At 38.0% G+C, this 72,089-nt stretch overlaps 1 protein-coding gene across 1 annotated transcript; it reads right to left on the reverse strand.

Moving 5' to 3' along the window:
- Positions 1–24,209: 24,209 nt before the first annotated feature.
- On the reverse strand, positions 24,210–53,148 carry LOC105745654 (myelin-oligodendrocyte glycoprotein-like). Its single transcript, XM_058281080.1, has 7 exons — positions 52,931–53,148; positions 45,610–45,957; positions 33,692–33,712; positions 31,342–31,407; positions 29,285–29,305; positions 29,041–29,192; positions 24,210–27,378 (listed from the first exon to the last, which is right to left on the reverse strand). Exons 1-6 carry the CDS (start codon positions 52,992–52,994, stop codon positions 29,158–29,160), a joined length of 555 nt encoding a protein of 184 aa, XP_058137063.1. The 5' UTR covers positions 52,995–53,148; the 3' UTR covers positions 24,210–27,378; positions 29,041–29,157.
- Positions 53,149–72,089: the final 18,941 nt, after the last annotated feature.

Genomic DNA, 72,089 nt, shown 5'->3' on the forward strand with positions numbered 1-72,089 from the left:
TTATCAAAGTACCTCTGTTTTTGACGTATTAGGACCTGATGAGAAAAAATCTATGTTACAACCTTATGTGGCTGATGCAGGACTTAATCTGTGCGTTGGGGATTTGTTTAGTCAATGGGGAGCATTTTTACATATTCCTATGCTTTCAGAGCAAGCTAAAACTAGTTACATGGATATGAAGTACAACAATATCAGAAAAAATAATGAACATCAAAGATTAGGTTTCCAAACCCCTTCTGAGCCCATAAGGACAAATTTAATGTAGGGGCCATTGTAACAAAGGGCATTACTACCCACATAACTTGGCTTATGAATATACCAGTTTGGGTTGATCAATGCCCCCTTCCCTTAGAAAAACTTAATACCCTTCACACCCTGTTCAACAGCAGTTATCCCAAGGGCATATTGAACCATCACAAAGCCCTTGGAATTCACCAGTATTTGTAATAAAAAAGAAACCCGGCAAATGGCAGATGCTCACAGATCTTAGAGGTGTTAATAAAGTTATGAGCCCCATGGGGGCACTACAACCAGGGTTTCCACAGCCCTCTATGATTCCTGAGAATTGGTCTTTGATTATTATAGATTTGAAAATTTTCTTTACCATTCCTCTGCATCCTACTGATTAAGAGAAATTCGCTTTCTCTGTTCTTGCTATAAATAAATAATCCCCTATGCAGAGATATCAGTGGTGTGTGTTGCCTCAAGGCATGATGACCAGACCTACCATGTGTCAATTATTCATTCACTAACCCTTACAGGTGCTCAGAGAAAAGTTTCCAAAAGCCATGATTATCCATCATATGGATGATATATTATTTGCACATTCTTCAGAAGACAAGTTACAATTATTTCAGTGTGCTGAAAAGGTGCTTCCTGAGTATGGGTTATAGATTGCCCCTGAGAAAGTTCAGTGGAATGCCCTTTATTGTTATTTGGGTATGCAACTAGCAAATGGAAGTATATGCTCACAAAAGATACAACTGGGAAACGGACTTGGCCCAGTGGTTAGGGCATCCGTCTACCACATGTGACATCCGCGGTTCAAACCCCGGGCCTCCTTGACCCGTGTGGAGCTGGCCCATGCTCAGTGCTGATGCGCACAAGGAGTGCCGTGCTACGCAGGGGTGTCCCCCACATAGGGGAGCCCCACGCGCAAGGAGTGCACCCATAAGGAGAGCTGCCCAGTGCGAAAGAAAGTGCAGCCTGAGCAGAAATGGTGCCGCCCACACTTCCATTGCTGCTGATGACAACAGGAGTGGACAAAGAAACAAGATGCAGCAAATAGACACAGAGAACAGACAACCGGGGGAGGGGGGAAATTAAATAAATAAATAAATCTTTTAAAAAAGATATAACTAAGAAGAGATACATTGAATACTTTAAGTGATTTTCAGAAACTTTTAGGGGACATTAACTGGATTTGATCTACTCTGGGAATCCCTAACTATATGTTGCAGCATTTATGCCAGACTTTGGAAGGGGGCTCTGACCTCTGGAGCCCAAGGAAATTGTCCTTAGAGGCAGAGGAGGAATTAGCTTTCATTGAAGAGCGGGTTTCTCAGGGACAATTAACTCAAATAGACCCTGATAAAACTATAAATTTGGTTATCTTTTCTACCTCACAAACTCCAACTGCCTTATTTTGGCAAGATGGCATTTTGGAATGAATATTTATTCCTAATAATAAACAAAAAAGATTGCAAACATATTTACAGAAATATTTCTATCACTGCTAAAGGTCGATTATGGTTCATGCAACTTAAAGGGACTGATCCCTATCAAATAATATGCAGCCTGTCTAATGATGAAATTAAACTTCTTTATGCTACAAATATACAATGGCAACTTGCCATTAGTGATTTAAAATTTTTTTATTTTAATATATATATTTTTAGAGAAGTTGTGACCTTAAATATCAATCATGCATAGTATGTGCAATACCAGTAAAACACTCCTCCTCCAACATGCTCCATTGTTGTGGAACATTTGTTACACATTAAGAAAGAATTTCATCAGAATATTACCACTAAATATGGTCTATAGAATTCATTTGGTTTGTTTTTCCAAACCTCCTTATTTTTTTTGAAATTTTTTTCCTCTTTATTTTCTTTTTTTGTCTTTTTTTAAAATATTACATTAAAAAAATATGAGGTCCCCATATACCCTCCACCCCCCTCACCCCACTCCTCCCCCATAACAACAATCTCCTCCATCATCATGAGACATTCCTTGCATTTGGTGAACACATCTCTGAGCACCGCTGCACCTCATGGTCAATGGTCCACATCATAGCCCACACTCTCCCACATTCTACCCAGTGGGCCATGGGAGGACATACCATGTCTGGTAACTGTCCCTTCAGCACCACCCAGGACAACTCCAAGTCCCAAAAATTCCCCCACATCTGATCTCTTCCTCCCATTCCCTACCCTCTGCAGCAACCATTGGCCACTTTCTCCACACCAATGCCACATTTTCTTCAATTACTAATCACAATAGTTCATGAATAGAATATCAGTAAGTCCACTCTAACCCATACTCTATTCCCCCATCCTGTGGACCTTGGAATGGTTGTGTCCACTCCACATCTATATCAAGAGGATCCACATGGGTGCTGGATGCAATCCTCCTGCTTTCACTTGTAGGCACTCTTGGCTCCCTGGTGTGGTGATTGACCTTCTTCAACTCCATGTTAGCTGAGAGGTATAAGCCCAATAAACCAGAGTGTAGGAGCCAAAGTCTAGTGATTTTAAGGGAGTTATTGATAACCATTATGCTACTTTTAAGCTATTAACATTTTTATGAAGGACAACTTGGATTTTACAAAAAATAGTTAAATCTGTTCCAATAGAAAAGGCACTTACCATTTTCACAGATGGTAGTAACAATGGTAAAGTGGCTTATGTCACTCCCCTTGCAGAAAAAGTTTGGCAAACACCACATACTTCTGCACAACATACAGAATTATCAGCTGTTCTTATGGTCCTGCAAACTTTAAAGAGCCTCAATATTATTTCTGATTCTGAATATGTTTGTTTGACAGTTATTCAAATTGAAACTGCTAATGTCTCTGTTACCGATGAACTTTCTCAAATGTTTCTGCAACTGCAGGCACTCATTCATCAATGAGTAAATTCTCTGTATATTACTCATATTTGATCACATTCTGCTTTACCCAGACCCTTGTCCACATGTAATGCACAAGCTGATATTCTTGTAGGGTCTGTACAGGATGCCACCAAATATCATGCTCTTACTCATCTCAACACTAAGGGTTTGTGATATAAATTTCTATCTTTAACAAAACTGCAAGTGAAAGATATTGTAAGGCATTGTTCTACCTGTGGCCCTCTCGTGTCAGCACCATTGATAAAGCCCTGAGGGCTGGCTCTGAATCAGATCTGTCAGACGGATGTTACGCATGTCCCATCTTTTGGTAAATTGCAATATGTTCATGTTTGTATTGACACTTATTCTCATTTTCTCTGGGCAACAGCGCATAGTGGGGAAAGATTTTGTCATGTCTGTTCACATTTGTGGTCTACCTTTGCAGTCATGTGATGCCCTGTATAAATTAAAACCAATAATGGTCCAACTTATTCTGGTAAACAATTTGCAAAGTTTTGTTCTCAATATTCCATTGTTCATATCACAATAATTCCCTATAATCCTACAGGACAACCCATAGTTGTATGGTCACATCATACCCTTAAACAAATGCTGTTAAAACAAAAAGGGGGAGATGACGGTATAATAGTACCAAAGGATCAGCTGATAAAGGCTTTATTTACTTTAAATTTTCTTAATGTATATGATTCCATCACACCAGCTGAAATGCATTATACTTTAAATAAAGAAAAAGTTTTATCTGGCCAAGCTGAATATCAGCCAGTATATTGGAAAGATGTCTTGACTAACACTTGGCATGAAAGGAAAGTTAAAGTATGGGGGTGAGGATATGTTCTTGTAATTACAGGAGACAAAGAACAAATTTTGTTACCAGCACAGCAGATTAAACCATGGACAGAGAATGAGACAGAGTGATGGTTCACCTCTTCCTGACAACACCAATGATGCTGGGTAATGTAGCTGAAAACCATACTTATTGGGCATATATACCCAATCCGCCATTGTTGAGAGCTTTATCATGGGCAGATTCCCCATTTCCAGTATTTTTTAATAAAGCTTATATGTTCCCAGGACCTATAGTCATTGATTGCCTTTGAAACCTGAGGAAGAAGAAAGAATTTTAGTAAGTTTAACCCTTCCTTTTGATGATTGTCCTTTACGTATAGGAAAAGAGCTTCCTTGTATAAGAATACAGAACCACACTATTATCATTACTAAAGCCAATGGTACCAAATTGCTTATTACTGTATTTCCATCCTATAATAGTTCTCTGGCCATGTTACAAAATTACAGTTGTCCACCACAAGAACAAGGTGATGAAGAAAGATGGCAAGATTGCCATAAGGGAAGAGAAGTTGTCTCTTTTAATGTTTCCTATGGAATGGTATGGGACAGTGCCCCTATGAGGTATCCCACTAACAATAGTGGCAGCTTTACATGGTACGGAATGAACAATAGTCAGCTTAGTGCTAATGGACAACATTCTTTTCCATGGTCCATGAATGAAAAAGCTATATTTACTAATAGATCAGTTATTGGGAAAAACAAAGGAAGGTGTTTACCTTCCCAATGGATTAATAGTACACCAATTGCTCAGAGAAATTTATGGGAAGTATTTCTTGGACTAGCCCCCACTTATGAGTGGCTCAGGAACAAGAACACTGGACAATTTCTTTATTTTAATCAAACATATCATTTCAAGACATGTATATGAGATCTCTACATTTTTGTGACAGGAAAATTAGAAATTAGAAATCAAAACCTGTTTTGTAAAAATTGCACACTATATACTTGTATTTCTGAGAATATTTTACAGGAAAATGAAACCATCATGGCCCCTTGGTGAAGAAAAGGAGTATGGATTCCAGGGCAGATGACCTGGATGTGGCAGTCATCACCTGAAAGTCAATTGCTGTTACATCTCACACAAGCATATATAAAATGAACAAAGCAAATAACAGGACTGATGATTGCTGGACTATTGGGACTGACTGGAATAATAACAGCTGCTGCCATGGCTGCCATTGCATTGAATGAAACAGTCCAGACCCAGGAATATGTGCATGATTGGCATAAAAACACCAGTGATTTATGGCATAGTCAAGAGCATATTGATGAGCAGCTTAATAATAGTGTTAATGATTTAGAATCTACTATATTGCATACTGGAGATCAAATGCATAATCTAAACTTGTTGAGAGGACTTAAGTGTGATTGGAATGAAAGCAACTTCTGTATTACTTGTATATAATTCTTTAGAGATAGAATGGGAAAAAATAATCACTTATTGGGCCACAAAACATATATTTTATTAGAAATTGTTGAATTGCAAAGGAAAATATTAGAATTATCTCAGAATCAGATACATGTAGCTACCATAGATGTTTTTTCTGATTTAATTTCTCTCTCATGTTATGAATCTTAAACCTGTAAATTGGTGAAAATCACAGCCTTTTGCAACATCCTTAGGAATAGGGATGGCTGTTTTAATAATACTGCTTATAACAATGGCCTGTCTTAACCAATATGTTACAAAGTGATTACAGAGCATGACCAGCTGGGATGAGCCAACAACCTTATTCTTGCATGAGAATTGCAAAAAGAACCCTCTAACTATTGTGCCAGGAGAGCTTGGCTGGTAGTCAATAATGGGTAAGACCCTTAAATTGTGATAAGGGCAACCTAAGACAGGCACAGTCACCCTGGCACTAAAACAGAAAGGGGGACATGAAGGAAGTGATGACTTGTTGGCTGAGGAAAATAAGACATGCTGTAACCTAGGAAACAGAACAAGGAAAGAATGTTCTTTGTCGGGACTCCCTTGTCAACAAGACAGGATTGCCTCTGGTTAAGATCTATTAGGTCAACAGGCCAGATTAGTAGAAGGAACAAAGTTTCCTTAAAAAGTTAAAATAAAAACTGGCCTGTCTCTGTTTCTAATGATAAGATAACAATATTAAATCTGTCTCTGCTTTTTGTTTTTTTTTCTACGCAAGCTTTCTGTATGAATATGTAGCTGCATAGAAATAAACTTGTCTGTGGACATTGACTTGCAGATCCCCTGATCCCTTCTCTCTTGTTATTCATTCACAATACCCTTCTCACTGGATGCAACAGTGCTGCAAGCCATTTTTAACTCTTCCAGCAATTTGAAGGGAATGGGGTCATGACAGTGCAAGACCTGACCAGGATTATTGGGGTCTGGGTGCTCTATCACATGGAACAATTGGAACCCTGTGATGTCTTCCCTAGCAAGATGTGCCATGTGCAGCCCTTGCTTCAGTGGGGATATCAAAGGAGACTCCGCTTCATGTGCGGGCACCACAGGGCCAGAAGGGAGAGCTGCAGCTAACAAGTTCTGATCCTGCACAGACAATTGAGACATCTGGCATTGTAGTCTCCCTAATCCAGAGCCCAAGGGCACGGTCATCTCATCCCCCTCTTCCTTGGGGTCCTCAGCAGCAGCTGGAGAGGACTCCTTTAACCCTTTATTAACTGTGGATGCTAAAAGCTCAACCATAGGTTGGCCTTCCAACTCCCTCAGAGGATCCAGGGAATCTCTTATTAAGCCCCACAAAGTAAAGGTGCACACTTGCATGCCCTGTGACCCTTCAGCAGTGTCATGGTCCTGAAGGCATTGACCAACCTTCTGCCATGTCTCTTCATTTATGGTGCCATCATCAGGAAACCAGGGGCAGGTCTGTTGCACAAAATCTGAAACATTTCCAGTTATGAGGTAGTCACTTTTGAACCTCTGTCAACTAACAAAGCTTTCAAAATTTGCACATACAAATGATGCTGCAATGAACAGTGATTCCCCATTTTTTACACCCAGTGCTTTCTCCCTGTGCTTACCACTCTTCACAGGGACTCCTCTCCTTCTCATATGTACCTCTTTACTCAGGTCCCTGTTTGGGTGCCACTTGCTGTGACCTGCACTGATGAACTGAGAACCTGAGGGGAGGTGACAGGAGGTGAAGTAAGACACATAGAGACAAAGACAAGTTCAGAGGGGACTGGGTGGGCCAGGGCTATCTGATGGCAGTCAAGGTCCCAAGTTGGCACCACATGCTTTATTTAAAGCAGTTGACTAGGCCACTGTTCTCAGAGTAATATAGCCTGTGCATAAATTCAAACTTATTTTATGTCCAAATATGCCTAGAAAGCCAACTGAGAAGTATAAACACTATAGGCTTTGGATATTCAGGGAGGATGCAAGCCACCAAATGTATAAGCTTACCTGGAATATGGGTGGTTCATGCTAAAAGCTTACCTGGAATATGGGGTATATGTGTTAACTCAAGCTTGCCTGGAATATGGGGGATATATGTTAACTCAAGCTTACCTGGAATGTGGGGGATATGTGTTAAATCAAGCTTATCTGGAGGAAATAACCTAATACTCAAATAAAACACTTGAAGAAACTAACAAAAAGTCCTTTTGCATACAATCACCGTTTGACTCCCCACTCATTTCCTCACTATAAAAGGAACCCAAAAATTCTATTTGGGGCTTGGTTTTTTATCAAGACAAGAGTCCACCAAGTCTGGCCAGTTTAAATAAACCATCTTCCTTCTCAGAATTCTCTCATTCTGGCCTTCAATACCATGTACAGCTCACTTCTCTGCTACAAGAGCAGGGGCCTACAGGCATGAAGTTATTTGAGGAGGGTTTTCTTACAGTTCCTACTTATCAGGACATCAGGTCCTTTCAGCTTACTTGGTGGTACAGACACGGTTGACCACACCCTCACCTCTCTGTGCACATTGATCCTCCCTAACAACATGGCTATAGTTGAGGCCCGCACATTACTTTGGGGACCCCTAGAGTTGATAGTTGACTTCTATAGGCCATCAAATTATTTACAAAAATTATTTCTTCATCATCAGTGAAAAAATATTGATTCTGCACTTGAATTGCTGGACACTCTATAAACAGTTATGTGTAAAGTCTTCACTACAGTCCTTATAGTTGTATGAGCTAGCTTTCTCTACTTCAGTTTGGGAGTTTGGTTTTGAACTTGGAACAACTTCCTCAAATTCACAGTTAATCTGGGTCACCATTCTAGTAATTGTTTTCTTTTCAAGGAAATCTTCCACAAACAGCCTTGCTTTCAATTCATCCAAGATCAAGGTATCTGTCATTCCCTAAACTGAAACAACTGGGACTCTTGTCCATGGAGCCTGAAATTTATCATCAGTAACTCTTGCAAAAGAATTTTTATCTTGGTATAAAAATGAAGGGAATTTAAGCATACAGAGTCTCTGCAAAACTTTTTTCTAACTAAGTTCTCATATAAATAGTCTATTGCACAAAATTTGAATGCTGGAAACCTATCTTCTTTCTTTGACAGGAGTACACATTTCTTTTTCTTTTTTTAAAAAGATTTATTTATTTATTTATTTATTTCTCTCCTCTTCCCCTCCTCCCACTCCAGTTGTCTGTTTTGCTGCATGTTCTTCTTTGTCCACTTCCGTTGTTGTCAGCTGCACGGGAATCTGTTTCCTTTTGTTGTGTCATCTTTCCGTGTGTGTGGCACCATTTTTGGGCAGGCTGCCTTTCTTTCACACTGGGTGGCTCTCCTTATGGGGTGCATTCCTTGTGCGTGAGGCTCCCTTACATGGGGACACCCCTGTGTGGCAGGGCACTCCTTGCATGCATCAACACTGCATGTGGGCTAGCTCCACATGGGTCAAGGAGGCCCAGGGTTTGAACCTCAGACCTCCCACATGGTAGACAGATGCCCTAACCACTGGGCCAAGTCCACTTCCCAGGAGCATGCATTTCAACAGCTGCTGCTAAAGATTTTGTTTCTCCTGTGATACTTGACTGGTATTTATGGGGCCATGAGCCTTTGAGATAAAATTGCCTTCTACAGTTCACTGCTGAGGAAATTGACCATTTGTAAATTACTCTAAATAACATTAAAATTTTGCAAACATTTTTCAAGGATAAACAGTACCTCATCATAGTAATTAATATAATCTCAAATGATACAATAACTGCTTAAAGTGTTCCTATCTTCAGTATCAACCCTGCTGCCATGTGGGTCTGACCTTTAGTTTGGAGAAAGTGACCAAATATGATGACATCAAGAAGGTGGTGAAGCAGGCATCAGATGCTCCCTGAATGGCACCCTGGCTACACTGAAGACCAGGTTGTCTCCTGAGACTTTAACAGTGGCACGTACTCTAACAATTTTAATGCTGGGGGTTTGCATTGCCCTCAGCAAACACTTTGTACTCATTTCCTGTTACAACAACGAATTAGGCTCTAGCAACATGATAGTGGACTTTATGGTCCACCTGGCCTCCAAGGGCTAAGAACCCCCAGGGCCACCAGCCCCAGCAACAGCATGAGAGGAGGAGAGCAGCAGTCACTGCTAGGGAGTCCTCGCCCAACTCGATCCATCAAAACTGAGAATCACCCATCCTCCACAGCTTCCATACCAGGCCCCTGAAGAATGGGAGGACCTCAGAGGGACCTACCTTGTCATGTACCATCAAAAAAGTACACCTTACCCAGCCAAAAAAATAATGATTAGCAGAATTCATGGAGTTCAGAAAATTGAAACGGGGAGAAAAATTTATAGATACTTAAGTACCTCATGTAACAGTGCCTATAACCCTCAGTGCTTAAAAAGAGAATGATGTCCACTCCACCTCTGGATCAAGAGGGGTCTTAGATTCCACATGGATGATGGATGCAATTCTTCTGCTTGCAGTTGTTGGCACTCTTGTTTTCCTGGTGTGGTGGCTGATCATCTTCACCTCCCTGTTAGATGACCTGGGTAAGTCCAATGAACCAGAGAGTAGGAATCACAACTCTGCTGAGGCTCAGGGCCCAGCTGGTATATGGGCAGTCCAAAGATTCAAGTCCCCTGAGTATGCACCATTCCTAGCACCAACCACATGTTCAGTAAAAGTGACAGAAGAGGCATGTGTAGGAAGGTCACATCTGAGTCCAGTTCCATCACACTCAGGAGCACAAATTCCAAAGTAGGGCCCTCTGACATGGCACAGAACTCCAAATTCATCTGCCATGACCATATACCCTGTGGATCTCCACAACCTTCAGGAGAACCAGTACCTAGGGTTATATCTACTTTGTCTCTCTCTGGGGTCCTGCTGACATGTGCTAAAGTGTGACCCCTCTGATGACTTCCCGACTATTTTTGGAAGACTCTTAGTCATATAAACTCATTTGTCTTTGCCATTTCCCCCGTTCATTCAAGGTAAAAAGCCATTTTTAACACTGGATCCACTATGAAGGCTGAGATATTCTGCTGGTCTGAGTTGACCCTTTTATTCAAGGTCTCTTTATAGTTGCATCACCAGTTAGTGAATGATAGTAATCAAACCAGGTTCCACAGAATGGAGAAATAAAATATGGTTAGAGTGGACTTACTGATATTATGCTATAAAACTATCGTGATTAGTAATAGAAGCAATTGTAGCATTGAGGTGGAGAAAGTGGCCATGGTAGTTGCTGAGGGCAGAAAGAGGGAAGTAGAGATGTGATGTGGGGGCATTTTTGGGACTTTGAGTTCTCTTGAGTGATATTGCAGTGTCAGATGCTGGACTTTATATATCCCACCATAACCCACTGAATGTGCTGGGGGAGAGTGTGAACTACAGGGTAAACTATTATCTATGTGGTGCAGCAGTGCTCCAAAATGTGTTCACTGAGTGTGATGGGTGTGCCACAATGATGGAGGAGGTTGTTGGTGTGGGAGGAGTGGGGTGGGGGGGTGAGGGGTATATAGAAACCTTCTATATTTTATAATGTAACGTTTTTTGTGATGCATACATCTTCAAAAAATACAATTTACAAAAATGATGAGGTGGGGTGGGGAATTAGGTATATGGGAACCTCTTATGTTTTTTATGTTTTTTAATACAACCTTCTTTGTGAACTATTAACTTTAATAAAACAGTTTGAAAAATAGGATCAAAATGAAAGGGAAATTATATTCACTTATTTGTTCTGTTTTATGTTTAAGTTCTGTTACTGCTTTTATTGTTGTCATCATGTAATTTTTAAAAATTTAGTAATTAAAATAAAATACCAAAACAATAGAGAAAAGCTGGTAATTACTCTAGAATATATATCCTAAAAAAACTGCTAGCCAGCAAAGTAAAGAAAAAAAAATTCTTTTTGTGACTATTTTAAAAATTTGACTAATTTGTGATTAGTGTAAATTAACCATAGGTTTTATAATATCCGAAGAAAAGAGTTAGAGTAAAAACTAGCTGGAGGAAGATATTTGATTACATGAAGAAGAAAGTTTAGATACACATATGTGGATATTTTAAAAAGGCGTAGTTTTTTAGGTATTAGTGTGCATCAAAAAAAATTGAATAAACTACAAATAAGAAAATTGAATGTCATATATATGTTAATAGATATTTATCTCACACAGAATTTTAAGGAGGAAAAATGAACTAATTTTGAAAGAGAACATGGGCAAAGAGATTGGATTGAAAATTTACAAATTAAATCTTACACATGGAATATAAAAGTGGAAAATTAAATTTAGTAACACATCACAAATTTTCCCATATGTCAGAAAAAATAATTTCAAAAATACTTATTTTAAAGCTGGTTAAAAAGCAGTGAGACAGATACTCTCCTGATAATATTGGGAGTTGATGTTATATTCTAGGAATTCTACATTTTAGTATAACAGTCAATTTTAGTATAATAGTCAATTTAATGAATCACATTTTTTACCTTTTGAGTATGATTTTAATGTGATCATAAATATAAACAAAATTGTATGTAATAATAAATCAATAGAACACACTGAGATCACCAAAAAGAAGACAGAAGTAATGTGAGTTTTCTGTAGGTCATATGATAATTTCAGTTGGAATATAAATAGAATAACAAGTAACAGTGAAATGAGCTTATAATTAAGTGGAGATGTGAAGAATCTATTAAAGTGTAGAAGATAAAAAAGACAGGAGATGAAAAGACTAATAAATGAGAGAAAGAGGAAAGGCAAACCATAAATTCCAGGATATAAAGAGGGAGAAAGGAAGGAATTACAGAATAAAAGGGAAAAATAGGAAAGAAGAAAGGAAAAGGAAGGCATAGAAATTTGTGGTAGTGCAGTGCATTCAGAAAAGGAGAGCTAGAGGCGTAAATATGTGGATAGGGTCATGTTCAGAATTATTTCAGGACTGTGCTCGACTGTGATTACCTATAAAAAAACAAACCACTCCTTATGATCTTCTGTTCTCAATCTGGATGTCAATAAGAATGATGATGCAGCTCCTACTCTCTGAATTGTTGGACTTTCCCAGGTCAGCTAACAGGGAGGTGAAGAAGGTCGACCACCACACCAGGAAACCAAGAGTGCCTATAACTCCAAGCATGAGAATTGCATCCATCAACTATGTGGCTTCTGAGCCCCCTCTCAATATAGAGGTGGAGTGAACATCACCAACACAGGGTCCACAGGATGGAGGAATAAAATATGGGTTAGAGTGGACTTACTCGTATTATACTATAGAACTATTGTGACTAGTATGGAAGAAACTGTAGCATTGATGTGGAGAAAGTGGCCAAGGAAGTTGCTGAGGGCAGGGAGAGGGAAGTAGAGATGAGATGTGGGAGCATTTTTGGGACTTGGAGTTGTCCTAAATGACATTGCAGGGACAGATGCTGGACATTATATACCCTGCCATAACCCGCTGATTGTACTGGGGGAGAGCATAAAATACAGTGTAAACTATAATCCATGGGGTGCAGCAGTGCTCCAAAATGTATTCACCAAATGCAATGAATGTGCCACGATGGTGAAAGAGGTTGCTGATGTGGGAGGAATGGGAGTGTGGGGTGTGGGGTATGTGGGAACCTCTTATATTTTTTAATGTAACATTTTTTTGTGATTTATGTATCTTAAAAAGACAACATAATAAAAAATAAAAAATAAAAAATGTAAATATGTGGTAATGGTTGGACTTAACATTATAATGAATGTAATGAGCAGTGTTGATTTATGGATGTAAATGTGGCTGAAATGACTAGTCTAAGGAAGATTAATGTTAGTTGAAGGACAGCTGGAGGATAATATTGAGAATGTATGATATTGGGGTTTTGGAAGTAGATGAGGATTGTGGTTAATAATAAAAATATAGGAATATTCTACTACAAGGTATTAAGTATGTAGTGATACATGGGAAAATATGACTAATGCATTTTATGGACTGTAGTTAACAACAACATTGTAATGCTTTTGTAGCAAAGCAAAGTTGGTGCTATATTAACTCTAAAGTTAAAAGAATATGGGATTCGGTTTGCAAGATATAAATACAATTATGCTTTTTCCTCTTCATTTTTTTTCAATAATAAGGAAACTTTGACTATGTCATTTAACTAATCTGTGTTTATCTGTGTATCTTTCTGAATACTAGGGCTGTTACAGCAAAGCCAGGAGTTCTGAACCATAGAAACTCACAACCGGCCCCCCAGAAAGGTGGATAAACAGTTTCATTATGTGCGGGCCCAGAGGAGAGTCAATCTCCAAATTCTGAGCCCTGCTTTCAATTTTCATAGGTTTATATAGGATTTCAGGTGGAATCAGCATAACTTTTATTCATTGGCTAATGCATTACTAGGAGAAATTTTGCAAGCAAGGTGGTTATGGAGGCAGAATGCAACTGCAAGGTTGCAGGCTGATTTACAGAAGTGGGGGTGAAGTCACTTGTTTGATATCTTTCTACTAGGCCATGTTTTCACAGGATGATTTACAGAAACAGGGGCAGGAGTTATTTCTTTGATATTCTCCTGCACAGCCATGCCCTCACAGGCCAATCCACATAAGCGGGGGCAGGAGTGACTTGTTAGGTATTTTGCAAGGTTATGTTTTTATTCCTCAAGAGAGCAACAACTGCATTAGTAATTGGAATTAGATGAGATAAAAGTGCCTAAAAATGAACTTTTTAGAAGTAAGGTTTCCGTAACTTGTTGAGCTGCCTTTTTCTGTTCTTTTATTTTTGTGAATTTGAAATAAAGTTGTTAAGGAAATTCAGATTAAAAAAAAGAATGTTGTCATCTTCAACTTTATACATCCTCAATTCTTAAGTGATCAGACAGCACCACAACTTGACAAATCCTATAATGGTTCTGCTCTGAAATCCACACATAAATATTTAATTAGTGTGGACCAACAGAATGCTAATAGACAAGTTATGAATATCTATGCATCCCCATTTTAATTACAGAGGCCCTAAAAATCAAATGTACTTCCAGAAATAAAAATTCAAAAAGCTATTTTTGTTGCAAAACTAAAAATGTCGGGAGATTGCCATGTATTGAAACACTGACAATGATTTTGTAAAAGATCCAGAATTTTTTTCCCATTTAGAACATGATAATTGGAAAATGATACTGGAAAGAGAAATATTGAGTCAAGTATTTCCAAGCTACTCATTTACTACACATAAAATAAGTTAATATAATTTAGACCTGGGACACTCTTATCATACAACTTGTTAAATTCTGTTGATTAGAAAAAGGAGACTAGAGATGTCTCTTTATTTTGAAAATTTATTCATATTAATTAAAACTAAATATCAAAATCAATAAATCATTTTGCAAGCTTCATTGCTATTGTTTTTCCTAATGCCATCTGCAGGACCTTGTTTCTCAGACTGTAGATGAGAGGACTCAGGGTGGGGGGTTACTCTGTGTAAAGCACAGATATCAACAATTTCAGGGAAGAAGACTTGAGATTTATTGCCAAACATGTAATACTCTCAGAAAACTGGAACAACAAGATGGCATCGGAGTAAGTGCACCCACATCATCTCTCCTAGAAAAAAGTGGCTGAGTGGGGACAAAATCCTGCTTGAGTGAGCTGTTTGAGGAACCCACAAAGGAGGAAACTTCTGGACAGCAACCTGGAGAGAGTGTGACAAAAAGAGTGATCGCTCAAGGTAAAACCTCGGATTACAGGTGCTTGTGGCTGCAGCTGTGTGACAGCTAAGCCCCTCCATTAGGGCAGGTAGCTGCAGCATTCCCTGAACCCTGGCGGTCACACAGCAGTATTCCCCAAGCCCCGCATTCCCTGAACCCATGATCCCTGAACCCGTGTTCTCCAAACCCCACATTCCCCAAACCTGTGTTCCCTGAACCCACATTCTCTGAACTCGTGTTCCCTGAACCCACATTCTCTGACCCCAGTGTTCCCTGAACCCTGGCATTACCAGAACCTTGTCCTCAATTTCCTCTTTTCTGTATTGATTTTGGCTACCAGCACCAGCTCTTTTCCTCCCTACATCTTTCTACTTCTGTTGTTGCTCTTACATTCCACCTCTTTAGCCCCCCATTTTCCTGGCTTTAATTTCTAACACTTCTATTCAGTTTTCTTTTTTTTATTAACTCTACATGTTATAGTCCTTTTTTTCTGTTTCCCTCTCTCCCTGATCATGCTGGCCTTTTAATACATACTATATTCTTCTCCATATTCAGTTTCCCGTTTACATTGTAGGTACTCCACTTTTTTTATTTTTAAGATTTATTTATTTCTCTCCCCTTCTCCCCCCCAACCTCCCTGTTTTCTGCTCTTTGTGTCTGTTTGCTGTGAATTCTTCTTTGTCTGCTTCTGTTGTTGTCAGTGGCACAGGAATCTGTGTTTCTTTTTGTTATGTCATCTTGTGTGTCAGCTCTCCGTGTGTGTGGCACCATTCCTGGGCAGGCTGCACTTTCTTTTGCTCTGGGCGGCTCTCCTTATGGGGTGCACTCCTTGTGTGAGGGGCTCCCCTACACAGGGGACATGCCTGAGTGGTACAGCACTCATTGCACGCATGAGCACTGCACATGGGCCAGCTCCACATGGGTCAAGGAGGCCCTGGGTTTGAACCATGGACCACCCATGTGGTAGATGGATGCCTTATCCACTGGCCAAGTCTGCTTCCCTACTCCACTTTCTTATTGCTGTAACTATACACTGCTTACATGAGTTTAATATTCATTCTCCTAGGTCTTATATGATCCTTCTGCTAATATTTATTATCAATATTATTATTATACTTTTTCTTTTCATATCTCTTTTGCTTTCCCTTTTTCCATCAAGGGAACTTAGACAATAAAAGGAAATACAATAAGAAGAACAAAGCATCACAGAGAAAACCTAAAAAACACACAAAAACAGCCACTAAATAAAAATCAAGGCAAGACAGAGAAGCTAATCAAGTGAACAAACTCATCAAGATAAAATGATGACCAGACAGCAGCAAAAAAAAAAAAAAAAAGAATAGAAAAAAAATTGCAAACCATACCAATAATCAGGAAGATATGGCCCAGTCCAAAGAACAAACTAAAAATCAGGAAGAGGAGCAGAACATTGAACAAATACTCAAAGCTCTTCAAACAAATATCATGGACCAACTTAATTAAGTGAAGGAAGAGATTAAGGATATTAACAAAACACATGGAGAGCATACCGAAGAAATTGTAAACATATGCAAAAAGATAACAGATATGATGGTGATGAATGGCACAATCCAAGAAATAAAAAATATACTCTCAGAAAATAACAGCAGATTTGAAGAGGCAAAGGAAAGAATTAGCAATGTGGAAGGCAATATATCTGAAATCAAACAGGTAGTAGAAGTGATAGATAAAAAAGAAAAAAATCCAACCACATGGTTGGGAGGGAGTTTTCCAGGGCATGTATATAGGGTAGTGTTTGGATATTCATTGGGTATTTTCATAGTAGTTACAGTTACCAATGACAACTGAGGGAGTCCTGAGCTCCTAGCCAGGGGGGCTCTGCCACATTCCCTAATGGATCAGCAACAATCCCCCAAGTGCAAGGGTGAAGACCAGTGAAGTAGGATGGTCCAGTGATCAGCCCTTGATATTGATGACTATGCTTATGAACCTGTGTGCCTGAAATTTGAACTAGGCCTACAGATGCAGGGTGACTAGAGTTATGTCCCAAGAGCATCCATGTTGCTCAAATGTGGCCACTCTCTAATCCAAACTCAGCATGTAAGTGCATTACCTTCCCCCCAGTGTAGGACATGACTCCTGGGGATGAACTTCCCTGGTGCCAATCCAATCACTATCTGGTGATGCAACTAGAAAAAGACCTTGAGCGAAGGGGGAAATGGTAAAGACAAATAAGTCTATATGGCTAAGAGTCTTCAAAAAGTGTTGGGAGGTCATCAGAGGGGTTGCACTTATGCATGCCTCAGCAAGATCCCAGAGACTGCAAAAGTAGATACAACCCCAGGTACTGGTGCTCCTGAGGGCTATGGAGACACACAATTTCTACAGTCATGACAGATGGCTCTGGATTTCAGGGCCTTGTCAGTGGGCCCTATATTGTAGTTTGTGTTCCTAAGTGTGATGAATTTGGGCTCAGATGTGACCTTTCTACACATGCCTGTTCTGTCACTTTTACTGAAACTGTGGTTGGTGATGGGATTGGTGTATGCTCAGGAGACTTGAATCTCTGGACTGGCCATGTGCCAGCTGGGCCCTGAGCCTCAGCAGAGTTGTGACTCCTACTCTCTGGTTCATTGGTCTTACCCAGGTCATCTAACTGGGAGGTGGAGATGGTCAACCACCACACCAGGGAACTGAGAGTACCTACAATTCCAAGCAGGAGAATTGCATTCATCAACCATGTGTGATCTAAGCCCAATTTTGATATAGAGGTGGAGTGGACATCACCATCCCAGGGTCCACAGGATGGAGAAATAAAATATGGATTAGAGTGGACTTACTAGTGTTCTACTACAGAATTATTGTGGCTCTAGCAATGAAAGAAATTATAGCACTGATGTGGAATCAATAGTCCCAGGAGTAGCTGAAGGCAGGGGAAGGGAATAAAGGTGTGATATTTGGGCATTTTTGGGACTTGGAGTTGTCCTGAATGATATTGCAGAGACAAATGCAGGACATTGTATATTCTACCATATTGCACTAAGTGGACTGGGAGACAGTGTAATCTACGATATATACTATAATCCATTCTATGTAGCAAAGCTCCAAAATGTACTCATCATATGCAGTGAATGTACCACACTAATGAAAGAAGTTGTCGATGTGGGAGGAGTGGGTGTTGTGGGGATGGGGTATATGGGAGCCACTTATATTTTTTAATGTAACATTTTGTGTGATCTCTGTATCTTTAAAAAAAGATAATAAAAAATAAAGTAAATATCAAATGAAAAAAGAAACAGGAACAGCATCACCATGGTGAGGTGGGGCAGAGAAGTTGAAACAGTTTTTTGTCTTCCCTTTTACAGATGGGATTCTTAAAACAGTGGTAAAAATGTGGACATAAGAAACAAATATTAAAATGAAACACACAAAACAAAACAAGAGTTAACAGTAACTAATTCATCTTCTAAAATATGCTCTCCATAGCAGGAAAGTGTAAGCACTGATGGAATACCACAGAAGAACTGATGGGCTACATTGGGTCCACACAAACAGTCAGAGAATGTCCCTGCTACATGAATGGAGCCATAAACACATCCACTGAGTCATGATGCTGTCGCCATCTGCACACAGGCACCTCTGTGCATAATGCCCTCGTAGTGCAGAGGATGGCAAATGGCAGCATAGTGGTCATAGGACATCACTATAAGGAAGGAAAACTGTGTGCCACAGGAAAACAAAATAAGAAAAACTTGCATGGGGCATCCTAGGAAGGAGATGGAATGGCTGTTGGGCAGAGAGTTCATGATGGATTAGGGACAGTGACAGAGATATAGCAGATATCAAGCAAGGACATTTTCTTCAGGAAGAAAGACATGGGAAGTTGGAGATGCTGGCCAATGGTGGTGCCAATGATAATGAGAAGGTTTCCCATCACTGCTGCCAGGTAGATGAGGAAGAGAAGTGTGGCATACAGTCTCTGTAGCATCCAGTCATTAGAGACTCTCATGAGAAAAGAATTCCATTATGATGGTCATGTTGATAAATTTCTCAGGCATGCTGACTCTTCACAGTGAAAATAGAAAAACAAAACACAAAATTCTTATTCAGAGCTCTCCACCTGATCTCTTCTGCTAGTGACTAAATGTTGTACTTTTATGAATGATTTGCTTAGAGTTATCAGTCTACTGTGAAGTAATTCTAACATGAGAAGTTGATTTCCTTTCAAAATACATAGAATGCATAATAACAATGTGAACATTAATAAATCTGCCTGCGAGTTGGTCATGAACACAGAAGTGCTATGTCACTTGCTATGCCTTTGAACTCTGGAAGGCAGAAGTATTGGTTTTGGAGCATATTCTGAATATCCAAGAGCTAAATTTCTTTACTAAAATGATCAAGAAAATGTGTTCTCCTTTTTGTACAGACTGTTATTTTCTTTCTTTCTTAAAAAATATCCTTAGGTATTTGTGGACTATTCTTGGCCCCCAGCAGAAAATATTTCAATAGGGAAATACCCTATACTTTCCAGAGCTGTGTAAAATATTGCAGGGAAACTAGATGACAAAATAAAGAAAATATATATTGATTGGTGTATCCTTAGTAAATCCATACTTAAGCCTTTATAAGTGTGTGTGGAATTGTATAAATGTGTAGGCGTATGTATTTGCAAAAATCTATACAATTATGTAATTTTAAATGAATCATATTGTATATGTGTGCTTGTATTTGAGAGTGTATTGGAAAATTTTCCAAATATCATGTCTAATCCCTCTTTTTACTTCCCTAGAAAGGATAAGGGACTTGCTCTAGGAGCTACAGTGGTAGGAATTAGTATTTCAATTACCAAGTGAAAATAGCAGAATGGGAAGATCAGAACCTTATCCAAAATTTTTTATGGCTTGTACAGGGAAGGTATGATCTATCTAATCTTGTAAAAATAAAGAGAAATCAGCATATATGAGCTTGTCAGATACTGACTTGGCAAAATGTACTGAACTGAGCTGTTTTGAAAATAGTTCTAACTATTTGTGCATGGAGTCATTTTTGAGAATCTCATCATCCTTATTTTGAGGGGAAAGCAGATGGAATAAAGCAACCTACACAGTATATTTTTAAAATGTCGCATGTCCTTCCCTAGTCTTCTGCTCTCATCTGAGCTAACAGCATGTGAGAGGCCAGGGTGTAAGGAAGCTACCACCATGTAGAAATCAGCAGTCTCTCAATTCCCTCTCTCTCTCTCAAGGGTATTTCTTCATGCAGTGCAGATCTGGAGGCAGAGATTAGGATAATACTATTCATTTTCATACTCACAAAGTAGCCCTCTGGAGAAATTGCATCTGGATGAACAGGATTTTATATCACTTGTGTACTTTCTAGATGCCAATTCAGAAGCAAACTGCATTTTCTCTCAAGTGTTTACATGTAAAAGATCATAAGATGTATGTATTTCCTGGAGTTCCCAAATGATTAAATAAACTGGGATCTAACTTTCCAAAAATGGAGTCCAATGGCTTGTTTCCCTGTGAGACCATGTACCGCTGGGGTTTTTAAACCTACGGAGCCCAGATTTTCAATCCAGTGCTGTGATGGATGAATCTGTGTGTCACCATTACTATATGATGGTGTCCAGTTGTTTGGTCAAACAAGCGCTGACTTGATTGCTACAGTGGGGATGTTTTTTTTTAACTTAAATGATCAGTAAGTTTACTTCATCTGTGGCTAATCACATCCACATTCACCTTCAACTGAGGAGACTGCTCTCACAATGAGAGATGTCTCATATAATAAATTGAAACCCTTAAAAGGAGAAGTGATGATTTCATCAATTCAGCCACGCAGCTTTTCCTGGGAAGTTCATTGAAACCTTCATCGGACTTCTCAGCTGTGGCATTCCCTCCAGAATTTGGACTTGCCCATTCCCACAGTCCTGTGAGCCAATTCCTGTTTTAAAATTTTTTATAATACATATACACACACACACACACACACACATACATTTATCCCATCCCATCCATTCTGTTTCCCTAGAAACAGAGAACCCTGGCTAATACAAGTGCCATGTATCATACAGAGGATTTATGTGAACCATATTAAATAAATAGGAACCATATTCAGCTACTTTTCTTATTTGGATAGTAAATTATTACTGCTGTTGTGTTGTGCATTCTTTCATGATCTGAATTCAGATACTGGTATGATCTAAATTCAGTAATTTATACATATCAGAATGCTTTAGTTTTCATAGTTTTTTCCTTTTTATATGTAAAATTATTTTAAAATATTCTTTATGAAAATGATTTAAAAGTTAAATCTAAAACATAATAGGGGAACTAATATTGCTCAGTGCTTGAGCACTGGCTTTCTACATATAAGGTAATGGGTTCAATCCCCAGCTCCAATACCTAAAAAGAAAAAGACCCACATATAATAAAAGTGTAATCTTTATGCCCACAAAAACTATAATTGTATTGCATTGACATGGTCAAATATCACCAATTCAAAGGCAGAAATTATCAGAACTGATGGTTTTTTAAGTGACACATGATGAAAAAAACTCTTATCAAATATAATGCTATAGGTAAGTTAAAAAGTAAAGTAAGAAAATGATACTATGTAAACCCTAATTTTAAAATGCTGGAGTAGTTCTATTGTTACCACAAATAATCTAACAAGAATAAATGAGGCATTACATGATAAAATGATGAATGAACAAAAAGACATAATCTTAGATGAGAGCTGAAAACAGATATAGTAAAAACTTTTAGAATTAAAAGTAGAAATAAACAAATCCCCAATTAGAATAAGAGATTTCAAGACTCCTTTCTCAGTAATTGAGGGTAGAAAGAGGTATATTGAGAATGATATAGAAAATATGAACAATGCCATGAATTAACTGTATTTAAGTGGCATTGCTAGAACATTCAACCCAACAACAGCAGAAATCATATTCCTCCCCAGGATGGGAATTCAATAGTTTTTGATTATTGTGTGGGTTTCCACTCAATAAGAAAACACCCTATGGCAATTTGAACACATTTATATTCAATAGAAACATGCCCCAAGTCTGCCCCTCCCCACACAAAACCCCACCACTGACACCCTGCACCAGTGATCCTCCCCTGAAAATGCTGCAACCATTCTGCAATCCAAAACTTCTCCAAAATCAAAGCTAAAAAATAAATAAATAAATAAAATAACTTTTTGCCCCAGGTCTTTTTTTTTTTAAGATTTATTTATTTCTCTCCCCTCCCCCACCCCAGTTGTCTGTTCTGTGTCTATTTGCTACATCTTTGTTCACTTCTGTTGTTGTCAGCAGCACGGGAATCTGTGTTTCTTTTTGCTGTGTCATCTTGTGTCAGCTCTCCGTGTGGGCAGCACCATTCTTTGGCAAGCTGCACTTTCTTTCACACTGGGTGACTTGCCTTATGGGGCACACTCCTTGTGCATGGGGCTCCCGTGCATGGGGGACACCTCTGCGTGGCATGACACTCCTTGCACATGCACACATCAGCACTGTGCATGGGCCAGCTCCACACAGGTCAAGGAGGCCCGGGGTTTGAACTGTGGAAATCCCATGTGGTAGGCAGATGCCCTAACCATTGGGCCAAGTCTGCCTCCCATTTGGGTCTTGATCAACATAAAATCTGTTATCTTTTATGTACAGTGATCATTTCTTCCGTATGTTACCCCAGTGTCTTATTTTTTTCATTTCATTTTCAAATAAACTTTAGATTATAGGAAATTCTCATGGAAAATATAGTAATTCCCATATATGCAACCCCTCCCCATCACTTTTTCCCATATTAATATCTTACATGAGGTATATTTGTTACAATTGATGAACAAATATTGAAGCATTGTTACTAAACGTGGTGAAAGATTTTTTTTTTTTTGCACCATACCCTTTTATAGGTTTGAGAAAATGTATAGTGGCCTGTATTTGTAATGGTAAGATCATGCAAAATAATTTCAATGCCTTAAAAGATGCCCTATATGCCATCTCTTCTTCCTTTCTCAGAACCTATGGTAACCACTAAGTTTCACTTTGTGAAGAATAACATTCATAAATACATGCATTAATATTGAGGGCTTAACATATTGATCTCTTTTCTTTTATTAGGCACTGCCTCTGTTCTCCAGATATATTTGCCCCTCTTGAGAACATAGCAAGAAGCCCAAGAATGGGGGATTTATTTTCCTATTTATTGTCTGGGTCTCCATCAACTTAGATAAATGCTATGACAAAACGAACACTTTCATATTCCACAGAAGCATGCCCCAGGTATGCCCTATCCTGTCAGAATCACAGACCCAAAGGGTATCGGGAATGAAAGATAAAGAGAGATTGGGATCAGGGGATCTGAGAGCATTGAAGCCTCAAGCTCATTAAACAAGTTTATTAATATCAGGGGCTTCTTTATATACTCCAAGCAATCATGAGAACCAGCAACTATTCTAGGTAACTATTCCCATTACCTCATTCTTGAAAACACAGTGCATGTGGATAAGATAGTAACTAAAGCTCAAGATGTTCTATTATGTTATTGAAACAAATATACTCATAAATCTTGTTGCCCAGGTTACTCGTACTATCAAGCCTGGGTTCTGCCAGAATGTTATGTTTCCCTGAGAGATTAGCCACCTGCATGTATATCTCTAGGGACAGCATGACCCAGTGGTCAGAAAGTAACTTGCTACTATGGAAACAACATGCCTTTGTTTCCCACATTTCCCCCTTTTTCTTTTAGTCAGGGTGGCTGTGCCTGTCTTAGGTTGCCCTCCTCTGAGTCTTACCCATCATTGACTACCAGCCAAGCACTCTGACCATGAGAAACTATATCAGATTTTTTGCAAGTACCAAATTATTAGCTTGTCCCATCGCATCAACATGGTGCAGTCTTCGGCATACCTCTTGTCCCAGGCAAGCAACAATGAGCAACAAGATTAACACACAAAGTTCTATTCCTAATGCTGATAAAAATTGTTGAGACTTCCACAAATTTATTGGATTAAACTTATTGAATGAGAAATCAAATCATTAAAGATATCCTTATCATCAACTATGTCAATCTGATTATGAGACATTTCTAATATTTTCTGTAATTCTTCTATTTCTAATGACATATTACCTTTATGACCTATCAAATGATTTTTAATCTTTTCCCAGTCAAACATAGAATTATTATAAGCAAGTGGAGTAATACAAAAGTTACTTTTATTCCAATCACATTTAAATCCCCTAAATAGATTTAAGTTATATACTTGATCTCTAAGATATAAAACCGCTGATTCTAAATCATAAACTCTACTTTTAATTCTCCATCAATATATTCTTGACTATGCCATAAGTCACTAGCATTCTTATGCCAATCATGCACATATTGTTGAGTCTGCACCATCTCATGCAAGGTCACTGTAGCTGTAGTAGCAGCTGCAATGACACCAGTCAGTCCTAATATGCCAGCTATTATCAGTCCCACAAATCTCTTCGAGCATTTCAGGATTTCTTGAGCCATATGGAACAGCAGTTGACTCTCAGGTGACAATTGCCAAATTTGGTTCAGTTGCACTGGGATCCATACTCCCCGCCGCCTTTAAGCCATTGTAATGAAATCTCCATTCTGTAAAATGTTCTCAGACAAACAAGTATGCAAAGCCCCACTTTTATAAAATAGAGCATTCTTGGTTATGGTTAATTTTCCAATGACAAACACATAAGGATTTCTTACACACGATTGAAAATGATGAATTTGATCTAAATGCAGATATTGACCATTCTATTATTCCTAATCCACTCTATAGTAGGAACTATTCCTAAAAAATCTTTCCACAAATTCTTCTGTTTATGTATAGATGTAATGTTACACTATGGAGATGGGATCCATTTCCCTTAATGTTTCCAAACACTATTATTTTTAGTAAAAATTATTTTTTCATCCAAATCAAGGGATTCATGAAAAGGATATTGCACATTACTAATTTGCTGTCTTTTACTATTTAGACCATACCAAATAAATCTGCCATTATATGGAGAGGGACTTCCCAGTGGGGCACTATATTCCAAGATATTTATTAATATATTCCAAGATATTTTTGGAAGAGTACGGACTGTAATTCTGTAGCATGTTCCCTCACATTTAAATTACTTTTATACATCGTTGACAGGATGGTGATGCTTTGTCCCTCTCAGTGCGTCACATCAGGAGGTGCGGGATGTCAAGTTCGTTCTATTATTGATAACGTTGTCTAATTGTTTAGGACGGTGACCTCTATGTTTCTCTACCATAGAATTACTATTTCCTCCCTTTAATTACCAAGTACTTTATGGCTATTTATGTAGAAATCTTCGAATGTCCTCTAAATTTTATGAGACAAAACGCGAATCTTGGATACCTATTTCTTGCTGAAGAGCTCTCGCACCGTGCCTTTGGCAGTACCAACCTTTGTCAATAAAGTTTCGTGAACGTGAACTTCCCGGATGGGCTGGGACGGCCGTGCCGCAAGGCATTACGGGAATTGTAGTCTTCCTGGGTGCTCCCAGCTAAGCTCCGCCGAGAAAGAGCCAGAAGCCGACAAGGGAGGGCGAAGAGGGAGACGGCGACGGCGCTCCGGGACGCGGAGGGTCATGGGTCTCGTAGTTCGCGTGCGCGCTCCTGCCATGTGCCTCCGCGCCTGCGCAGGAGGCCTGGACTACCGTACCCGACAGGCCGCGCGCGGCGATGGGGGAAGCTGGCCTGGGCCCCGGGCAAATCAAATCCAAGGAAAGGAACTGCCGGCTTTCAAATTCCTCCTCCTCCGCCATCCTGCGCCGCGGTGCGGGGAGCAGGTGGTGTCTGCGACGTGAGTGACGAGCAGCGCCGGCAGAGCGGACAGACGAGCAGGCCGGGCATCGAGACCGCTGGGCCCAGAGGCGGCGACCCTGACCTGACTTGACCCGGACCCTGACCTTAATGAGTCTTGATAGAATTCAGTCTTACTCAGTTTTATATTATTTAGTATGACCTTGTGTTCAAGCCACTGATATTTTGGTATAGTGGTGGTTATAACCATAGCCAACATTTGGTCTCTAGTCTGGTAGAGCCCATGATTTATTGGTGAAGCAGAAACGTACAGTAAAAATATGGCGTACCAAATTTTACAAAGCATGTCAGGGTGATTTGCTGAGTAAAGAAATTCACTAGTTTCAGGAACTTTAACTCAAATCTAGGAAGGATGAGAGAACCTTGCATTTTTTTGCCAAAATATACTTTTTCTTATTTTAAAGATACTTAGATTGCATAAATATTACATAAAAAATACAGGTGATTCCCACATGCCCGGCGCCCACATCTCCCACACGTTCCCACATCAACAACATCCCTCATTAGTGTGGCACATTCATTGCAATCGATGAACACTTCTTGGAGCTTTGCCAGTGAGCCTGGATCACAGTTTCCATTGTAGTTTACAGTCCCTCCTACCCAATACTGTAGGCTATGACAAGATATAGAATGGCATGTATTTGTCTTTACAATGCCATTCAGGACAATTAACAAGTCCCCCAAATATCTTAAGGCCAAAAAGCACACAAGGAAGTGTATTAAGGGGAGATGGGATTGTGGGGATGAGCTGTATGATAATCCCATGAGAGGGATATATGTAGTTTCCCACAAGACCAAGAGGAGACAATTTCCTGGGTAGCTAATCCTCACACCTCATAGCTTTCAGGGTCCTGGATGGGGAATAGCTGTTATCTTGGACCTCGGGAATGGCCTTCATGGGAATGCTTCTGAACTGTGCTCCAGGGAGAGTTGGTGGGATTTGTTTCTGGCACCTTGGTGATGGTGAGGCCATTAGTATTTTCCTCACTGAAATGTCCAGGGTAGAAATATGGCCTCATAGGCTTGGTGAAGTTGCTTTTGAAGATGTAGAGAATGATACAGTCAGTCACATTGTAGAAAAAGATCAACCCTTCTTCATACTTCAAGAAAATCCCCACAGTCAAGAGAGGTTCTGGGACATTAAGTGTATAGTGGGGGGTAGAAAGAGCCTGGTGTACACCCTTCTTCAGAAAAATGGTCCAGAAACCATTCTCTGGACGAGCAGAGCTATAGTGCCCTTTCCGGTTAGCGGAGTCCCAACACAGTCCTACTGTCCACCTGCTGTTCCCTGCTACTTGGACCTCCCAATAATGACTACCACCACAGAAGCCGTTCTGACCTAGCACAGCCAAGAGAGTATCAAATCGCTCAGGAATGTCAGGCACGTCTTGCTTTTCCGGAACAGTAATGACATATTTTTCATCAGCTGACACAGAAAGGTAAGGATGAGCAGTGGCTTTATCCAGTTTTATGTCTTCTGAAGGAGAAGGAAGTAGAAGAAAAAAGAAAGAATTAATTTTAGCTTTTAAGATAAAATCTTCCAACATCTCGGTGAAGGATTAGCACAAGGATGATAAAAAATAACACAGCATATGAAGATCCTTTTCTACAGAGAAAAATAAAAAATAAGCATCATCTATACACCATTATCTATGATGCCAACTAGACTATAAATTTGAAGTTTTTACTTTGGGGAAAATATCTGCAAATCCTTTCATATCTGAAAGTGATTGATGAGATAATTATTCTGGTGTGGATGATATCAGAATCTTCAAATGTGTCTCAAGGGATGCAGCTGTTATTCAGGAAATATGCCACTCTTACAGCCTTCTGAAATGACTGCAACAATATTCTAAATCACAGAATACTGTCTCAATATTTTATTTAGGGATATTCTGCCTAGAATTTTAGCATGGAAAAAGTGAAGAGTACAACAAAGAGAAACAATGCCCTATGCAAGCATGGAGGTAGAAGCACATCCAGAGTGTTCAGAAAGCAGCAAGTGCCCAGTTCTGTGGGAGCAGAGTAAGGTTGGTGGAGAGGAAGGAGAGGTGGTCAGAAGGACAAGGGTGGGGAGGGTGCAGCAGTGTTTAGAACCATGAGTTTTCAGGATTTGGGCTCCTTTCTGAATGAAAATGAGAGAGGGAGATCAGATTTATGAAAATGAGTATCCACAAATGTTTGGTAAGGTTTTTCTGTAAGAATATAGAAATGTCTTAGCAGTAGCATAGAGAAAACAGATTGAGAGGCTTTTCTTCTTTCTAATTTTGATAGAAATAACAGCAAATTAGCATGATGTTTGGAGGATCTGAGAGATAAAAAAAAAACAGGAGGCAAGAAGATGGGGTAAGAAACAGAAACCATATTCTATGCCTGTTTTATGTTTTTGGCTTTGGAGAATCTTTTTTTCCTTTTCTTTTTTAATTAAAATTAATAGATCACAAGGAATGTTACATTAAAAAACATAAAAAAGAAACCATATGAGGTTCCCATATAACCCACTCTCCACCCCCCACCACATCATTTTTGTAAATTGTATTTTTTTGAAGATATATACATCACATAAAAAAGATACACTAAAAAATATAAGAGGTTCCTGTATACCCCCCACCACCCCCAACCCACTCCTCCCACACCAACAACCTCCCTCGTCATTGCGGCACCCTCATCACACTCGGTGAACACATTTTGGGGCACTGCTGCCCTACACAGATAATAGTTTACCCTGCAGTTTGCTCTCTCCCCCAGTCCATTCATTGGGTTATGGCAGGATATATAAAGTCCTGGAGAATTGTTGTGGCTGTGTTTTTGCTGGATTTAACATACAGCGAAGACGTTTCTAAATGATCTACCACCTGCATTTCCCAATAAGTTGATGCCATTATATCTGTGTTTTACATAGCTAGTATATTTTTAAAAGTAGAAATTTCTAAAACAAAATCCCTCCAATTTAGTGACTTGGATCTTATTTTTCATTAAATCCATTTACCCAGAATCAAATTATGTTTTGCATTTGAAATAGTCTTATAAATCACTTGGAGTACCCAATATCCTGATTTTTTTTTACAATAAAATTACAGAGAGGTTAAATGTCAAATAAAAATCATTCTTAATCATATATTATTCATTTTGTATTTACCTGCAAATCTTCAAACTTTATTCAGACCTATAAGTAGAAGAAAACCTTCAAGATTAGCTGGATTACTGGGCAAAGACTGTTGTAGGTGTATTTGCTATCAATTGTGAGAATTTGATTTCACTTACCCTCTTCTCCCAGGAATGGTCTTCGGTCTAAAACCAATCATGAAGGACGTAAGTGTTCTAAGAGAACACAGGCTATATTTCCAATTCAATGTAGCATAGGAAAGAAATATAGAACTTACCACGTTCTTTATTGATTTTGTCTAATAATACAAATGAAAAAAGATAAGTGTTAATTTCTCAAATTTCAGAAGATTTGGCTCTAGGCTTTGCACCTATCTTACTGTAAGATATCAGTGAGCATCTGGGGCAGATTACTGGAATTTGAGATCCAAAACTGAAATTTCAACTCATTCTAGACATCTACATGGGACATCACCTAGCTTGTTACAGCTAAAGTTCTACTGAGTCTTGTATATTGAGGACTTATATATCAGAGTGTGCATGTGTGTGTAATATGGGGGCATTTTGGGGACACTGTAGTTGTCCTGCATGACACTACATTGACAGATACAGGCCATTGCATATTTTGTCATAACCTACAAAATTGTGCAGAAGAGGGTGTAAACTATAATGTAATCTATAGTCCATGGTTAGCAGCAGTGCTTAAATATGTGTTCATCAACTGTAAGAAATGACCACACTAATGAAGGATGTTGTTAATGTGGGAATGTGTGGGGCATATGGGAATCCTTATTTTTTTAATTTTTTTTAAAAAAAACTTTAAATTACATAAATGTTACATAAAATATTAGTTCAATTCTTGGAAAGTGAGTCAGACAGAATTAATAAAAATGTAAATAAATCCATGTGCAGTGTTTTCCAGATTAGATTAATCTGGAGTCTATGCTTAATTCAATTTGAGTGGGTTTTGTTGTATGGGCCCATTTGGAGCATCATTAGATTTGATTAATAGGTTGTCTTGTGAGAGAAGGTTTTGTTAAGTAGGAAAGCTGAATCTGAGCATGCATGATGCACAGGACATTTTGCAAATAGTATTGTGTCTGTCTCGTGGGACAAGACCCTTAAAATTTTTGCCTGATGTGTTAGGTGAGAAAGACTGTATATGGGAATCACCAAAGTAGTTTTTCTTGATGTTATTTGTTTGTGTTTTGTTTATAAATTTTTTTTTAAATGAAGGTCTCCCTGAGAATTTGGAGCAAATTACAGCTTAGGGAAATTTGAGAGAATGACACAGGCCTGGTGGAGCAGCTTCCTCAGTCTTTGGAGACAGTAGCAACATCAGAAACAACCTGTGTTGTAACAACATATTGATGGATAATTATCAGGGTCTCCAAAGGACCCAGTAGTAGGCTGTGAGGCCAATCTCTGATGCAGTCTAAAACACCTCTCCTACTTGGGCATCATGTCTTAAGGATGGCAGTTTGTGCAGTGGGGCAATTCTCCAGTGTCATTTCAGAGGCAGTAAAGGGAGGCTTCTCACCATTTATTGGGAGAAATAAATGGTAGGTAATCTTTTGTTTCTGTCTGCATACCTTGGTGTGGTTTATTTGTTAAAGTATTGACTTTGGTCAAAATATTATTGTTACAGTGAATCTAGTGAGTGGAGCCTGGACAAGGTAACTATTATTTATTACTAAAACTTGATGTCTATAGTATTAAGACTGGTGTACATTGGGCCCATAACTATTTTCTAGAGAAAGGCTGCATTACCATGTTACCAACCAGCTTATCTGTGGATATATCTTCCTAAAAGGGAATTATCCAGATAAATATAATATGCCAAATTAAAACTTCCACATTTCTTTGAGAGTTGAGCTGATAAAAGCCAATAAACCAGAATTAGCAGTTAATACTAAAAATAGGATGCAACTAATGTCAAAAAATCATTTCATCTCCAAAAATGAGCCGGGAGGTTATCAGAGGGGTCGCCCTTATGCACACCTCAGCAGAGTCCCAGAGACAGACGTAAGTAGATACAACCCCGGATATTGGTTCTTCTGAGGGCCACAGAGACCTACAGGTTTTATGGTCATGGCAGATGGAGTTCAGTGTCATATCAGTTGGCCCTTCTTTGGAATTTGTGTTCCTGTGTGATGGAGCTGGACTCAGATGTGATCTTTTTTCACAAGCCTTTCCTGTTACTTTACCAGAATTGTAGTTGGTGCTGAGGTTTAATATATACCCAGCGGATCTGAATCTCTGGACTGACCATGTGATAGCCAGGCCCTGAGCCTCAAGAGACTTCAGCTCCTACACTCTGCTTTATTGGACTTACCCCACTCAGCCGACATGAAGTTGAAGAAGGTCAACCTCCACACCAGGGAGCCAAGAGTGCCTACAACTGAAAGCAGGAGAATTGCATACAGCATCCATGTGAAATCTAATCTCCCTCATTACAGATGTGGAGTGGATACAACCATTCCAAGGTCCACAGGATGGAGGAATAGAGTATGGATTATAGTGACTTACTGATATTCTATTCATGAACTATTGTGATTAGTAATCAAAGAAAATGTGGCATTGGTGTCGAGAGAGTAGCCATGGTGGCTGCTGGGTGTGGGGAATGGGAGGAAGAGATGAGATGTGGAGGCATTTTCGGGACTTGGAGTTGTCCTGGGTGGTGCTGCAGGGACAATTATCGGACATTGTATGTCCTCCCATGGCCCACTGGATGGAACGTGGGAGAGTGTGGGCTATGATGTGGACCATTGACCATGAGGTGCAGCGATGCTCAGAGATGTATTCACCAAATGCAATGAATGTCTCATGATGATGGAGGAGAATATTGCTATGGGGGGAGGAGTGGGGTGAGGGGGGTGGGAGTATATGGGGATCTCATATTTTTGAATGTATTATTAAAAAAATGAATAAAGACAAAAAATAAAAACAAAAAGCACACAAAAAATCATTTCATCACTACATATAGAAATAGGTGATTTTTGGTCATGTTATATTTAGTGACAATCCAATATTTTATCATTATTTAAGAACAAGAGGTGTTTAGATCAATAAAACTACTAAAAACATGTGAAAGCAGAATAATTCACTCGGACAACATATTGCCTATATGATAATTTAAATGGGGTAGTTTATTCTATACAGATAAAGTACATTTGTTTTCATTTTATGGGGTCCCAGATATTGACTTAAAACCATCTCTTTTCCAGAGTCAATAATTACAACCATGGCAACTACTACTTCTATTAATTGCATCTCCAATATGTGGTAGGACTTTATATGTGTGGTTTTTCTAATACTGAGAATAACCCTATGTCATAAATACCATTATCAGATAGCCATTTTAGAAATAAGAAAAACATACACTTGGAAGTGAAAAATCTCTTTTCAAAATTATGGTGCAAATATACTGTAATAGATCTGGAATTTATATACAAATTCTCAGACTCCAGAAACTATTCTTTTAAAAGCTAGTTTAATCATAACTTATTTTTCTGTCTTGATATAAGCCAAAGTGAATACATGAAGGAATGAATAAATAAATAAATAAACCACAGATATTAAACAGGAGTACTGTTTTTCACTGTAGATAACAAACTATAGTACTTACACAGTGACTAAAGAATAAACACAATATGCAGTTTTGAAGACCAAATTTTGAATATTGAATAATTTAACAAAAATTGATTTTTAGAACTATTTATTCATATCAGTGTATCTTCCCCACAGATTCCACCTAGCTTTTATCTCTGTGAAATTTATTTAAGTGTAACCATCTAATCCAATCTCAAATCCATAAAAACAACATTTTAATATGTAAATCTAGTCACAATACTACATTTCTGATCAATTTCAATGACCTACCAAAGTTCTCGGTTGAAGTTAAAAATTCTTAGCATGGCCAAGGAAATACTGCATTTCCTGGCCTTTCTCTACTACCTTGTAGATGTGACTGGGTTTCCTTGACTCAGAATTACCTGGTCAATATGTCAACTCTCCTGAAGCCATATGCTCAGCTCAGCCCAGAGTGCAGTGTCCGCTCTGCTCCTTGTCATGCACATGCTGTGCTCTCATTGATATGCCCTTCACTGCCACTGATCTCAGCTACATCAGCACTACACCTGCAAGTTCATGACCTCACAGCCAGGCAAAATGCCTCTAGTACCAGTCTTCTTGCATCATATACACTTTTCCATAGCACTCAGTAGGTTATTAATTTTGCATTTATTAGGGAAATGTAGTTGTGTATTTTTACCAAAATAGTAACATGAATAAGGTCAGGGAGATTTTCTTGATGTTTTCCACTATTGTTTCTCAAGCACCAGTCACATAATAGGCAGTTGATTACTGGATGTACAAGGAATCACTGATCATAACTGAATAAGGCAGATTCAACAACTTAGAGCACTGTACAGCACAGGGAACAGGCTGACACACCTTGTCCTCCATTTAACCTAACAACTTTATACATAATAAAATATTTATAATTACTTTTTTACAAGTAGAAGAAAGACATTTTAGTTGTCTCTCAATGTTATTTATGATCATCAAAATTCATTTACTGTGAATTTTTACATTGTTACAATAATTTTAAAAATAAACTATGGAATAATATTGAATTTTGAAGGTTCAAGTACCATTTTAGACAAAAAATAAATATTCCTTACCATTTGTTTCTTCTATTTCTCCTGTATAAGGAAAAATAACAAACCAATACAAAAATGTGTTAGAAAGTGTCCCCCTTTGTTACCTGAAGATGATCAGGCTTGACGCATATATATATATATATATATATTTAACCAGGATAATCAACTTTAAATATTGAAAAACTAAAATCAATCATTAGGACAATTCAAAATCCTGATTAAATGGGGAGATGTATAATATTTTGCTTTGGTAGAGTAATTAATGTACATATGCCAATTGTTCCCTAATAATTTTATACGTTGACTGTTATTCTGGTAATTTTGTGAAGTTTTTATTTTCCTATAAGTTGGCAAACTAATTTTTTGTAGCTTTACGAATAAGCAAAAAGGATATTATGAAAATTAAAATAAATGATACTGTGTGTAAACATAAGCATAATTACAAATTTCTCATAGATGAACATATTATATTTAAACATTTACTATACCATAAATGAAAATGCACACCCTTTACAAAGGCAAAAATTGTTGTTGGTTTATTTAGTTGGCAGCTACTCATGTAATATAGAAAATTAATACAAATTATTTAAAATAATAAGATACAAATAAAATATTTGATTTTTATACTTGGAAGAAATAGTAGAAGAAACCATAAAAGAGTAGCCAACATTTTATTTGGCATTTCAAAATTGAAACATATTTAATAAATTGAGAAAACCTTCAAAAATATGCCAAGGTGTGAAATTCTTAAAATGCAAATTGTTTACATTAACTAGACTGTCCATATAATTTCACCAGGAAAAATGATCATGTTTAGAGACATTTTTAAAGAATTAATATTCATTAAATCAATAAATCAATTTAAAGAATCAATTTATAGACATTTTTAAAGAACTGATATCCATAAAAATATCTTATGGATATCAATTGTTAATATAATAGAGTGAATGTATTATTCTATGATACAATTGTCTCGAAAGATATGAACAAATACTACTCACCGTTCTCTTTAATTAATAATACTTTAAAAAGAAAACAAAACACACAAAGAAGAAGATAATACTGAGGAAATCAAAACAATCAAAATTTGTCAGAAAGAATTGCCAGAGAAGCCCTCCTCAGGAATCTTTCCAGCTATGCCTTAAATATTAGCTAAGATGTGAAAATGAGAAGAGAAAGGCAGAAACAATCACTCTATTCATCAGTTTCATTGAACAGTTTCTAGCAGACACCCCAGGATTATAAAATGTGCCCATAATGCCATGGTCTGGAATTTCATTGATCCAATCCCTAACTCAGCCCCTACAAAAACTTCTGCTGATTGTGAAAAGATATTCTGGGAATAGAGTTAATGGAATGCGGTCACCCCTCGGGCTGAAGTGTGGTTTGCTGGCCTGGTGGGGGAGCAGCCGCGGCAGGCCAAGCCGCTGCCCCCATAATAGGGTGGCTGGTCGGACTCACCGCCACCCCTGAAGGGAGCTCGGCATGGGCGCAGAGTGCCCTCGGGTCTCCCCTTCTCGGCAGCCATGCTTCTGCAGCCGCCCCTCCTCCCAGATAGCGCCACACGGTGCCTTCTTTCTCCCTGCGCAGGCGCAGGGCGGAAAATTCCAGTCTGCCCTTTTCCCCTCCCCCGACAGCAGCAACAGCCAGGTGTGGGCGGAAAAATCCAGCCCGCCCTTTTCCCTTCCCGCGACAGCAGCAACAGTCAGGCGTGGGCGGGAAACTCAAGTCTGCCCTCTACTCCAGCAACAGCAGCCACCAATCCCTAAACCCTGCCCCTTCCCCCAGCAACAGCGACAGCCAATCCCTAACCACCACCCCTCCCCCATCCAGTACCGCCCACTGACCTTTCACCGGCAACCAATCAGAGCAGGGCGTGGCTTCGACCAATCAGCCTTCCCCAGCCCCTATAAAACTGTTGCCTCTCCCTCAATAAAGTTGGACTTGCGTGTCTACCTTGTCTCCGTGGTAGTTCTTCTGCCGTGCGCCCTCCAGTCCTGAGAGCCCCCGACAAGGGCCTGGCCTCCCTTGTCCCCAGTTCATCGCCTGCTTCTCCGGGCGACCCCGTCAGCCGAACCGCGCAACCCCTGTGAGACCGACCCCTCGTCTGCTGCCGGACCGACCCCTCGTCCCAAGTGGGACCGACCCCTCGTCCCAAGCGGGACCGACCCCTCATCCAAAGCTGGACTGACCCCTCATCCGCAGCCAGACCCCACCTCTACCGACCGAGCAAGCCGCTGCAATGGAAGACATCCAGGAGACCTGAGCACTGAGTGGTGGGGACGTGACCTGTGGGTTTTGTGCTGTGTGGTCTTTGAGGAGTGAGGATCAACCTGGAACAACCAATCTCCTTCATTTCCCACCATAAAAAAAATCCAGGGCATCTGGAAATGTCATCCAATGGCAATATAAATGCCAATTCAAATCTTGGTATTGATGTAAGTAGTCAAGGCTTCCAAATTTTAAGAGGTCAGTGTGGGACAGAAGAAATCTCCAATTACAAAAAAGTTTGCAAATGCAAAGAGGGGATAAAGAGGTTTCTGGAAGTCAGTGAAGTGGATCAGCAATCCAAATAAACTACCTGAAAAAAATACAATAAAGCAAAACAACAAAAACCAAAAAACCCCACCTAGCTAACACTTGTAGTTTATTACTATGGGCAAGGCACTGTGCTTTGCATATTAAAGGCAGCATATTGTGCCTTTTCTGAATTTCCTCCCAGGTTTATTCTAAGCCTTCATTTGGGACTCTGTCCAAATACTAACCAGTCTCTCCTCTCTGTAGAAGTAAAGTAATATTTACATATTTGAAGAGACGTTAGAGATAATGGTCAAACAAAGTTCAGGGAGGTCTGAACAAGCTAGTTATTGTAACTGACAAATTAACAGATACGATTTAGTCCTCTGAATTGTATGTTAGGCAATTGCTAACCTTCTGAAACATAGCAAATAGCAAAAAGAAAATTCCAGTAACTGGGATATTTTACTGAATTAAAGTCTTTATGTATGATAGCCTTTTGAAATAGCCAGAAGCTGATATCTCTAACTGTTGTAAATCACTGAACTGTAAACCCAGATGCTTTGTTCATATAATTCCAATCTACATTCTGAAACTGCATAATCTTTACCCAGTAACCGAACAGTAACCAGTAAAGACAGAACTCATTACTGACCCTGCCTCTACCCCTTATCTTGTTTTGCAATCCTGAAATTCTGTGCCTCTGCACTTTGCCCCTCCTTGATTAATGTGAGCCATCCCAGAACCGACAAACCCAAATTCCTAGGTTATCTTTCTAAACAAAGGCAGTTCTAATCAGAGGTGGCTTGACATGCAGAAATCTAAACCTTAAACTTCAATAAACTAGCATGTACTCAGTCAGCACATGTTCAGTAATTGGACTATCACTAACTCCCTCATCTCTCATTACTCTCAGCCTGCCTGCCTTTATTTGAATGCTGTAAAACACTGGCAGTTTCTCCATTTTGGGGAGAAAGATTTATGACCCACAGGCCTTCTGATCTTGCCTTTGTCCTTGGCAATAAACTTTTTCTCTCTTTGAAACTTCTGTGTCACATGGGGGGCAGTTGGCTAAGGGGCATTATTTGCTGGCCAGGCCAAGAAAGCTCAGCTTTGGGTAATCATTTAGTGTCTCTTGTCTCCCTCCTAGTCTCCTCCTGAGGTCACTTTTTATCCAGTCTGTGCCCACTATTTGAGCCCTGGTTCTGTTTTGGCTGGGAATGACTGTCTTGGGAAAGTACTCTCCTGCATGCACCTTCTCCCAGAATTTGCCCTCCAAGCAAGAGCAGCTTGATACAATGAAAGGAACTTAAAAACTATAGAGACAAGTGGAGAAAAAGGCCTGCTGGCTCTAAACAAATGGGAGAGGGAGGCCTTTTGCTTAGGAAGACAGAGGACATCAAAACTCCTCTAAACAAAGGAGCTCCAAAACAACAAATAAGCAAAAGCCCAGAGAGACAGGGAAAATCCTGCACATTGCATTTGCCTTGGGCAGACCTTCTTGACAGTAGGGATGAAGCTCAAGAAAATCTGTTTTATTAGTAGCTTGTTACAAAACCAAGAAACAGACATCTCAGGGGAGGAATCACAGCATTGCATTTTAAAAATATTAAAATATACAGTGTGCAGCAAAAGAGTACAAGTCAAAGAAACAGGAAATGATGGTTAATCCAAAGGAAGAAGATAAAAATTGAGAACAATTGAGAAGAAAGGAATGTAGACATATCAAATAAATCCTTTAAGATAATGATCTTAAAACTGCTTACATAGATGAAGGAAACTTCAGAGAAAGAACTAAATTCTATCAGAAAAACAAGGAGTAAGCAATAGGAAAGTCTTACAAAGAGACAGAATTTTAAAAAGGAGCAAAACAGAAATATTGGACTTGAAAACCAAAGTAACAGAAATGAAAAACATCCAGAAGAGTTTCAAGAGCTTATTGGTGCTGCAAGAAGAAAGAATCAATGAACCTGAAGACAAGACCCTTGAAATGAATCAGGCTGTGAGTAAAATGAAAACAGAAATATTAAGAGCTAGGGTTTCCTGAGACATCTCTGAGACACCATCAAGTGCACCAATCTAAGCATTATGGGAGTCACGAAAGGAGAAGAAATAGAGAAGAGACTGGAGGGAATAATCAAGGAAATAATGACAGAGAACTTACCAAACTTAGCAAAAAATGTGAATATGTACAGCCAAGAAGCCTAGAGAACACCAAAGAAGATAAACATGGGGAAAAACGCACCCCCACTAAAATGATCACACTATAAAATACAAAGCACAATATGGAGTAGAGTGGACTTACTGATATTCTACTATAGAATTATTGTGACTAGTAATGGAAGAAATTGTAGTACTGATGTGGAGAAAGTGGCCACAGTAGTTGATGAAGGCAGTGAGAGGGAAGAAGAGATGAGGTGTGGGGACATTTTTGGGACTTGGAGTTGTCCTGAATGATAATGCAAGGACAGATGCAGGACATTATATATCCTGCCATGACCCACTGAATGGACTGGGGGAGAGTGTAAACTACAATGTGAACTATTATCCATATGGTGCAGCAGTGCTCCAAAATGTATTCACCAAATGCAATGAATGTGCCACAATGATGAAAGAGATTGTTGATGTGGGAGGAGTGGGGTGGGGGTGGGGGGTGGGGTATATGGGAACCTCTTATATTTTTTAATGTAACATTTTTTTGTGATCTGTGTGACTTCAAAAAATACAATAAAAATGATGGTGGTGGGGGGATGGTGGAGAGTGGGGTATATGGGAAAATCTTATGTTTTTTAATGTAACTTTTGTGTGATCTCTTAATTTTAAAAAAAGAAAATTAAGAAATGAAATGAAATAAAATAAAATACAAAGCACAAAGACAGAGTTCTGAAAGCTGCAAGAGAAAACCAACATGTTCCATACAAGGGAATCCCAATTACATTGACTGCAGCTTTCTTAACAGAAATCATGGAGGTAAGAAGGCAATGGGATGAAATACTTAAAGTGCTGGAATAAAACTACTGCCAGCAAAGTATTTTATATCCAGCAAAGTGTTTCTTCAAAAATGTGGTAAAAGTTAAAATACTTAGGTAAGTAGAAGCTAGGTGAGCTCATCACCAGAGCCACCTTACAAGGAGCGTTAAAACAAGTTCTTCAGATTGAAATGAAATGACACTAGACAGTGATTCAAAGTGACATAATGGAATAAAGATCTGCAGTAAAGGTAACCATTTGGGTATTATAAATGACAGTATTTTTGTAGTGTATTGTTTGGTATATAACTACAATCTTACTTCCTAAAAGTGGCAAAATACAAATACATAAAAAGCCATGATTATATGTTTTTGAACATACTATGTACAAAGACATCCACAGTAACAGTACAAATATACAGTGAGAAACAGGGATTTAGGGAAAGTATATGTGGATGTTTTTCCTGTTAATCTGTTATTAAACCAAATATGATTGCTATATATTTAAGTTGGTAAAATTTAACCTTATTGTAACGATGAAGAAAATCTTTGCAAAATATATAGAGATAGAAATTGGAAGACACTAACTTTGCAACAACACAAAAATCAAATATGTACAAAAGCAGGGTTTAAGAGAATTGAGCAATAAAAAGTATAAGCCTAAATGCCAAAATGTCAGAAGAAAATCCAATCTTATCAGGAATGACTTTAAATGTAAATGGAATAAACATTCCAGTTAAAAGGCAGAGATTGCAGAACTGATAAAAAAGTATGACCCAAATTTATGCTGTCTGGTACTGGGAAACTGTATCTCCAATTGCAAAATCTATCTATCTATCTATCTATCTATCTATCTATCTATCTATCTATCTTTCTTTCTTTCTTTCTTTCTATCTATCTATCTATCTATCTTTCTATCTACAAATCAAAATGGATCAAATACTAAATATAAGGTTTAGAAATAACAAATTTCTAGAAGAAAACATAGGGAAGCATCTCCAGTCCCTTTATTGGACAACATTTTACTAGACTTTACATTCAAAGCACAAGCAAAACAAAAGGGACAAAATGGATAAATGAGAATTCATCACAATGAAAATCTGTTGCACCTCAAAGGACTTTATCCTGAAAGTAAAATGACAACTTACATAATGGGACAAAATATTTGAAAAACACTTATCTGATGAAGGTTTAATTTCCAGAATATATTAAAACAAAGAAAATAAAATGATAAACAAACTAATTTTGCTGCACACTGTATCTTTTAATATTTTTAAAATGACAAACTAATTTAAAAATGGACAAAAGAATTGCATAGATATTTTTCCAAAGATGAACGGCCAGAAAGCAGGTGAAAAGATGCTTAACATCATTAATACAAAGAAATCCTTCAACTAGACCCATTGGGGAAATGCAAATCAAAATTTGATACCATTTCACTCCTACTAGAATTTGATACTACAAAATGAAAATAAATTCTAGTCAAGTTGTGGAGAAATGGGAACACTCATTCACTGCATGTGACAATGTAAAATTGTGCGGTGACTGTGCAAGATGGTTTGACAGAAGTCTAAGAATATAAGTAGCACATGACTTAGTAATCATAGTACTAGGTTTATAACCAAAAGAAATTAAATTTGGGAATCAAACATTTTCCCACTGATGTTCATAGTGGTATTATTCACAATTGCCAAAAGATGGAAGCAACCCAAGTGTTTATTGATGGATGAATGGGTAAATGAAATATGCCCCAAACATGGAATGGAATATTATTCAGCCATAAAAAAGAAGGATATCTTGAACCATGTGACAACATAGGTGATCTTTGAAGACATCATGTTGAGTGAAATAAGCCAGACACAATAGGAAAGAAGACTGGCACAATAAGGTATTATCTCACCTATTTGAAACAATAAGAATAAACAAATTCACAGAGTCAGAAACTAAAATACAGGTTAACAGGAGAAGAGTGGGGATAGAGAATGGAAACTTAAGTCTTAAAAATGCATAGGTCTCCTATTTGAAATACTGAATATCTTTCATGGATGGTACTAATGGTAGCACAACATTATGGTTGCAATGAACGGAACTGAAATATTCACCCGAATATGATCAAAAGGGGTAAATGTTAGATTGCATGTATGGTAGCACAGTAAGAATTTTTTAAAATCCTTGAAATCACACTACAAAGTGATCCCTAAGTTAAACCATGGGTGTTAATTAATACTGCAGTTATTCAAATGTGCAATCATTTTTAACAAAAATTGTGGATGGTGGGGTGGTGTATTGGAATCTTGTCATTTTATGCATGATCTGTAGCCTCAAAACTTTTCTAATAAAAAAACAAAAAAGTGAAGATTTCCTACGCTGTGGGGATATTGGAGTATCAAGATGAAAGGAATGTGGAAGTCCATGGAGCCTAGAGTGCCTACAGCTGAAAGCAGGAGGATTGCATCCAGTATCCATATGGAATCTAAGCCCCCTCTTGACATAGATGTGGAATGGACACAACCAAGCCAAGGTCCACAGGAAGGAGGAATACGGTAAGGATCAGAATGGACTTAATGATATTCTATTCATGAACTATTGTGGTTAATAATCGAGAAAATGTGGCATTGGTGTGGAGAAAGTGGCCATGGTGGCTGCTGGGTGCGGGGAATGGGAGGAAGAGATGAGATGAGGAGGCATTTTCGGGACTTGTAGGTGTCCTGAGTGGTGCTGCAGGGACAATTGCCAGACATTGTATGTCCTCCACAGCCCACTGGATGGAACATGGGAGAGTGTGGGCTATGGTGTGGACCACAGGCCACGGGGCGCAGTGATGCCCAGAGATGTACTCACCAGATGCAACGGATGTGTCATGATGATGGGGGAGAGTGTTACTGTGGGGGGAGTGGTGGGGTGGGGGCGGTGGGGGTGAATGGGGACCTCATATTTTTTTAATGTAATATTTTTTAAAAAATGAATAAATAAAATAAAATTTAAAAAAAAAACAGAAAGGAATGTGGAAGTGTCTTACTTTGAGGTCTGTGTTCCTCCCTGGACCACAAATGATGGACAAACTCTCATTTAAGAACAGTATTTTGCAGTTTAGTGTGCAGTAGCTCTGCTTTATATAAAAAAAATCATCTATTGAAAAATTAGAAAAACTTTTACTGGGATTGAATTATCCCTAATTATGATAATGAAGGAGAATTATCCATTTTTATCTTGTATAATCACCGTGACATCCTCAGTGAGCAGGGTTACATATCCACGATGACCTAGACAGCACACAGGTGGCCTCCAGGCTTGAGACTGAAAAAATTACATTTTCCGAAGTTAGTAGCTTTCAGAAGCATTATGTTTTCATGCTTATAAGGATAATGTTTAGGGAGAAATGGTCAGGTTTATAGAAATGGTCAGAAAGACTCTCGTGTACTTCAATTTCCTTTTCGTAAAATGATGATGACTACAGAAATAAACTCATGGGAATGGTTTAAGGATTAACTGAACTTGTCCATTTCAAGTGGTCTGTAATTTGTAGTAAGTAAGCATGTATTAAGAGTAAATAGGGGAGAGTGTGGGCCATGATGTGGACCAATGACCATGAGGTGCAGAGATACCCAGAGATGTACTTGCCAGGTGCAATGGATGTGTCATGATGAGGGGAGTGAGTGTTGCTGGGGGGGGGGGGGGGGAGGGGTGCGGTGGGGGTGGTGGGGTCGAATGGGACCTCATATTTTTTTAATGTAATATTTTTACAAAATCAATAAAAATAAATAAATAAATAAATAAATAAATAAAAGAGTAAATAGGTTAAGAGTACAAAGGAGAGATGGGTGCCAGTTGTTTCTAAGCCTTTTCATTTCAAAGGAATGCCTAAAGGTATCCTTTACACTCTGGATATAATGAGAGTTAAAGGGATAAAGCAATTGTGGGAAGATACTTTTAGAGTACTTATTTTTAACAGGACTTTTGGGAATATCATAAAATTACGTTAGCAAGTTTTCCGGTAATAAAAGAGTAAAGTTAACCTTTGAATCACAATACCCTATTTACATTATGAAATATGTGGCTATGTGTAAACCCTGCTGCCAGAAAGGTAGCTATTATTAACAATTTTCTCTAGCATCCATTAGAGAGAAGATTGGGAATATAAATGCAAATTGGATACATGGGAAATTAAAGAGGTTATAAAAATATAAATCAAATATTACCTAAGACACTTATATTTTAACTTAAATTATCAAGTCATGTTTTAGGGATCAAAAGAGAAAAAATTCCAGTACAAGGGGAGAGCAGTGTTCCTTGATTCTCACTTTATTTTGGGTTTTCAGCTGGCAAATTCAAGGCCTTGATAGTTCCTGTTATACCACACACTGATCCCAATAAATCCCTTCATTTACCTGTTTCATGAGGCTGGGACTTTTATTCTCTTTTGACAAAAGTAGGAGAGAAGCATACAATTTTCACCAGTGTAATGAGAATGTCTGATTATGTGATTTTATACCAGTTCCTCAAATTTTGAGACTCATATCTGATGTAACAGTTGTGTTGGGGACAAGTAGGCCCCTGGCCCTGGCCCTAAGGGACACTCAGTACACAGCTGCCTACATGCCCCAGGACACAAATTAAATGTCAAAACTCCTCATGCAACAACAATGTACAGATGGTATTGTAGATTGTGATTTTCTCCAGCCTATGCAATTCCTTCCTAAATACCCCATTTATGTGCTTCATGTGACCCTATCAGAAACTCTGTTTTGAAATGTTTTTATTCTGAGGTCCTATATATTGTCCCTCATTTTCCACCTCTTTGTGGAGCACTATCTTCATTCCTTGACTGTCTTCACCAGAAAGAACCTCTCCTATCCATAAGTCCCAATATATAAAGCTCATATCTGACAACTTGCTGAGGGCTTTCTTTGGTCTTGCTGCTGCCCTGAGAAATGACCTTCAGGAGGTGGGTTGCAACAAGTTGCTGATTCATAGAGTAGCTGATTTGCAACCATGTAGTGTCCAGTTAGCTAGCCAGTATGGGATAATGAGTGGTGACCTTCAGTAGGATTTACCTTTGGCATTTGCTGAAGGCCTTGGTTCTGCAATGATTTTTATTGCCACCCTTTCTTGCATGCCTTCAGAGATTGCACTGATTTCTGACTGTGGGCCGAGTGTACTCCCCCAAGAGGGTATGGAAAATGATAGAAATGCAGACCAGAAACTGCAAAACAGAAAAATGCATGAAAACATGGTGTCTCCTGGTAGAGGATAAAGTGAATTTGCCTGAGGATATGGCATTTGTTCTATGATTGGCACAGATAAGAACACCTAATGCCACATATCTCCATGTACTACACTGCATGGGGTATGGGCAATGGACAAGTGGAGTCACCTCAGAAAGAACAAATCAATGACCTGAGAAGCCTAATGCTATGTGTTCACCTAGAGGAAGAAATAAGCACTGAGTCAATATAGGACTTTTCTTTTAATTTAAAATGACTGAGGATAGCAGATATGAAAATAATATTGTATCCACTGTAGTCTATAAAACATGGCACAACAGAATAGCCTACATGTGTCATAGTGCTTCCAGTGGACCTCAAAAGAAACCAACATATTCCATCATAGGATTCTAATAATATTATTTACAAAGGCTGGACAAATGTTTCCGCCAGGTTGCTGAAGGATGTGTGCAACTATCCCCCCTCTCATTCAATGTCGATCTCTGAAATCTGAAAGATAATGAGGTAATTCGTCTGTATCATTAGCAAAAATTCTGCATAGGCCCTTGGCACCCCATTCATTGAATTTACATAATAACCATCCCTGAAACTCAATAGTACCTCCTGTAATGTTTGCACAGAAAAGATTGATTGAGACTCAGTGTATGGCTGATGTTTGAAGTCTTCTTTAGTCATGGAACCAGACAAACATCTTTTTGTGGGAAGAATTGCTGAGCAAAAGTGGGATTTAAGAGGATAAATATATATATATATATAGGGATCTGAGTAAAGAGAGATGTCACTGCAAGAATGGACAGATCCTTATTTCACTGGATATGAGCACAACCAATGTGGAGAGAAGTGATGGTGAAAAACATCTGGACCCAAGGGTGGGCTAGTCATATTTTTCCTGCCTCTTACTTGCATTGAATTTTTGATACTGAACCAAACTCTCTAGATGAAATGAGTTGCTGAGGCTTTTCAGATATAGGATATATTAAATGCCCTGCACTCTCTTCTCCTTAAGCAATAATGTTAATGGAAAGAATTCATTCTTATTACAACCTGAAGGACATAGAAGAGATTCATGAGATGAATTTAAGTCCTTTAATATTCTTGGTATTCTTGATCACTCTTTATATAAGACTTAGCCACCTCTGTCAATATATGTAAATATGTTTTCCAACATTTCACACTGGTGCTAGACAAATAAAATTAGTTATTTAAAACTTTTTTTCCTGAGGCTCACCTGTGACCAACACTTGAAATTGTGCTTCATTGAAGTATGAGGAGCTTTCAAACAAACACCTGTATTCCCCTCCATCAGAAGGACGAATGTGACGGATCCTCAGTGTCACGTCCCCTTTGGTAATATTGTCTTTCAGGAACTCTGTCCTTTCTCCGTAATCTGGCTTCTGCTTCTCAATATGATCCTGGAAATTTTTATAGAGATGCACCAGGCCAAAAGGATTGTTCCGGTGCCATCTCACCTCCATATTCTGGGCATCCATCGTTGGGCTGAGATGGCAGGACAACTCAGCCTCTTCTCCTACCAAAGCAATGACTGGTGCTTTTGGTCCTATCACATGGAATTGCCCTGGGGGATATTTAAGAAAAGGATAAGATCAGCACCTGGACTGTGGTGAGAATGATTGTGAATACCTGATGAGAGAAAACTTCAACTAAAATAATGAGCTGTGGTCCATTAATAAAGAGATCTAAAAAAAGATGCGCATTTACAGCATTAGGATAAGTGGTAATGAAGGAAAATAATCCCAATGTGGAACTGGAATATAATAAAAAGTAAAGTTTGTGTTTTCCTACTAGCCTAGGCTTGAAATTCAAATTCCTATAAATTACTTTATTTAAGTTTCATAAGAACTCTGTATTACAGTTTATTTTCCTCATTTTAAAGATGAAGAATTCAAATTTGAGTCAGGAAGGAGTTTAGCAACTTTCTCAAAAAATAAATAATTATTAACACACAAAATGAAAATTATAATACTGACAACCAAATATATCCTCATTTTAAACCAATATATTATTTTGAAATACTGAATAAAGTAGAAAACCTGCTGAAGTAGAATATAAAGCTATTAAAATACTATTTTTATTAAGAAAAACATGGGTGACAGTTTATAACATTTCTCCATTTTAGGAAATGACTGTGAGACCATGTATATAAAATAAATATGCTAAAGCAAATCTATAGGTTATCTCTGAGAAGAGGCTTTATGGATGAATATAGTCTCTCTTTAAAATGTTTTTATATACAAACAACCTCCAGGTTTAGAATACCTCAATTTCCAATAACACCCAATCACATTTTTAACCTCTCTTCTTATAAAGAAGAGAAAGAAAAGATCAGATTATGAAATAACAGTTATTTTCTCAATTTGGGCTACTTGACTTTCTTTGTTTCTCATTGTTATTCAAGGACTTTCTATGTAGATGAAGGTATTCACTGCTTTGCAAAGGAAAGGCCCTATAGGGCCAGAGGGAAACAATGGAAAAAAATCCATCTTATCAGAGAGTAAGACAGAAATTACATCTTCTTTAGATCCTTCTTTTCCATCTACTGATCATTAACTCAATTAATTACTGAGTTCCTAGCCTATGTCAGGCACTACTCTACGCACAGATGTTCTAGGTTAATTTTTGAATATTTTGATGAGAGCCATGAGAACAAAAAAATGTTGTACAAAGTATAAGAAAATGGCAGTCAGGGATTTCATTGGCTCCAAACAAAATCCTAAAGCATATACTATTCAGTGGCGCACCACCCTCAGAGTGGATCCTCATGGTACAGCCTTGGGGACACAATGAGAGGGATCTGTTAGCTGGAAGTAAAGACGCTTTCAGAGGAGCCTGAGATGTTCCAGAATGAACAGCATGACATTTAAAACAAGCATTGTCATGGGGTCTTTATCGATAACTACGGATGGCTACATCTACAGGTTGGTGGACACCTCAATATTCCCAGGGCAGAAAATATTCTTCGTTATCTTCCATGGGTTCTACCCTGTGTGGACAGTCAGCCTTCTATCACCTGTAAATTAAGTTGCTTTTTTTTGTCAGTCCTGTTCAGCTCTGTAGAGGAATTTCTCCATTTGCAAACACTTCTTAATAATACCCTACAAAGAACTGATGTCCAGATCCTTGAAAATTAGTACCCACTGACTTGGACAAGAGGGATCTGATTAGAAATAGTTGGGAGAGTGGAAGAACATACTTCATCTGTTACATAAGGGGCCTTTTGTGGCATAATTAACTGGTGGATCTTCATAAAACATGGTGTGTACCATGGGCATTGCCACAGTCTTGAAGTAGAAAGGACACACAGAGTATGAATGCATGTAGCACGGTGAACTCTCTCAACATCCATGTTAGAGAGCACCTTTCATTGCAGTTCTATGAGTTCCCAGGCCAAAAGAGTTAGCTTCCTTGTAGTTCTCTGTGGAGAATTTAATGATCATCTGATGATAGTATGGCAAGGATGACAACTATTTATATCCTAAAATTCTCTTCTAATTTACACTTCTTACTAGACCTAGTTAAAAGAAAGGCAGGTGGAAACATGGAACTGCAATCCTCCATGGAGAAATAAAAGTGGTAGAATAAACCTCACATATATAACCTAAATGTTCATTAGACTAAACTATGGAAGGAATCAGACAGGCATGTATTAGTCAATAGGCATCAGGTCAATGCAAAAATCAATGACAGCCACACCAATGTTTATAATGACATTATTCACAATTGCCAAAAGATGGAACCAGCCCAAGTGTCCATCAACTGATGAATGGACAAGCAAATTGTGGTATATACATACAATGAGTTATTATTCAGCCATAAAAAGGAATGATGTCCTGATATATGTGACAACAAGGATGAACTATGAGAACATTATATTAAGTTAAATTAGTTAGATGCAAAAGAATGAGGACTGTGTGATCTGATTGATATGAACTAATTAGAATAAGCAAACTAATAGAGTTGGAAACTAAAATATAGTTTATCAGGGGATAGGTTGGGGCTGGAGAATCAGGATATGATTATTAATTTTTAGAGAATTTCTATTTAGATTGATTATAAAGTTTTGGAAATGGATAGTGGTGATGGTAGCACATCAAGAGTATTGAGTTGCATAGGTGAATGTGATTAAAAGGGGAAACTTTAGGTGGTATATTGTACCAGAATAAAATTAAAAGATAAAACATAAGAATATACAACACAGTGAACCCTATTGTAGAGGATGGACTATAAATAATAATACAAGTATAAGAAAATTATTTCATGAATTATTACAAACATTTGACACTAATACAAGGTGCCAATAATAGGGTGGTATATAGGAAAAAATACATCTAATGTATACTACTGATGATAGTTAATAGCACTATTTTAATAATCTTACATCAATTGTAACAAAGATAACTACTGCTGAAAATAGTACAATTATAAAACATGCTACCATCAATTGTAAAAAAATCTTCTACATAGATGCAATGTGTTGGCGGTAGAGCAGTGTATGAGAATCCTGCATTTTACACATGATTGCTCCATAAACCCACAAGTTCTCTAACAAAAAAATTTTTAAAAATTAATAGCATATAAAAATGTGCAGCTTCTATAAGTGGAAAATTAGTATGCAATGAAAACTTAGACTTGAATCATATTAATTTTAAATGGTCAGTTTGAAAACATATGAATCATTTAGAACATTAAGAAACAGATGCAGATATGTGAAGAATAAATGTTCACAGGGAGGAAAAAATACAGAGTGGTAATTTCAGAAATTGAAGTAGAAAGCATAATTTCTTTTTTTATTGTTTTTTTCTTCTTTATTTTCTTTTAAATATTACACTAAAAATATGAGTTCCCCATCTACCCCCCCCCACCTCTCCACCCCACCCCTCCCACATGAACAACCTCTTCCATCATTGTGGCACATCCACTGCACCTGGCGAATACATTCTGGAGCACTGCTGCACCATATGGACAGTGGTCCACATTGTAGTCCATACTCTCCTCCAGTCCACCCAGTGGGTCATGACAGGACACACAACATCCAGCATCCATCCTTGCAGCACCATCCAGTACAACTCCAAATCCTGAAAATGTCCCCACACCATGTCTCTTCTTCCATCTTCCTACCATAAGCAGCCACCATGACCACTTTCTCCACATCAATGCTACAATTTCTTCCATGACTAATCACAAGAGTTCCCCAGCAGAACACCAGTAAGTCCACTCTAATCCATACTCTATTCCTCCATCCTGTGGACCCTGGGATGGTTATATCCAGTCCCCCTCTATATCAAGAGGGGGCTTAGATTCCACATGGATGATGGATGCAATTCTCCTGCTTGCAGCTATAGGCACTCTTGGCTCCCTGGTGTGGTGGTTGACCCTCTTCGTCTCCTTGCCAGCTGGCCAGGGTAAGTCCAAGGAACCAGAGGGTAGGAGGCACAAGTCTGCTGAGGCCCAGACCTGGCCATCACATGGACAGTCCAGAGATTCATATCTCCAACCCAAATGCCAACCACAGGTCCAGTAAAAGTAATAGAAGAGGCATGTGTAGAAAGGTCATACCTGAATCCAATTCCATCACCACTCAGGAACACAAACTGCAAAGTAGGGCCAACTGACATGGTCCTGAACTCCAGAGCCATCTGTTATGACCATAGAACCTGTGGATCTCTGCAGCCCTCAGGAGAACCAGCACCTAGGTTTCCATCTACCTTGGCTGTCTTTGGTACCCTGCTGAGGCATGCATAAGCATCACCCCTCTGATGACTCCCCCTTTTATCCAAAGTCAAAAAGCAGTTTTTAACTCCTGATATTACATGTAGGCTGAGATATTCTGCCAGTCTTTTTATAGTTACATCATCAGCTGGTACTTGGTAGTAATCCCTTGGTGTCAGGGAGGCTCATCCCCAGGAGTCATGTCCCATGCTGGGGGGAAGGCAATGCATCTACATGCGAGTTTGGCTTAGAGAATGGCCATATTTGCGCAACATGGAGGCTCTAGGGAGGTAACTCTTAGGCACTCTGCAGCTCTAGGCCTAGTTCATATTTCAGGCACACAGGCTCATAATCATAGCCATCAGTATCAAGGGCTCATTGTTGGACCATCCATCTTTGTTGGTCTTTGTCATTAACACAATGACACAGGCAGCCAAAGGCATACTATGTGATACTCATCATGTTATATCGTGAGTATTTTTTATTCAAAAGAGTCTTCAACCAGTATGTGCATTGATTTCCTAATTCCTAAACCATATTAAAAATTTTAAAAACCTCATGTCCACAGAGATTTGCAGGACCACTAATTAAAAGTCATGAATGTCAAAAAATTAGAATACTGAAATAAACATTTCCTTTGACTAAACAAACTTATTTCATGGATTCCATCCTTTGAATGTAAATACTCAAATAATTGGAACTCTGACTTCTTTCTGACCTGCTGGCATTCTTCCCTTCCTGATATCCAGAAATGTTTTAATAAGAACTGCTTGGAAATTTGTCAAAGTTCAATAATAGCCAGGTGAGCCACCCTGTGTTTTTGAGACAAATATAGCCAGACAATAACTTGTCTATGGTAAGTGGAAAGTACAAATTTTGCCATAAGATTTTTTTCCTTTTTTTTTGTATGTCTTTTTTAATTTTTTTAATATTACATTCAAAAAATATGAGGTCCCTATATACTCCCCACCCCCCATAACAACAATCTCCTACATCATTATGAGACATTCATTGCACTTGCTGAATACATCTCTGAGCACCACTGCACCTCATGGTCAATGGTCTGCAGCATAGCCCACACTCTCCCTCATTCCACCCTGTGGGCTATGGGAGGACATACCATGTCCGGTAACTTAATAGTACTATAAAATTTAATGTTCTTCAAGGTGCTTTAGAAAACTTAAAAACTAGAGCAGGGGTTCTTAATCTTTTTTGTTTCACAGATTCCTTTGCCAGTCAGGTGAAAACCATGGACCCCTTACTAAGTCCACACTATGCTGTGTATTATGATTAAATATATCACAATCACATCAACACATCCCCACAAGAATAATGTGGTTTTTTTTTTTTTAATTTCAATTCAAGCTCATGGACCCCTTGTTAAGAACCCCTGAATTAGAGAAATAATTTGACAATTATTATGACTCAAAGAGTTCAATTTTTCTAGCAATGGAAGAACTTCTAACATTGATATAAAGGCAGTTGTCTCCAAAGGTTTTGAGGGGGAGGAGGGGGAGGAATAAATGTAACATGGGGCATTTTGGAGACATTGGAGTTGTTCTGATGGCATTGCAATGATGGATGGCAGGCATTCCACTATGAAGTTGAACATCAGCTGTTTAAGTGAGCCAATCATCATAGAAAGGAGAAGTAGCAAAAGGGTAGCAGCATATAAACTTCAGTGTAAACTAAATCCTTGCTATGTAGCAGTGCTCCAAAATATATTCATTAAATGCAATGAATATGCCACACTGATAAAGGTTTTTGATGTGGGAGGAGTAGGGGGGTGTGGGGAGTGGGGATATATGGGAATCTCTTATATTTTTTAATGTAACATTTTGTGTGATCTATGCCTCTATTTAAAAAAAGGATAATAAAAAAGGGCAGCAAAGGCCACAGGAACCACAACTGGATATTTGTTTCCTTAGCACAAGTCACTATAAGAGGAGCTCCACGTGTAGCTTCTTAAATGAATATCCTCTTTTCCAGCTGCTAACTCAGTCCTTTAAAACTGAAACTAGAAACAGCTGTACTTTGCCCCAGCTATCAGCATCAGACTAATCACATAGTATACATAAAATGTTCACATGAATAAAAGTTGTACAGATGGAACTATATGGCCATAGGAATTATTGGGGATTCTGAGTATTGAAGTGGTTAGGTTAAAAAAAATAATTAAATAAAAGGAACACTGGATGATACGATGTAGCATTATCTGCTTACTCACTTAACATTTTTTGAACAGCTCTTACATGACATACGAGTGATAAGCTACGAGAGAGGTCAAAAGACATTTGTCTTATGCTTAAAAATTTTCACATACACTCTCAAATTCCCCTGAGATGGTGAGAGAAACAGAAACAACCACTTCTTTCAATTCCCCAAGTTAAATCATACAAGGTGGCCCATCTGCCTGACTGACCCCTGGAGAATGAAAGAGCACTTAATTGGTAATAATGGAAAACTGAGACAAATAGAGCAGAGTTTAATGTCACATCCCTAGACTTCTGGGAAATATCCCTGAGTACCAAAGGAAAGGTAAAGACAGTAAGAGCTAACGTTGTTCAGAATATTTCCTGGCATCTTGTGCTGGGTAAATTTGTGCTGAGCTCTGAAACTTGGGTCCTACAATGCTTGAGCACTGAAATTCCCCAGCCATTTTTCAAGAGCCATCTGAATTTTCAGTCTCTTAGAAGCTATTCTGCATTGAAATACCAGTCAAGAGAGAAGCAACAAGAAAATATAGAAATGTCCAGATTCAAAGAGGGCATTTGAATGAGTAATAAGCTCTGAATCAACTCACCAATTGAATTCCCACTTACCTGAGCGTGTGTGGGAAACCATGAAGAGGAGGAGGAGGGTCCCAACAAGACAGGGTGGAGCCATCTCAGGTGAGCCACCCTGGGTTCTTGAGCATCATTTACCCATTTGGGGAGAGGGATTTGAGGAAGAAAAGAGAGGTGAGGTCTCTCCTGGCTATCCAGCTTTGTGTGTAGAACTACACCTTACAGATTTTAAAACCACTTCCTTTCACCACCAAATTCTCAGTAAATATGAAAGTAAAAAGCAGGTGCACTTTGTCCTGGCTATCACTGAAAGTGTGATCATGTGGGGTGCAAGTGGGTGTGTGCTGTTAGCCACAGTCCATAGGGCACTCCAATTGCACAAATGCAAGAATTTCCTCCTGTGAACAACTACAGGCGTAAGACTATGGCAGGTGCTCATTGAATCTTAATTTCTTAGAAATCTAATATTTTATTTTGCTAAGAGCTTCCAGGGCTATATAACACAGACGGATTAACTTTTACATGGGGATTTATTAATTTATGAGCTTACATTTCCAAGGCTGAGAAAAGTGTCCAAATCAAGGCATCAGGCAAAAATCTCTCCCTGAGGACCCCAGGCAGGGCTCCTGGACCCTTGTCACTTAGCAGGGAAAATGGTGGCATCTGCTGTCTCTCCCTTCTACTCTGGCTCTTGTTGCTTTCAGCCTCTGGTTTCCTCCAGTTTTCTCTCTGCTCTGGTGGCTTTCTCTCTACCAGGTTCTGTTGCTTTTAGCTTCTGGTATCCCAGAATTCTCTCTCAACTTCTGGGACTTTTTGCTTGATGCCTTGATTTGGACATTTATCTCAGACTTGGAGCTGTAATCTTGCAAGAAAATAAACACCCATTGTAAGAGAAAACCTATTACCAGTATGTTGCTTTTGGAATCTTTTAGTAAAGTAAAACACTTGGGATTTTGTTTGAATTTTTGGAAAGCTTTCCTTCCTTCATTGTCTAATGCTAGAAATGATGTAGGTGATTGATATATGCTTATCCTATAAATGGAAGCTAAATCAAGAAAAAGTCACTAGGAAGGATATGAAAAAATAAATAATTGAAAAGTGAAAACAAGCTAAAATGTGTTTTGTGTAAATGAAATCAGATAGCTGATTATGCATTGACTGACATAACAATTTTGGGGGTTTAATTCACCAAAACATCTGGTATGAGATTTCAATTTAGTTTCTAATCATGGAAGAAGGGATTTAACAATTGCTAAAATGAAGATGAGACTCATAACATTTGTTACTTTGTAAAATAGGTTTTAAGACAAAAAAACAATGATATTTAGCACCATTTTACAAATTGAAACTATTGGGTGAAACTATGAAGTACTGTCAGGAAATTGTCTACAAAGAAGTATGTACTAGAGCTGTGTTTTCTTGGTTGTATTATTATTGGTTCAATATTTAGTGAAAAAGCTACCTGAAATTTATGATTTTCATTATAACTGGATATATCTTTTCAATAAGATCAGAATTGGAGTACTTGTGAAAGGCAGTGCTGGGTAAAGGATTTAACTCTCATGAAAATATTCCTCTATTTTGTCTTCCAGAAGCAGCCACGGCAAAATTTATAAACCAAAGCATTGATTAATAATTCCTGTGATGCATATGTGAGACTGGACATTTTTATCTGCCACCTCTACATTCACTCTTTGTTTCTGCTCATATATGGAATGAGCTGATGAATTTTGAGCTTACTGCTCCACTCCTGAGAAACTAAGTACTATAAGAGGCTATATCTAATTATTGCTTACTAATTTTTCTGTTCTATTTTATTTTTTTTTATTTTTTTTAAAAATTTTTAAATTATTATCATGAATAGAAAATTATCATTATCAATTTTCCATGGATAGCAGCTGATCAGATCTGGAGATGAAGGGAAGAGCAAAGCAGAGTTGGTGCATTGTAGGAATTTTCAATTCAGGAGAGATGCACAAATGAAGACCAATACTTGAGGTGCCACCTCATAGATGTGAATGAAATTTACTACTGGAAGACAGAGATGATGGGGAATTTTATCTGGAGGAATTGTAAAGATTTCATAGATTTGATGATGTTTAAGCTGAGTATAAAGGAGAACGGATACTTGTGGATGTGTGCGCGAATGCCAGGAATTGCAAGAGTGAAGCTAAGAGGATCAGAGTTTGATTTAGATGGTACAGCTTCACTTGAACTTCTGAAGGGCTCAGACTTCTCAGAAAGGGAAAAAGCTTCTCTGGCTGTGTTCACTGCGTGCATTAAAATCTGGAACATATGAATATTAGTGTGAGCACAGGAAGTGTTCAAATCACAGAAACCTCTCATTTTTAACATTTCTTCTTATAAAGATGAGAAAGAAACGTTCAGATTATGTCATAACATTTATTTTCTCAATTTGGGTTCCTTGACTTTCTTTGTTTCTCACTGTTTTATGCAGGGACCTTCTATGTAGATGAAAAGCATTCACTGCTTTGCAAAGGAAAGGGCCTATTAGGGCCAGAGGGAAAGAAATGGAAATAAAAATCATCTTATCAGAGAGTAAGACAGAAATTACATCTTCTTTAGATCCTTCTTTTCCATCTACTGATCATTAACTCAATTAATTACTGAGTTCCTAGCCTATGTCAGGCACTACTCTACGCACAGATGTTCTAGGTTAATTTTTGAATATTTTGATGAGAGCCATGAGAACAAAAAAATGTTGTACAAAGTATAAGAAAATGGCAGTCAGGGATTTCATTGGCTCCAAACAAAATCCTAAAGCATATACTATTCAGTGGCGCACCACCCTCAGAGTGGATCCTCATGGTACAGCCTTGGGGACACAATGAGAGGGATCTGTTAGCTGGAAGTAAAGACGCTTTCAGAGGAGCCTGAGATGTTCCAGAATGAACAGCATGACATTTAAAACAAGCATTGTCATGGGGTCTTTATCGATAACTACGGATGGCTACATCTACAGGTTGGTGGACACCTCAATATTCCCAGGGCAGAAAATATTCTTCGTTATCTTCCATGGGTTCTACCCTGTGTGGACAGTCAGCCTTCTATCACCTGTAAATTAAGTTGCTTTTTTTTGTCAGTCCTGTTCAGCTCTGTAGAGGAATTTCTCCATTTGCAAACACTTCTTAATAATACCCTACAAAGAACTGATGTCCAGATCCTTGAAAATTAGTACCCACTGACTTGGACAAGAGGGATCTGATTAGAAATAGTTGGGAGAGTGGAAGAACATACTTCATCTGTTACATAAGGGGCCTTTTGTGGCATAATTAACTGGTGGATCTTCATAAAACATGGTGTGTACCATGGGCATTGCCACAGTCTTGAAGTAGAAAGGACACACAGAGTATGAATGCATGTAGCACGGTGAACTCTCTCAACATCCATGTTAGAGAGCACCTTTCATTGCAGTTCTATGAGTTCCCAGGCCAAAAGAGTTAGCTTCCTTGTAGTTCTCTGTGGAGAATTTAATGATAATCTGATGATAGTATGGCAAGGATGACAACTATTTATATCCTAAAATTCTCTTCTAATTTACACTTCTTACTAGACCTAGTTAAAAGAAAGGCAGGGAGAAATATGGAACTACCAATCTACCATGGAGAAATAAAAGTGGTAGAATAAACCTCACATATAACCTAAATGTTCATTAGACTAAACTATGAAAGTAATCAGACAGGCATGTATAAGTCAATAGGCATCAGGTCAATGCAAAAATCAATGACAGCCACACCAATGTTTATAATGACATTATTCACAATTGCCAAAAGATGGAACCAGCCCAAGTGTCCATCAACTGATGAATGGACAAGCAAATTGTGGTATATACATACAATGAGTTATTATTCAGCCATAAAAAGGAATGAAGTCCTGATATATGTGACAACATGGATGAACTGTGAGAACATTATATTAAGTTAAATTAGTTAGATGCAAAAGAATGAGGACTGTGTGATCTGATTGATATGAACTAATTAGAATAAGCAAACTAATAGAGTTGGAAACTAAAATATAGTTTATCAGGGGATAGGTTGGGGCTGGAGAATCAGGATATGATTATTAATTTTTACAGAATTTTATTTAGGTTGATTATAAAGTTTTGGAAATGGATGGTGGTGGGGATAGCACGTCATTGTGAGTGATGCCAAGAATGTTGTGTTGCATAGGTGAAGGTGGTTAAAAGGGGGAACTTTAGGTGGTATATTGTACCAGAATAAAATTAAAAGATAAAATATAAGAATGTACAACACAGCGGCCCTTATTATAGAGGATGGACTATAAATAACAGTACAAGTATAAGAAAATTCTTTCATGAATTTTTACAAATATTTGACATTAATACAAGGTGTTAGTAATTGGGTGATATACAGGAAAAAATACACCTAATGTATACTATTGATGATAGTCAATAGTACTATTTTAATAATCTTATATCAATTGTAACAAAGGTAACTACTGCTGAAAATAGTACAACTATAAAACGTGCTACCATCAATTGTAAAAAAATCTACATGAATGCAATGTGTTGGTGGTAGGGTGGTGTATGAGAATCCTGCATTTTACACATGTATCTCCATAAACCCACAAGTTCTCTAACAAAAAAATTATTTTTAATTAATAACATATAAAAACATGCAGCTTCCATAAGTGGAAAATTAATATGCAATGAAACATGTGAATCATTTAGAACATTAAGAAACAGATGCAGATAAGTGAAGAATAAATGTTCACAGGGAGGAAAAAATAGTGTGATAATTTTAGAAATTGAAGTAGAAAGCATACTTTCTTGTTAACACAGTGACACAGACAGCCAAAGATATACCATGTGATACTCATCATGTTATATTGTGAGTATTTTTTATTCTAAATAGGCTTCACCCAGTATATGCATTGATTTCCTAATTCCTAAAACTAGAATTTTAAAAAACCTTACGTCCACAGTGATTTGCAGGACCACTAATTAAAAGTCATGAATGTTAAAAAATTGAACACTGAAATAAACATTTCCTTCAACAAACAAACTATTCCATGGATTCCACCTCTTGAATGTAAATGCCCCAATAATTGGAACTCTGACTTTTTTCTGACCTGCTGGCATTCTTTCCCTCCTGATATCCAGAAATTTTTAAATAAGAACTGCTTAGAAACTTGTCAAAGTTCAATAATAGCCAGTTGGGTTATTACTTGACTATGGTAAGTGGAAAGTACAAATTTTGCCATAAGATTAATAGTACTATGAAATTTAATGTTCTTCAAGGTGTTTTAGAAAACTTAAAAACTAGAGCAGGGGTTCTTAATCGTTTTTGTTGCACAGACTCCTTTGCCAGTCAGGTGAAAACCAAGGACCCCTTACTAAGTCCACACTAGGCTGTGTATTATTTAATAAATATATCACAACCACATTAACACATCGCCACAAGAATAATATTTTTTTTTTAAATTTCAATTCAAGCTCATGGACCCCTTGTTAAGAACCCCTGAATTAGAGAAATAATTTGACAATTATTATGACTCAAAGAGTTCAATTATTCTAGCAATGGAAGAACTTCTAACATTGATATAAAGGCAGTGGTCTCCAGAGGTTTTGTGTATTTTTTCTTTGTTCTTGTTAGCCTAGCCAATCTACTCTGTATCTTATCTATTTCTCTGATGTTTTCCGTGTCAATGCCTCTTTTCCTACATTTTGTGAATTTTTTTTTTACTTTTACTTCAAAGTTATTAAAAACTTTAAATTGGCAATAATTTTTAATGTTCAGGAGCTCTTCACTGTTCTGGCTGTCCTTTTTACATTGCATCTGCTTCCCATTTAATGCAAGTACCATCTTCTAGAATCTTTGATCCATATTAATTAGTACTAGCAGGTTTTTCTGGCATGTGTTTTTGTGTTTAAGTTCTCTTCTGATCCTTGACAGTTATTTCCTCTGGGATGTTTTTCCTTTTTCTTTCCCATAGTCTCTCCCTTTTGCATTGCAGGCTTTCCTCAAATGTCTAGTGATACTTGGCCATTCATTTACAGACGATGCAAGAGATTTTAATCTTTATGCATGTGGGAGGAGTTTTCTATCAGACAAGCTTCAGTCTAAGATGAGAGGCTAAAAGGTCTGCGTTAATCATGAGAATGCAGACAGCTTCACTCTGAGCTGGAGACCCACATGGACTTAGAGAAAATAAGCACCATAAATTTGGAATATACAAAGTGTTAGAGAAACATAGTCTAGATTTTTAACTAGCTCTTGCCTTTATATGAAAACTTTTTAGAACAGGTACTACAAAGAGAGCATTCGGTCAAGTAGTTTTGAAGTTGTGTTCCCTAGAAGCTAGGATCCAAAGACGTGCCTCAGCTTCTGGACAAAAGCTGGGCCAAGAAGTGCCGTCCCAGGACTGGGGGACTTTCTGAACTCAGAATCCAGAAAAGTTGAATCAGGGAGTCTTCATGTAAACGAAATTGTAAAGATATATTTCTAGAGTTGTCAACGGTTTTTTAAAATTAAAGAACTAGCCTAAAATGAGAACAGAATAAATCAAATGTAAAAAATAAATAAATAAATTAGATGAAGAGCTCTGCATATTGTTCCAGTTCTAGTTCTGATTTTAAAAGTTGAGCTGCATCCCTGTTCTTTCTACAGCTGTTTCTCCAATACAACGCTGTCCAAAATAACTTTTGAGAGATGAGAATTTTCTGTATTTCCACTGCCACATGTGTCCCTGAACCTGAAATGTGTCTAGTGTGACTGAGGAATTGAAGTTTTAATTCTAATTAATTTAAATTTAAGTTTAAATCGGTACATGTGGCCTACGTATTACATAGTGCAGGTCCATAAATATCCTCCAGTAAGTTTCTTTTATGCTTAAATTTGAATTGTATTTCTATCACTTTCCACCAAAAAGAATACTAACACTCTCTAGACATGATTATGTCTATACCAGAGATTTCAGTACACTTCATCAAGTTTGGAGAGTGTAAGCTTACCCTGGCAATAGAGCAGCAAAAAGAACAAAGTCTGCTTGTATATTATACCCATCCTTTCCTAGGCAGTGTCAACCTTACTGAGGTGCTGCAGGAGTGTAAAAACAGGCAATTACTATTTAGAAAAATGTAATAAGGGAGGATTACATGTTTAAGGTGGTTAAGGTGGTGTATCTGGTACAGAGGCAAGCTTCTAAGGAGTGTGTGAGTTCTCATTTTGTCATAGTGTGTTACATCATTGGGTGGAGACCCATACAATGAATGTGAAAGTGTTACACATCCTGGGGAGACCTGATGTTCCCAAGTAGAGGGAATTGTGTCTCTCGAGAGAATCAGTGGCTCCCAATTAGTTCAGGCAATCTAGTATGTGAATCCCTCAACATTGTTGCAGTATCTGTAATCTGGTCCCTCTAGTAGTGAAGATTGATTGTCACTGTGGGCCCTGAAGGGAGGGTGAAAGAGGTATAGAATAGATGGAAGCAGGGCAACTTGAGGCAATGGAAGTGCTCCACAAGGTCATGCAATGATGAATACAGGACATATTAACTTACACCAAAATTGTATAAAAGTCTATAAGCTAAAATGTAAACCATAATGTGAAACATATGGAAGCTAAAAATTTAGAAGTTTATACAGTCTGAATTATGAACCATAATGTAAACCAAAATGGAACCATGTTTCACTGCTATGTTTCAAAATCTGTACATTAGCTGCAGCAAATATAACATGAATGTGTAAAATGATCATTGCTGTGGAAAGGGGGAAAGGGTTTGATGTTGGATATATGGGAGTCCCCTACATTGTACATGTGAATTATTGTGATCTGAAACTTTTTTGAAGACAAAATTAAAATTAGAAAAGAAAAATGAAAGGATTTAGACACTGAAGAAGAAATGAAAGAAAGTGCCTTGGCACTGTACATACAGGGCAACACCTATAACAGTGATGAAAGGCAAAATGTTTGAAAAAAGCTTTATAATGTTTTTTATTTTATTAATACACCAAATTATTTTTACTTTAAAAAAAACAACAGGCAATTAGCAGTGATAATGGATAATCATAGAGTAGTAGCTTTGTAGTAGTAGTAGTAGAAGTAGGACTAGTAGAATCATAACAGTAATAGTTGTAGCAGGAACAGTCCCTACCCTTTACTGTGTGTTGGAAGCTTTAAATAAATCATTGCTATCCTTTACAAAATCCCTAACAAGGAAGCTATTACTTCTCCCTTTTGCAGGTGTGGTAAGAGGCTCAGCGAAGTTGAAACCTTTTGGCCAATGTTGGATAACTAATAAGTAGTGGAATTCATATTTAAACCTCAGTTTTCTGGCTCCAAAGCCTGTATTCCATCACTTCTATGGCAATGCCTCTCCTCAAATGAGTGGGGCTCAACATGATCTTCGGTCATGGCTGGGAAGAAGTAGTTACACTGCTAACAGACAATGTGTCAAACTTTAACAGTATTATATATTTTAACTGTACTTTCAACAATGCTTACCATTTCCTGAGTAAATTAAATAGAGCCCTAGAGCATAGCCTATACAATGATTAATAATCTATATGGCATTGGCATCATAGTCAACCATTTCCAAGTACCAGAAACTAAAGGAATAAATAGCACAGAGACAATAAGCTCAAGTAACAGTCCTGAGGAAGAATCTTAAGAGCAGGGAGTGAAAATTCCAGACTTTTTCTTCTGCTGCAATACCAATACTGTCTGTCATTAGGTGGCAGCAGTAAGAAATTGGTGGGGAAGCAAATATAATCTTCTTAAAGGACAACAGTAACACTCACCACATTTCTTATACAGAAAGAGAAAAAAATGTCAAGAAAGTAAAATGGTCAAAGAAAACGCCCAGATTACCCAAAATTAGGATAATTTACCTGTACCCAATAGTGCATATTAGTAAACTTATCTCTCAAGTAATTAACCAACTTTTAAAGTTCAGCATTTTGTTTTTTCAAGCTCATTTTCATTTCCATGATATGCTCATCCTCTTGTTTTAACTGCTTCTCTGACATTTTTAGTGTGTTAACTTGCTGTGTTTGCATCTTCAAGTCTTTTTGTGTAAGGCAGCGCTTCTGAGTTTCCTGCTCTATTTTTAATGTCAAGTTTCTAACCTAAAAAATAAATTGTGTATTTGATATATAAGTGTATATGTATCAGCTTATCAATGAAGCTAGCAGCAAATGTGGTGAAGCAAAACAGAGTTTTGCCCTTAATGAAGTTATTAAATATACATTTCATCACTTCTTGGCCTTTTGGGTAAAATCAAATGTAAATATAATGTAAACACTATATGTAAATATAATGTAAATTTTCACAGTAAAATTTATTTTTTTATATTTCTGAGAATGTTAAGAATATATTTTAAAATAAAATATAATGTTTAAGGTAAAAATAACTTAAAAATAAAAAAGTTGTGATTCAATTAGTATGTCATCTTAACTCAGTAAAGCTGGTTATAAAATATTATTTTATAAGAGAATTTTTTAAAATTATGAAATCATCATTGGACCTTTCCAAATAAACATAGATTGCTGTTAGTTCATAAAACAGTCTTTCACTATTTATTAGTAAACTTCTTACTTACATCCTCATTGAGCACATCTTTCTGTTTAAGGAACTCATTTATTTTCTGCTGTGACTGTTTGCTCTAGTATAGAGCATCTTTTCTCAGCTTCCAGCAATAGATTCTCCACTTTCTGCTCTAAAGCTCTTTCCTCTAAAAGCTTCTTCTCCATTTCTATTGCTACAAAAATGGACATAATCATGAATTTACAAACAAAAGAAGCATATCAATATATAATGCAGAGCTAACAAACGTGATAGTAAATGGTACTGTCTTAAAAATATTTTTATTAATTCCTAATTTAATATTTTCATCATCTGAAATGTCAAGAATTTCATGATTGGAAATTTTATTTACAGGGCATAAAATTCTATGACACTTTAAAATGAAAAAATATTCTGACACTCTATTATATCCATTCTAATAGAAGCAAGATAATTCTGCCTTTATGATTCTATAATATAGTTACAGCTTTTAAATGAAGATTTATTTTATTTTCCTGCTCCTCTGTATCTCCCGGTGTTACTATTATGACCTTATAACATTCCAGACAGATTGTATACTTCTCATGGTTCTTTCCACATTAACAGCTTTATTTATGCAGATGTTGGAAATTACCTTTTAGGGAGGTGATAAAGGACAGGACTTTGGAACCATAATGTCCCAGTTTAAATCCGAGCTTTGACACTTCCTGGATTTTTGCCCCTGGGCAAGCTGATGAACTGCTCATGGCCTCACGCCCTTACCTCTGGAACAAAGAGACCAGTGCCCACCCTGACATAGGTGCCAGAAACCCTTGTGGTGTTATGAGGGTAGTGCTTGAATGCTGCCTGGTGTATAACAAGCACCTGAGAATACTCATTATTTAGAGTGTTTAGGGATCTAAGGAAAGGTTCACAGCATTTTCGTGGAAAATGAAAGTATTCCTCATGCATAAAAATAATTAACATTTCCAAACACTTTACATGCATGATTGCACATTTTTCACAACAACCCTATGATCTCCCAACAACTTTCACAGGAAACAAGTTTCGGAGGTAAAATAGCCAGAAGAGCCATGCGTGTTACTAGTTAAGTGGTAAGCCACGTTCCTAAATCCAAGGAGGAAAGACAGGCAGGTGAAAGACAAAGGCTCTAGACCTGGATTTTATGATCAAGTGTAAGAGTTTAGTTTTCTATATTCATGTGTAAAATATGGAAGTCAAGATCCTTTTCATACTAGAGTTCCAAGAAACAGTTTGGGAATGGTAGCTATTATACTGAACTGGTTCATGTTCATCAGTTCAGAGAATATCCTACAAACAAATGTACTCATTTTAAAAAATAATCACCATAATGGCATGGAGAATAAAAAGAGGCGTGAAGGAACTCACTGATGTAATAGAAATGTTCTATCTCTTGTTTTGGATGGTGGCCACACAGTGTATTATAAATGTCAAAACTTTTTGTAGCTGACTGCAAATAAAATACCTCAATAAAAAAGAAAATCCAAATTTGTCTTCTAGGCAGAGGACAAACAAACATGGTCTACTACTTCCTACTTTCCAACTAGATTTTTCTAAATAAAAGCAGTTTTCTCATCCTTTATCACCCTAATTAGTGCCTTAACCCTAAACTGATTTTAACAAGAAAAACTCCAATTTTAATTACCTGTAGTAACTGAAAAGCTATTTTTCTTTGAAAAATTACTCATCAATGTTATGCTTCAATATGAAATGAAATTTCTCTTCAAGAATTTTATGAATATTTCACAAGTATAAAGTACTGATTTCCTTTGGAATTTCAAATTTATCATAATTATAAACTGTCAGTTTGGAACACAAGAAAATATGCCAAGACATTTCCAAGCTATAGGCTGGTCTGTGCAACACCTAACTTTGTTCTCTTATCCTACATACATCGCTTTGTGTAGTTCTGACAAAATCTGCCTAAAATCATTATCATGAGAGGTGAAAATATTGGCAAATGATTTGCTAGTTAGGCCAGGTAGTATTTTAAATATATTTATCTTGATTAAATCTGAAAGGTACAGGAATTTTGTAACACACATTGATGAAGTGTACAGAAAGAGCACAGTCCCAAAATCTGAATAGTTATGTCTAGAACATCACTATGGATGCCACTGAAATATTAATTTCTCTCTGATATGAATTAGGTTGAATGATTTTGTGTTTGGGCCTTACTATCTTAGCAAGCATTGTTGCTTTAAGGGAAAAATACATATGTAAATCTTCCTTAATATAGTTTTTTCCCTCCAGTTACCAGTGTTTGGCAATACAACATAAGCAAATGTATTTCAAAACCAAAGAGTTGAACACAGAAACAGATTTTAGTAAAAATGCATACCTTTCGTGGCTTCTGATTTAGCTTCTTCAGTGGATTCACAGATCTTATTTTTATCTGCTAGGTGTGCTTTTGTAGCCTTATGTTCAGCTGCTTCTTGTTCTAAGCTCTGCTGTATAACTTTTAGCTGGTATGTCATATCTATTTCCATGTTGCTTTTTTCCTGTAAGAGATTTTAAATGGCAGCTATCAACTAAAAAGACTGGTTCACAATTTCAAACGTTTTCTAAGTTGGTTTTTAAACAGGCTTATTAATAAGATTGTTCAATTTCCCTTCTTCATTGGTCATCAAATCTTCTAGTGACAATATATTCTCTGTACTTCTTCACTTCCTTTTCCGCTTTAGGTTACTGCATTTGAACCACCGCTGCCCCAGCATACCTGACCCTGCATTCCCCTGCTTCTCCCGCCTATTCTCAACTTCCCTGCCGTGGGGGAAGTTTCCCCCAACTCCCTCTTTAAAACTGTGCTGTTATGGGGTGATATTCTTTAACCACAATGTTTCTCCTAACCAACTAATACTTTTACAAACTTTTAAAACATACCTAATGTTGCCCTTTGCCTATTAAAAAAATGAGTAAAATAAAAAACCTCAGGGTCTGTATCTCTTACCCATCCTTACTCCCCACATAAGAGAATTGTTTTAAAATTTGAAATTGATATATAGAAGTCTTGTCTATTTTCTATATATTTCCCAAAGATTTTTTTCCTTTCTATAGTTTATATCATAAACATATTGAATTTATTTTCCAAATAGAATCTTGAATAGTGAAAATGATTTTTGAAACTCATATAGGAAGATGTCATCTGCAAATAATGAGAATTTTACTTTTCCTGTTTGGATGCCTTTTATTTTTCTCTTGTTTAATTGCTCTAGCTAGAACTTCTAGCACAACATTGAGTAAGTAACAGTGGTGGCAGTGGGCGTCCCTGTCTTGTTCCCAGTCTTAAAGGGAAAGCTTTCAACCTCTCTCCATTGCGTACAGTGTTGGCTTTTAGTTTTTCATATATGCTCATTATCATATTGAGGAATTTCCCTTCTATTTCTATCTTTTGAGGCATTTTTATCAAAAAAGGAAGCTGAATTCTGTCAAATGCCTTTTCTGCATTGATCGAAATGATCACGTGGTTTTTTCCCTTCAATTTGTTAATGTGGTGTACTATGTTAATTTATTTTCTTATGTTGAACCCAACCTTGCATTCCAGGAATAAATCCCACTTGGTCGTGGTGCATCTGTCTTTTAATATGCTGTTGGATTGTATTTGCAAGTATTTTGTCCAGAATTTTTGCACCTATGTTCATTAGAGAGATTGATCTGTATTTCTTTCTTTTTGTAGTGTCTTTATCTGGCTTTGATATCAGGGTGATGGTGGATTCATAAAATGTATTGGATATTTTCCCCTACTCTTCAGTTTTTTTGAAGAGTTTAAACAGGATTGGTGTCAATTCTTCTCAAAATTCTTGGTAGAATTCACCTGTGAATCCATCTGGTCCTGGACTTTTCTTTGTTGGGAGGTTTTTAATGACTGATTCAAGCTTTAAATGTGATTGGCTTGTTAAGTTCTTGTATTTCTTTTAGCATCAGTGTAGGTTGTTTGTGCAGTTCTAGAAATTTGTCTACTTCATTTAGGTTTTCTAGTTCGTTGGCATACAGTTTCTCATAATATCCACTTATGATCCTTTCTGTTCCTGTGGGGTCAGTCATAACTCCCCCCTCCACTTTTCATTTCTTATTGTATTCAATTATATCTTTTCTCTTTTATTCTTTGCTAGTCTAGATTAGGGTTTGTCGATTTTATGGCTCTTACCAAAGAACCAGCTTTTGGTTTTGTTTATTTCTCTATTTTTTTTTTTTTAATTCTCAGTTCCACTTGTTCCTGCTCTCATCTTTATTATTTCTTTCCTTCTGCTTGTTTTGGAAATGGTTTGCTGTTCTTTTATAGTTTCTCCAGTTGTTCAGTTAGATCTTTGATTTTAGTTTTTTCTTCTTTTATTATATAGGCATTTAGGGTTATAAATTTCCCTCTCAAGATTACCTTTGCTGTATCCTGTAAGTTTTGATAAGTTGTGTTCTCATTTTTATTCATCTCAAAATATTTACTAATTTCACTTACAATTTCTTCTTTGACCCACTGATTATTTAGAATGTTTTGTTCATCCTCCACACATTTGTAAACTTTCTTCTTTCCTATTGTTCATTTTGAGTTTCATTCCATTATGATCTGAAAAGGTGCTTGTATAATTTCAATCATATTATATCTACGGAGACCAGCCTTGTGACCTAACATGTAGTCTCTCCTGGAGAAAGATCATGAGGACTTGAGAAGAATGTATAAATTGCTGAGTTTGGGTGCAACGTTCTGTATATGACTGTTAGGTCTAACTCATTTATCATATTGTTCAAGTTCTGTTTCCTTGTTGATCTTCTGTCTAGTTGTTCCATCTAATGATGTGAGTGGTGTCTCCAACAATTACTATAGAGATGTATATTTCTCCCTTCCATTTTGCCAGGTTTGTCTCATGTATTTTGAGGCACCCTGGTCAGATGCACAGATATTTATGACTGAAATTTCTTTCTGGTGGATTATCCCTTTTACAAATATATAATGGCCTTCTCTATCTCTTATAATTTTTCTGCATTTAAAGTCTGTTTTTTCCAATACAAGTAGAGCTACCCCTGCACTTTATTTGTGTTGATTATCTTTTTCAAACATTTTACTTTTAGTCCGTTTTGTATCCCTAGGTCTAATGTGAGCTTTTTTCCCCCTTAAATATTTATTTTTTATTTATGTATTTATTTAACTTAGATATTTATGTATTATTTATGTATTTATGTATATATGTATGTATGTATTGGCTTGTTGTCTGCTTGTTTCTTCTCAATGAGGCAGCGGAACCGAATCTGGGACCTCCCGTGTGGGAGGCAGATACTCAACCGCTTGAGCCACATCTGCTCCCTGTTTGTTTTGTTTTCACTCACTGTTTGCTCACTGTTTTTTCTTCCTCCTCAGGAGGCACCAGGAACCGAACCTAGGACCACCCATGTGGGAGACTAATGCCCAACTGCCTGAGCCACGTCTACTCCCCTAAGATGAGTTTCTTGTAAGTAGAATATGGATGGTTCATGTTCTTTTTATCCATTCTGTCAGCCTATATCTTTTGATTGGGGAGCTTAATCCATTTACATTCAATGATATTACTGTAAATGCATATTTATTTTCACCATTCTATTGTTTGGTTTTCATATTATTTTCATTTGTCTTTTCATGCTTTTGACTATATTTTCTGCTATTCTTTCTTACTTACTCTCTTCAAGCCTCTCCTCTTTTTTTCTTTCAGGCCATAAGGCTTCTTTTAATATTTCCTGCAAAGGTAGATTTCTTTTTGATGAACTCTCTTAGTTTCTGTTTGTGAATATTTTAAACTCACCTTCAAATCTGAAGGACAATTTTGCTGGATAAAGAATTCTCAGCTGGCAGTTTTTCTCTTTCTGTATCCTAACTGTATCATACCACTGTCTTCTTTTCTTTATAGTTTCTGATGAGAAATTCTCACTAAGTCTTACTGGGCATCCCTTGAATGTGACGGTTTGCTTCTCCCTTGATGCTCTCAGAATTTTCTCTTTATCTTTGATGTTTGACTTTCTGAATAGTATGTGTCTTGGAGTAGGTCTTATATGCATTTATTCTGACTGGGGTATGCTGTGCTTCCTGGACATGTAAATTCAATTCTTTCATGAGGGTTGAGAAATTTTCAGCCATTATTTCCTCAAATACTTTTTCTGACCCTTTCCCCTTCTCTTCCCATTCTGGAACTCCCATGACATGTATGCTGTTATGTTTTGTGTTATCATTCAACTCCCTGAGCCTCTGCTCATTTCTTCCATTCTTTTCTCTCTTCTATTTCTACTGTTCTGCCTTCTATATCGCTTATTCTTTCTTCTGCTGTTTCAAGTCCTTTATCTCTTTAGCCATATTGTCTTTCAACTCATTAATTTGATTTTGGAAATTTGTATGATTCTCATTGACCACTTGTCTCAAAGCCCCAGAGCTTTGATATATCTGATATATTTGCTTGGGCAAATTCTTCCATCTTCTCAGTAGAGTTTGTAATTTTTTGCTTATGTCTAGGCATCTGATTAAGATGGTGCATTTACTCAAGTGCTTGATTTGTCTCTTTTTTTGTAGGGATTTAGTGGCAAGAAGCTATGTGTTTCTGCTCTTCTTTGATTCTTGTTTCAACCTATTCTGGGTCTTTAGGACTGTTCCTGTTAGTTTCTCAAATCTGGGCACTGGACCCAGTCAGGAGTTGTAGACCCACTTCCTGGGGACTTGCGGAGAGAGGCTGTAAAGGCCAGAAAAGCCTCTCTTATTTACTTTTATTTCCTCATTTGCACTTCCTTGACTGGCCAGCAGATGGCATACGTTGAACAGTCCTCTCAGTTTAAAGCCCAGCCGAGTGTTTTTGCTTTAAGACCAAATCAATGTAACAGACTTCCTGCTTGGAGGCTAAGAGCCTCAAAATTCCAACTTTTTGGAGGCAGTTCTCCAGCCTTTGCTGACAGCCCCCTCTCTTTTTCCTGATTGGAAATAATTCCACTCCCCTTTGCATCCTCAACAATGAGTACTGGTCAGTAGAGAAGGAGATTGAGGGGGTCAAATCTCTTTTGCCCCTCGTCAGTTCCCAAGACAAACAAGTGGGGAGACCCCACCCTGCCTGGAAGGGCTCATGGGACAGGGCAGACCAAGTTTGTGGGTTAAAAGCTTAGTCAGCCTTAGGCTGTGTCCACTTTCTCCCCTTTTCTGGGGAGGTGGATCCCTTGGGGGAGGACTTAGTCTGTAGCTGCCAGCCCTGAGGCCTGAGAATGCAAAAGTGTCTACAGGGTAGGGGAGGGTGTTGGCATTGCAGCTGCCACTTTTAACTCAGGTTTGCTGTCATGATTCTTTTCCTTTAACCCCCTCTTTCTCCTAGGCAGTTTTCAGCCTTCTCCTGGTGTCCTTAAACCATAAAAGATTGTTTTCCCAGGCTGTTTCTGCCTGTCCTCTAGCTATTTTTCTGGGAGAGAAGAGTCCCATGCCTTTCTAGTCTGCTATCTTCCCAGAAGTCCCTAGACATCTTAATCTGGCTGTCCCAGGCACCTCAAACTTCAAAGGACTAAAACAAACTTATCATTGTCTCCTCTAAAGGAGCGCTTTCCCCTTTACTTTATTACTTAATGGCGCCACTACATAGCTCACCACCACCTAGAAACCTGAGATTTATCTCTGACTACTCACATGCCACACATAATCAATCACTAAGGGCAGCTGACCATTACTCTACAAAGTATTTCTCAGATTTATTCCTATTTTACACCCTTAATCACCACACTAGTTAAATCGCCATTATTTCTTAAATGGATTACTACAAAAAGACTTCTGACTATCATCACCCTACCTCTAGTATTGTGATCCTCAATCCATTCTCGACATGGTCATAAGATCATCATCCAACTTAAAACCATTCAGGTTCTAATTTCTTAGACAATATATCCTTGGTTTCTTAACAGAGTATTCAAAATTCTGCATAATCTAGACCCTGTCTGGCTTTGTAGCTTCACTTTCTTGCCAGTGAATTCCTCATACTCCTTTTCCTTTTTCTAAATGCCTTAAACTGTTACACAAGGATCATACTGTGGTCCTTTGGCTCTATTTTTGTAAATAAAGTTTAACAGCCACATCCATTCCTTTACATATTAAAGAGCTGAGCAGTTGCAACAGAGACTCTCGGGCCGACGAAGACTAAAAATATTTACTATCTCACTGTAAAAGATTAGTTTGTTGACTCCTGCTCTATGCATCAGAAATACTGAACAGCTTGAACTTAAATAAGAGACTGTACCTTTATTTTTCATCCTCAATAACTTTGCTTGTGCTCTTCTGCCCAATACAAAATGTGCCCCTGTCTTAGGAACCAATCTTACTAGTCAGACAAGGGTCATCCTGTGCATACCTGTCATTCTATTTACCATGCCGAATTGGAATAGCCTGTGTGCTTTATTGCTACTTGAAAAACTACCCCTGACACCATGAGACTGTTAAAGGCAAGTAATACATCCTGAAAGTTACCACACATTACACACTAAATAGTTCAAAGAAGGAATAAATGAGTGAATGAAAAAAAAGTCAGAAGTGGGGCAAGATGGCGTCTGAGTGAGTGCACCTCATAATCTCACTTGCAAAGAAGCAGCTGAGTAGGGTTGGAGTCCTGCTGGACCGGGCTGTTTCAGGTGCTTGCAGGGCAGGAGGTGGCTGGATGTCAATTTGGTGGGACAGTGACAGAGGAGACTTTTGCGAGAGGTTGAATTTTGGGTCTCTTTCATGGAGGTCAGGGTTGAGGGAGGGACCCTTCCCCCTGGAGCTGGTGGCCAGTGGTGGGGATTCCTGGAGGATTTGCTGTATTGGGGAGTTCCCAAGCCCTAAGTGGGCTGTTTCAGGGGCTTGCAGGGTGGGAGGTGTCTGGAAGTCGATTTGGTGAGACGGTGATGGAGGAGATTCTTGTGAGAGGTGGAATTTTGGGTTTCTGACTCAGAGGTCAGATTCTGGGTGGAGCCCTGCCCCCTAGGGCTGGTGGCCAGGCTGCGGTGATCCTTGGAAACTTTGTTGTGTGGGGAATTCCCAAGCCCTGAGTGTGAGGTTTCAGGGGTTTGCAGGGCAGGAGGTGTCTGGATGGCCATTTGGTGAGACAGTGACAGAGGAGATTCTTGTGAGAGGTGGAATTTTGGGTTTCTGACACAGAGGTTGGAGGTTGCAGATGGGGCCCCTCCCCCTAGGGCTGGTGCCCAGCTGAAGGATCCCTGAAGGCTGTGTTGTGTTGCAGTGCTCCCAGGCACCCTGTTGGCTGGGTGTGTGATTACCAGGTCTGTGTCCCCTAGACCCTGGTGGCCCATGCTCCAGAGACTCACACACCTTGAGTCTGCAGTGCCACAGACTTCCCATCCCTGAATCCACTGCCCCTTGGAGTCCATATGAGGTCCTTGATTGCCCTGGTCTTCAGCATTTGCATTGATTTTTTTGTTTTGTTTATGTTTTATCTTTTTGTTTTGGTTGCTAATATTGCATTGTCTCCTGGTCTATTCTTCCATTTTATCCCCCAAGGTCCTTTTTCATTTAATTAATTTTCTTTCTCTTTTCCTTTTTCTTGCATGTTTGCCCCCTTCTCTTTGCCCACCCCCTTTTCCTCTTCTCTTTTTTTTTCCTTTTCTCTCTTTTTCTTCTTATTTTATTTTATTTTATTTATACAATAGGTGCT

Source organism: Dasypus novemcinctus, chromosome 19 (assembly GCF_030445035.2).
Source record: "Dasypus novemcinctus isolate mDasNov1 chromosome 19, mDasNov1.1.hap2, whole genome shotgun sequence".
Classification (NCBI taxonomy): domain Eukaryota; kingdom Metazoa; phylum Chordata; class Mammalia; order Cingulata; family Dasypodidae; genus Dasypus; species Dasypus novemcinctus.

What these genes read in the sequence shown, in the direction of transcription:
- LOC105745654 (XM_058281080.1), bottom strand. Translation starts at nt 52,994, where the DNA reads ATGGCTCCACCCTGTCTTGTTGGGACCCTCCTCCTCCTCTTCATGGTT. An exon ending in AGAAATAGAAGAAACAAATG is followed by an intron (nt 31,408 to 33,691) that starts GTAAGGAATATT and finishes TCCTGCTTTCAG; the next exon opens with TTGTAGGCACTCTTGGCTCC. An exon ending in CAAAATCAATAAAGAACGTG is followed by an intron (nt 29,193 to 29,284) that starts GTAAGTTCTATA and finishes GATTGGTTTTAG; the next exon opens with ACCGAAGACCATTCCTGGGA.